The sequence below is a fragment of the Ixodes scapularis genome, unplaced genomic scaffold (assembly GCF_016920785.2).
Source record: "Ixodes scapularis isolate PalLabHiFi unplaced genomic scaffold, ASM1692078v2 PGA_scaffold5__190_contigs__length_132052651, whole genome shotgun sequence".
In the NCBI taxonomy this organism is placed as follows: domain Eukaryota; kingdom Metazoa; phylum Arthropoda; class Arachnida; order Ixodida; family Ixodidae; genus Ixodes; species Ixodes scapularis.
The window spans coordinates 25,820,037-25,892,125 of record NW_024609880.1 but is presented as its reverse complement, the minus strand read 5'-3'; the positions used below and the strand labels follow the sequence as shown (position 1 = coordinate 25,892,125).

The window sequence follows — 72,089 nt, the reverse complement described above, 5'->3', positions numbered from 1 at the left end:
GTGACTAAGAACAACAAGGAAATCAATCGGTATGTTTATATTGACCCTGATCACGGCGCATCTTTATGTTCCAACGATATTCTAAGCTTTGTCCCTTGCCCGGATTCCTCCATTTTTCGCCATGGTCGGCTGTTTCTGTGTTCTCTAGGAAAGTAAACTCACATACGTTTTTTTTTTTTTTTTTGAGTGCGCTTGGCTAAACTGTTCTTCCCGTAACGAATACCCACAAAACTTGCAACATCAGGGCGTTTTTGCTGAGTTGGTTCATAATTTTTAAGTGAAAGGAACTCGTCTTACGGCTTTATCCCCCCTGAGGAAAAGGGTCCCTGCAACCTCTAGGAAAGAAGCGAAATGCGTAAATTGTAAGCTAATGAAGTACACTGTAAAAAATTTTCACCCCATTTTACGGACAAAAGTTGCTGGTTCAATATTGCCGGTATGGTTTACCGTAATCTAGAAACGGGACTGTCTGTAAAAACAAGGCATATAATTTCGTAAAATGACGAAACGTCCGTAGCTCACTTTACAGACAGTTATCCGTTTTCCATTTTACGGATAAAAGTTGCTGGTTCAATATTGCCGGTATGGTTTGCCGTAATCTAGAAACTGGACCGTCCGTAAAAACAAGGCATATCATTTCGTAGAACGACGGAACGTCTGTAGCCCACATTACGGACAGCTATCCGTAGGAAATGTGAAAGCTATTTGCACTAAATACCGAAGGACTATACCTTTCCGCCTTATAAGGCCAAAGCCTCGTGCCATCCGTACCTCCTGCACCTTCGATCCATCATGCGACTCACCTGGCAGAGCTCTAGATCTGCCAGGGGTGTCACCTGACGTATCAGAGGTGCAGGACTGGTGCGGATGACTCGTAGCTTTGGCCTTATATAATTCGGAAAGGTATAGTCCTTCGTTATTTAGTGCGGACAGCTTTCACATTTCATATGGATAGCTGTCCATAATGTGGGCTACAGACATTTCGCCATTCTACAAAATTATATGCCTTGTTTTTACGGAGAGTCCAGTTCAAAAAGACGTAAAGGTCAAGTGCTTTATTATTTAGTGCAAAAAGCTTCCATATTCAAGCAAGCCTAAGTCACATGAAGCTTTTGGGGTAGATTGGTATGGAGAGTTCATAGCTCCGTCATTTAATATATGAACTTGAATAATCTTTCATCCTCAGCCAAAAAGTTCATGTTTTGCAAAAGAGAAAGACCACACAACCTGTACTTCTCAATGCCAGGATTTTGTTTGTGTGAGCTCGGCTGTTCCTATAGATGACAGCTCAACAAACGAACCAATTAAGAAGTTTCGCCACAATACCTTTATTGGAAGAAGGCATGCCTTGCTTTAACTTTGGAGAAAATTTACATTAGAGTTGTCCTTGTGCTGGCCATTTAGATGCCCCTCCATGCTTGTGCTTGAAGTTGTCATTCAATTGAAGATCTCCTCGGTATCTTCATGGTGCATGTAAGAGCAGCTTGAAATAAAGAGCAGAAGAGGATTTGCATTCAAACACAATCGCAACAAATTGTATATGACATGCACGGTTAAAGTAAGTGAGCAACGTGCTTACCAACTAGCTTAGCTCCTACTAAACATGACATATAAAATAAACCCCCCCTAAATTGAACCAAAGTAAAAATTTGCATTGATTTGAATACCGAACATATCGAGTGCTTGAGAAATAAAACTAGCCAATTAAAATCGCACATCTATTCAGGGATATTAAGCACATTGGATTGAGCCAGATCTCCCTTAGTATACACAGTTTCACAGTATACACAGTTCCAAATTCCGTGCGAGATACATAGGTCCTCAGACAGTATTCAACGCTTTCTGTCGTTATTCGTGTACCCTAAAACCGAGCAATGGTGTCACGATGACCGAGGGACTGTCGCCATCGATGCCCGTTGCTCAAATTAAGTTTGGGAGTTTAGAACAGAGAAGAAAGCGCAAACGAAGTTAGGGCAATGCAGATGCCTAACACCGGGACACAAATAGAGGGCTTGACAAGATCTCTTGGCCAACCAGAAGCCGAAAAGAATCTCCTAGCCGTGGTAGTGAGAAACAGTTTTAATAAGTGCGTAAGGGTTAAATGCACTACCTCTTCATGGTTATGGCGCACAAAATGTTTCCATTATGGTTATGCAAGGAGATGTAAGAAGCGATTGTGCCACTTGATTTCTGTTTTGCTCAAACAAAGTCAAATCGCTTCAATGGAAGATTCCAGGCGCACGGATTATGTCAATCGTTCTGTTGGTCGTGCATGCTTTTTATATCGTCTATATCTTTATGTATCTTCCACAATGATGTTGCATGACCGTGATCAAAACATCATGTGCACCATATTTCCAGTCACCGAGAGTTACCACGACGCACTTATTAATTTTGCTTTTCGCAACCACCACCAGGGTATTATGCGCAGCTTCTGGTTGACCATATTTGCATTTCTGAAAATGCTCTGGAACATGCCCGGCCCACCTTCGGCCAATGGTGCTTCCTTATTTGCCTCGTATACATTCCAACGAATGGTTAAACTCTCCCTATATACGTCTCTGAAGCAGAGGAGACATGAGCGACAAAAAGGGGTGCTGCACTGCAGCTTCAACAGCAACTTGCGTGGACGCTGTGATGTGGAGGCGTGGCTTTACGTCACAGCATTCACACAATTACAGGGTGATTCAAGGAGAGGCCAGGCTCTTTGAATCAATTGCAAAATTCGGTTTCTTAACCTATCGCGCTGCGACTTTGTGCAGCGTTGCCCACAGATGGTGCATTTTTTTTTTTGTAAAATTCGCAAAGAGCAAACTTACCCGAGAAATAAAGTAAAGAAAGAAAAAGGCTTAGCTCCAATGGAAACACAGCGAAGCCACCGGTCTTCAAACAACACGGTACTGTTTCGCACGGGAAACAAGGGATGGCGCAAGCTGTCGCGACGCCAACTGCCGCCAACCAACCAGCAGACGACGCTGAGAGCCGGCGTCTTTAGCAGACAAGGAACTGCAGTTCCTTGTTGTTACAGCGCCTGTTTTTGTTTCTGCGAATGTCGCCGCCTGCGGAATGCGCACCGCTTTTGAGTCGAAAAGATTGTCTGCAAAAGACGCCCGCTCTCGGCGCCGTATGCTCGTTTGTTGGCGGCGTTCATTGTGCCATCTCGTCTCCCGTGCGAAACGGCGCCGTGTTGTTTGCAGACCGGTGGCTTCGCTGCGTTTCCATAGGAGCTAAGCCTTTTTCTTTCTTTACTTTTTCCTCAGGTAAGTTCGCTCTTTGCAAAGTTTACAAAAAAAATGCACCATCTGTGGGCAAAGCTGCACAAAGTCGTAGCGCGATAGGTTAAGAAACCGAATTTTGCGGTCGATTTAAAGAGCCAGGCCTTTCCTTGCATCACCCTGTATAAGAGACAACATTTTTGCTGGTTGAACAAAATTTTGTTTTGAGGTGTCATGCGCTGTCTAAACAGTCCCCGATAAACAACATTTTTGAGGGTTGAATAAACTTGTGTCATAAATTTTACCAATGTTTCATGAGTGGCATACCTGCTTATTATTAGTAGGCCTATGTAGAGGAAATCATCAGATATCTGTTTTGTGTGTGCAGCCATCCATGTAGAAAATCATAATTTATCTTCCAACATATTTGATGAACTGATAACTTGAGCTTTTGACAATTCATGCTAAATTCGTGGCTTCCTGGAGTTTGAATTAATGAGAGTTTACTGTATGTCACATTCAAATTAATAGCTTAGCTTCTTGGGCTTAATGTAAACTGGAACCGGCTAGTGCAACTAAGTCAAAGTAGCAGTAAAAAGAAGCTGAAGCACTTTTTAAGAAATCTGAGTTAAGGGTGGACTTCCATAGCATTTTGTCCCATGAATTCAGCGATCGCACTAAACTTGGGCGAAAGTCAACGTAAACTGCCTTTATTTTTCAAAAATATGTGCAGTGATTGCAGCAGGGCATGCAGTGAGTCTCTCTTCCACCTGTAATCTGTCCAAAGCGTTGTGACGTCATTGTTGGCATCCCCAAGTCAGCCGATTGGTGAACAAGGGTTATCGGACCCTGCCAATGACGTCACTTTCGCTAGTTTTTCTTTTCACCGTTCTAGCACTCTGCTTTGTTCGGTGTGCCGCAACATGCAGGGCTACACTGAAATTTTAATGAATGATTATGACACTCCTACTAACAAGATCAAAAGAAAACTTAAGACACCATTTTTAAAATGTCCACATTCTAACTTTTTTTTTTTTTGTAATTCAAGGATTTTTTAGTTTTTCTTTAAACAGGGTGCCTATAAAGTACTTCATTAACCTGAAATAGTCGCCTCGGTGGCTCCGAGGCGAGAGCGCTGGCCTACGGATCCCCATGTGGCGGGTTCGAATCCCGGCCGAGGAGCCCGCAATCCGACGGAGGCTTATTGCGGAGAAGGCGCCGTGTAATCGAGCGTTCGGTCGCACGTCAAAAGATCCCCAGGTGGTCCAGATTAATCCTCAGTCCTCCGCTGGGGCGTGCCAGATGCCCGTCGTTGGTTTGGCACGTAAAACCCCCAAATTTGACTTTTTAACCTGAAATACTATACCCGTTTTCACCTCAAGAACCGTAGTAAAACAAGATTTTCCACACTAGTGTTAAATTAGAACAATGAGAGCAAAGTTGTTTCATTAAGAGGTGCTCACCTGATATGCATCTGTGGAATCAGGCATTGACTAGCGATGACTTATTCCCCCCAAACTGAAGAGTTGGAAGAGACAAAAGATACTGTTAAAAATCAGCAACACTTCTGATGTGCAAACTTTACTGTTCAAGGCTGCTATTAGCAGTTTACGGCACTGGTGCTCAATCAAGACAATTAGAGAAAAGTTGTTTCTTTAAAGTAAAAACATTATTTAAAATTGGAAGTGACTTTTACCTTCAAAGTGCTATAACGCATGAAATTAAGTATTTAAAAGGTAGTTTTTTTTTTGTTCATTTTATTTTAAACTGAATGTGTGTATAGGCCACATGACGTCAGATCACGCGACATCAATTTTTCTGCCAAATTTAGTGGGAAAGCTGAATTGGTGCAAAGGTCACGTAACATAAATCGCTCTGCTAAATTTAGCGGGAACCTTACTTTGTCTCTAGGTGACATGACGTCAGATCACGCAATATAAATTTTTCTGCCAAATTTGGTGGGGAAACTGAATTGGTGTATAGGTTCCGTGAAATCAATTTTTCCGCTAAATCTAGCAGGTAACCTGAATTTGTCTGTAGGTCACATGACGTCAGATCATGTGAAATCAATTTTCCCACCAAATTTAGCAGGGGAACTGAATTGGTGCATAGGTCAGATGACATAAATTTTTCCGCTAAATTTAGAGGAAAACTGAATTGCTGCATAGTTCACGTGACATCCATTTTTCCGCTAAATTTATCACAGAGCTTGAAATTGTCTGTAGGTCCTGTGACATCAATTTTCTGCTAAATTTAGAGAGGAAACTGAACTTGTGCAGAGGTCACGCAACAAAAATGTCCCCACTAAATTTAGCGGCAAAGCGCACGGACGGATGGACAACATTTTGGGATTGGAGCGCAACGTTAAAAAGCACCTCATGTTTAAGAGAAGAAAAAAAAAGCCGCTCACCTGATGGGCTTTTCTGGAAACAGGCTTTGACTAGCAATAAATTATTGCCTCAGGAATGAAGTGCTGCTTCAGTAATGGTTCCTGCACAAACAATTCAAGTGTAAGAACACAAGCCCCAAAATTTTCTTGCCATCCTCCTCCCCCTACTTTTTTGTGCATCTAATTAATTTTATCCCTTGGCAAATCCTAAAGATTTCGAAGTGCTTATCCTACGTCTTTCTCTTAGAGCCTAGTTCATGTTGCAGAAACTTGGCTGAGTGGATTAGCTGGAGCATTCATTGTTCATCGAGACACTTCTTCTTTCACCCCATCCTGTTCTTGAAAGCAGAAACTCCTCTCCCTTGACCACGGTCATTAAGGACTTTTTACAGATCATACACAGGAGGTTGGCATTGCCAAGACAAACTCATGTCTTTACTTTGAGCATGGAATAAACGTATGTCTGATCTATGGAAAGTTCCTGTTATACCAAGGCTCGTACTATTCCGTTGTCAAAGGAGCAGGCATTGTTTATAAAAACTATCTTTCATTACATTGTTTCAGAGAACAATTGTTCTTTTTTTAATAGGGATCAATTAATCATATTAGGACAATTGTCAAATAATGGCAGATTGACGCGATGGATTGAATCGCAATTTTCATCCGTGGACCGTTTGTCACGTTACCATCATGTCGGCTATTCCTCCGATTTGCACCTCGTTAGCAGATGCCCAGACTTAAGGGCAAAGTGCCCTTCCATGCCCAGATTTTTAGCGGGTGTGTAACAGTAAAAGCGTTTACGGTAGAGCACCAACAGCAGAGCAATATTTTTTGGTTTTCGAATGAGCCAAACAAAGATAGTGCACTGTACTTTGTCCATTCGCTGTTTCATTTTGTCGAACCATTCTTATTTTCCACTCGTGAAAGAAGCTGCAAGAACTTTGCCCAGCCGACAAGCCGCAGGTTCTGATACTCCTCCGGGTTGGTGTTAAGAAGCTTCAGTGAAAACTTGCCTAGCAAGTTGCAAGCTTCCCTGCATGTCCACCAAGTTTTCAACCCAGCCAAGACCTTTCTTACGGCTGTAGTCTGCTGAAGAGTGGTGCACAAGCAAGCAGTGGGTGAAGGCATTTCCAAATGCCCCTCTGCAACACCAGGACTTCATCACTTAGACGCTGAAGCCTCCTGGAGCAAGACGATACTTGTGTCATGTGGTTAGTAAAGCTAGTAGCGCTTCACGCTAAGCCTGTCATGATGCTTTGTCTCGCTCGGTATGTAACAGCAGCACACAATACTTTTTTTATAATAGCACAGTGATCGTAGTCGCAAACATCACTTCTTACCTTGGAAAACTGTGCCAAAGTGCGATGTTGGCATTTTGCGGAAATGCAGGGCCGGGAATAGGTTCAGTTTGTCCTCGCTGTCATCTGCTCGTCTCCTCCGTATGGATGTGCTTGGGGGACTGATGTTCCGTGGACGTCTTGTCACTTGATAAATTTATCTGCGGATAAGTTCATCATGTGAATTGGCCATAAGTGGACAGCGGAGTCTGCAGTGACTTAATGGGGTTATGACACGAAAATTAAACAGATCCATTATTCTTGAAATGGATTGCTCATAGACTACTTAGTATATACACCAAGTTACGCAATTTTAGAGCTCTGGTAATTGCACTATTCAATTTACGAATTTGTATCATTTTCATCTGGCGACCGGGGCAACACTGCCCAAGTTAGTCACATCATGGTGTCCCGTTGACCTTCCACCCTGCGTGCGCCTGCGAGATATTCCCGGGCGACAGTGACCACAACGAGTTCGTCTGTAAGTCGCCGTCACTGGAGTTTGTCGCCAGCGGGTCGCAGTCAAAATGAACAGCTTTCAACATCTCTTGATAGCAATCATACTACTCATCGCTGCTGCAATCAATGTCGAACACTTTGACAAGGCGAGCAATGTCGTAGACGTGATCATCACAAACCGCATGCTCGAAACGTGGAAGGTAAACGAGAAAACTGAAGCTCGAGACGCCAAGATAGCTAAATCTGTGAGTGCGTGCAAGGAGACATCGCGTTGGAGGCTGGCTACAAAGCCAGCCTCCAGTTCTGCTCGGATCCGCCCCTCCGAGGGATTCACATATAAGTGGATTTATCCACGAAATTATCGCGCCATTATCAAAACAAATCTAGCAGGGTTACAGGAACATACAATGGGTCCTAGCAGTATAGCTATCTTATATTGTATTTTTGGCGTATCATTTCACGCCAAACATTTCTGTTGACGTTGCCTGCACGTCGTAAAAGTGTGTCTCGTATCCAATTAGACATTGTCGAAGGAACGAGGAAACTGCAGAATAATGTCACACACTGTTTACCTTAACCGTTTTTTTCTTCAGTTTTTGATCCTAAGTTGTTTTTTCTATATTTATTGCACGTACGGCCCAAGCTGCACATGTCTCCACAATCAGTCGCCACCCTTAAAAATGTGTACAATAAAAAAAATACATGCTGCCATCTCTGAGCAGCACCGCAAACTATGCTCGGAACAAGCCTGGGATGTCCAAAAAGAGCCAAGGGGCGAGGTATAGTGCGCGGATGAGTTACACTCATCCTAAACGGTTTAGAAACGGCCCTAGGTGGACGAGCGAGGCTCGTCCAAAATGGGTTAAGGTGCACCAACACCTTCCACGTCGTTGAATCTTATGTAGTAGTATATGATCCTAAATTACCAGACTAGGTTACAGAAAATAAAGAGTAAGAGGAGGACGGGACGTCATACCTTTTCATGTTCTCATTTTTTCGCCAGTCCTGTATTAAAAGGTTTTCATAGTAAAAGTGACGGTTGTATTTTATCTACCCTTTTGTTTCTCGCAATCTCCTGCCCACCAACTCAACCAGCAAAGTAATCCCCCCCCCCCCCCCCCCAACACACATCCAACCCACAATAGATATTTTTGGATAGAAGATGCCATGAATGTGCTGTGCATGTGAACCAAGCTGAAGACAAATTTGCGGTCTGAGGGAATAAAGAGTTACAAAACTGACAAACATGGCAGTAGCATACTTTTCACTTTTGCACATGTACAAGAACCGCTAATTTTTATTAGAAAAGCGGAAAAGCCCAAGGCTATCAGGTTGCTCACCGACAGCAACTACCAGAAAGAGAAAGGGGGGGCGGGGGGTCATGATTGTGAGGGCAGCTGGTCTGTAATGCTTGTGCTTTCCTGAAAGTTGCAAGTAAGACTTTTAAAGAAAAATTACCTAAACTATTGTAACAAAATATTCTTTCATTTCATTTCTCATACCAAAAAGGTTGGCATGAGGAACTTTGCCCAACTGACACGACGCAGAATCTGGTACTCATCTGCGTCGAAAAGCTTCTGTAAAGACGCGTCTACCACGCTGCAATCACTTTGAATCTCCAATCAACCTTTCACCCAGCAAGCCTTTTCTTGTGGCTGTGGTGTACTGAAGGCGCAAGTGCAAAGTGAGTGAAGGCATCTCCAAATGCCACTTAGCGGGCCCAGGACTTCACCGCCTCCACGCCAAAGTCTCCTCGAGCAGGACCATGCTTCTGTCTCTGCCATGGTTTAGTTTAGTAAGGCTAGTGGCGCTTCGCACTAAGCCTATCATGCTGTTATGTCTCACTCTGCACGTAACAGTGGCGCGCAGTTCTTGTCCAAAGCAGCAAATGTCGATTTCCATCTTGGACAACAGTGCCACAGTGTGGTCGCAAACATGTTCGGCTCGTCCTGGCTGTCATTTGCGCGTCTGCTCCTTCGTGTGGATGCGCTTGGGAGACGGACGAACCGCGGATATGATCAATCCGTCTGTGGATCAGTTCGTCGTGTGAACCAGCCATCAATGAAGAGTGCTGTTCATTTTGAACTTGATATAAATAGCCCTTTTGCAAAATCCCCCAAGCACGAGGATTAGTGGGAGAGACTGTACCTCTCCTAGCCGCTCTGCCTTGAGGTTGCATTGCCTTGTCGCTTGCCTCCTCTTAATCCTCTGTTTTTTTATTCCATTACCTATTTTTATCTATTCCAATGTATTTTTTATTGCTTCTAAGCATAGGCGTAGACTTCGGGGGGGCATCGGGACTCGTGCCCCCCCTGGTGAGATCCGCGGAGGGGAGAGGGGGGCAGGGCCCCACCCTCGGGCCCTGCCCTGCCCCCCTAAGATACAGCGGTGTGCTGTATCTTAGTTAAGTAAGCGGCACTCGAAGGCATACGCTACAGTGCGAGTAAATGAAGCGAGCGTGGGTGGCCAAATCACAGCGCGCTCGGCTCTCGCGTCACGATAGTTGATTCAGAGCTGTGCCTATCCCTATGACATGTGCGCGGGTGTTCATAAACGGCTCCTCTCGACTATACGCGGGTCAAATTGAACCAACACAAACAGCTAACAGCGCGATAGGAATCTGTAGCTATGGTAGTACTCATCCCGGGAAACGACGCGCGAAGCGGCATGTTGTCCGTCGGCACTCCCGTCGAAAAAGGCAAAATAAAGCCACAAATACTATATACGTATATACAAGAAATATTGTGCACAGAAGAGAATAGAAACCCTTAGAAGCGATAAACAATACACTGGAATAGATAAAAATATGTAATGGAATCGAAAAACAAGATTAAGTGAAGGCAAGCGACAAGGCAATGCAATCTCAAGGCAGAGCGGCCAGGCGAGGACAATCTCTCCCACAATTCCTTGCGGGCGGGCCGGGGCCCTTGGGAAAATAGCGAATCGTCTATTAACTGAGCAGCACCTTTCTGTAGGATGGCTAACCTAACCTAAAACCCCTGGATATGTTTGTGTTAGTTTCTTAAGTGGTGTCAAAGTGCCAGTGCACGAGGCCCGTGCAGCACTTGGACGCAAATGGCAGTGTAGCCCTGAAATGAAAGGCATTTGGAAGTGAGTTGCATGTGTCTCTCGCGTTCATACAATTCAAGCTGAACCGTATGTATGCGATTTAGCGAGCGACGGCAATGAGTGACGGAGAGCTCTCATTGCTCGGTTTTTGGATTTCTAGAAAGCTTTGCTCATCGCCTCTGTCGCTTGCTCCCGTCGCTTTCATGTGGCTTGCCTCGTCGTGCAGCTGATCGAGCGATAGCAAAAAGGGTCGCTATCACTTTTCTTGTTGCTCGCTAAATTGCTTACATGTGTTTTATACTTTATAGTTGTTGGCACTTGCCAAAATGTGAAGCATGCAATTTATTAAGGACTTTGCCCTTGCTGACTCTCAGACTGCTGGGATAACTTTGGGTTCCAGTGAAATACGACCACGTGATTTCTCCCTTTGCTTATGAGCTGAGGAGGAAGTAGTTTAAAAGACTTTTTTTTTCTGTTTCTTTCGACACTAGTCAAAGCACGTTTTTTTTTTTTTTTCTCCTAACCTTTACAGTGAAGTACTGCCAGAGGGTTAGTAAAAAAGTGCACCATATACAGAATTTTTTTTATAAGAAGTCAGTGCCCCAGTCGAGAGAGAACTCGTTATACTCTTCGCAAGCAACGTCATCAATACAGACCTTACTTCTAAAGGCGCACGTCACGCAATGTTTGGAGTAGTTTCCGAGGACGAAAATCGAACTTGAATCTAACCTCCCACAGTGGAAGCGAATACAAGCGCCATCACACTAACGGGTACCTTTAGCAGTCATGGGTTCCGCAAAACACACCGCCTAGCTATCTGGCACCAAGCCGCCACCCGATTTGCAGAAATCAAGCTCCCTGATACACTCACCAAGTGCCCCGCTTGGCCCCCCTTGCCTCCGGTGGGACCTTTGCCTTTGGTTGCGTCCCCGCAATCTGAGTGCCCGTGCAGTGACACGTCGGTTCCGTGGCTTCCTTGGCAAAAGCTCGAGGGTCATCCAATGCGGAAAGCACCTGTGCGACAAGGAACCGCACACGTTCGCTTTCACGACGACTGCACACAAAAGGATCACGTCATAAACGCTCCGAACAGAAAGGACTCAAAAAGTAAAACAAGTGAGCGAGCACTCACCAATTAGACTCATATCCACAGCTGCTTTTATGGGCGCTCCGGCACCTAGGACACTTCCCTCTTCCAAGAACGTTCTTCGGTGTTTGTTCCTAAAGTCTGAAAGTGCCCGAAAGTTGCGAAAGTTGCGAAAGTTTTGAAACTCGCTTCGTTTTCGAAAGGTTTTGCGTTTTGTTACGATGGCGATGGCGATGCGGCGATGCTCGTTGGTTCCGAGTTCTGACCGAGTTTATTTGACGCAACGTGAATTTGCTTGTTTTATTCGACTTAAATTAAAACTTTAAGATACAAAAAAATTGTTTTAAGATTTATAAAATTATTTTTAATAAAGCATGTCGAAGCGCATTGTGTACTAAACTGGAGCTTGGCTTCGTCAGCTTCGTTTCAATTTAACATGGCGGCGACCACTATTGTGCCGTGTACCGTGCTCGACCTATTTGCTGTGCATTGGTTGTCTTGTTATCCACCTCCTGCGATCCTCATCAGCCCCAAGCATGCTGTCTAAGCATTGTGTCCTCGCCGGAAAGAATATCCAGTCTTCTTGGAAGCGTTGCTCGAATGTCGTCGGCACCCACGAACCGACTCGGCAAGCCTCACGTCGTTGCTTGGTTCCTCCGCGTTTCCTGCGATGGATCCCCCAGCCCTGGCCTCAGCCCTACAGGACGTAGCCGGTGAAAAACAATCTACGACAACGCGGTGTCTTCGGAATGCGATAGCTACGATCAGTGGCTCTTAAAACCTCAGTAGCCCCCCTTCAATAGTGAACTCTTCGATGTGAACGCCCTTACCTTCAGTGTCCGGAGACTGCTGCAAACCTCCGACGAGAGCGGACGTCTTCTTTGGGCTCCGCAAACCCCAGAGAACTGTACGCGACTGTACGTGATCCTGGTATAAACATCGCCGCGCTCCGTCGGCCCGCCGCAGCATGTCCGCCGAGAGATCGGTTCGCTCGAGTCTCGTTCTGCGAGCGGCACGCCCGTTTCTGCTTCGAATATGGCTACAGCCGACATCGCCGCTTCGCAGCTCACCAATATCTTTGCGTCCATCCTGAGCCAGGACATGAAAATCTCTCTAAAGCGAGACGACCAAGGTGGGAAATGGATCACCCGTGGAAAGCCCCGCAAATCTCGTCTTCCGGCCGACTTTGACCCCGAACTTCACGTAGTTAAAGTGCATTTCCCAGTCCGTCCTGCTGGCGCAGCTGCGCTGCCTCTTGACAGTTTGCCGGCGTTCTTGCAAGCCGCACAGCTCCCTGCTCATACATGTACCGACGTGTCGCTCCACCTCCGGCAAAATAACCGTCCTCCGCACCCATCACGAAGCATCGTCAACTGGCTACTTCGCATCACCAATATCACCTTACAAAACACTTCCCCTCCCGTCCACTCCTACCTAGCCGCTCCAAACAACTCCTGCCAAGGTGTTATACGTGGAATTGCCTCGGAGGCCACCCCCGACGAGATCATCAATGATCTGGAGTCTTATCAAGGTGACATCCTTCACGCAAGGCGAGTAGGCACAACAGGTTCAGCCATCATCACCTTCATCGGAACCCATGTCCCTTACACAGTGTATTACCACCGCCTTGAATTTCGCTGCCGTCCCCACAAACCTCGAGCCCATCATTGCAACAGCTGTGTCGAGTACGGACACCGCACTCTGGCCAGCCCGGGCAACCAGCGACGCTGCCCCCCGTGTTCCACCACCTTGGCCCGCCCAGACGAACCCCATCCCTGTACTCCCTGGTTTGCGTTGCTTCAACTCGCAGTGTGGTTCTCAAACAGGGCACTTGGTCCCGAATAAGCTGCTGCACCTTCACTCACTCCATGAGACGCATCCCTGAACAGTTCTAGCGGCATGTAAAGTGTGGATGCAGGATTCGGTTTATGGCAGTCACCTTGTCAATTGCTACAGTGGAGCACACTGCTTACAGAAAGGATCGTGCTAAGAACTGTAGGCTCACTCCGGATCACTCACTGCTTTGACATTGGCTAGAATTCTGGCCCTTCACTGGACGACCAGAGTTTATCTCAAGTGTGGCCCTCCAGCGGGTTGTCTTATTATGCCTCCTAAACAGCGTTGTGGAACTGCAAGTTCATGAGACAGCACTGAAGGGAGTTGTTTGCAAGAATTGTGCTGGTGCCTTTCAACCGTTTCATACTGTAGAGCAACAGCCTTCCTTCTTGGTGTGGTCTTCACTGTTCTGGCAATCCCTTTATTTGCACTCACGCAGAACCCCCCTAACAATCATCACAAGCTCGAAAACATCTGTAGACAGGAAACTCGCTACCTTCACTCCCACTGAGGTAGAGCAGTGCCTATGTGCTTTAACAAGAATTGCAGACTTTTACTTGACTTCTATTTTGTGTTTCCCCCCACTTTTATTTGTTTTTTTTGCAGGGTACTCGGGTTTCTTGGTATAGTCTTTGGCCTCTTTACTATAACGAATTGCTCTTAGCAGGATTAGACGATAAAAGCACTTCTAACGCTTTTATCTTTTACTATGGTACTCTTTGGCACACAACTGTACTATTTTATTCAACCTAACGAAAAACGGGTTTTATGTCCGTTAACTAAGAAACGGACACACTGTCCGTCAGAATTACGACAAAGTGTTTGTAAAATTACAGAAATTTTTTACAGTGTAAGAAAAGCTTCAACTAGCCTTTATATTTCAGTTTTTTGATGCAGTCAAGCTTGACCTCAACACGGTCTAGCCGGACCGAGCAATTTCGAATGAAATTCCTAGAGGGCCTTACGGAGCGAGGAATGTAACCCTTGTACATTCCTTCAAACCGAAACTGTACAGACAAATATCTCAGCTGGTTCCGCTAGATGAACCAGCTTCGATATTTCCTAGCCTGTTTAGTTTCGGTTTGCAGCCGTGTACAGGGGTGACACGTCTCGGTTCGCAGCTCCCACTGCGAATGTTCTAATAAAGATTGCACGACAAGACTGCACCATGCTGAGGTGGAACGTCCATTAACCAAATGCAATATATTCTTAAAAATAAACGCAGGCACCGAGAGCGTTCGAATCCCGGCCAAGACGCCCGCAAGCTTACGGAGGATCATTGCGGAGGCAGCCCGGAATATACATGGTTTTGGGTGCACGTCAAAAAGTTTTCATGTTGTCAAAATTATTCCTCAGTGCTCTGTCGGGGCGTGTCAGATGCCCTGCTTTTCTTTGGCACATGAAACCCCCAAATTTAATAGTTAGAAGGTTCTATATCTAACTAATTAACCAATTTATTTCTTTTCCAGTACCCAACATGGCCACTAAGTTGACCCCATGAGTGAGAGAACCTCACCACAAGCGCCATTAAAAAAGGCGCAAAAACGATTGCGACTGCTTAGTCACAACTGCGGTTTTACAGTCTTCAAAAGATCAGTTCTTGAAACGTGCTTGGACGCCCCAAGAACTCTTTGGGCTCGTGAAGAACGGTTTCGGCTCGAGCACTATCGCCCCCTGGCGAACTATAAAGGCAACTGGGCAATGAAGAAACTCGTTCGTATAAAAAAGGAGCTTAAAAAAAAACACAAAAAACCTCATACGTTTTTTACGAAGATCCGTTTAGAGAGTGCTTAGAAGAGCTTTTTTATAATTTTAAAGCAAAAAATATCGAGAAGCCGGAGAACCAGTAAGGATTCCCTTACGAACATATTTTGTTCAGGTCTTAGAGCGATACATCATCTGCCTATTAAACAGTTCAATCAGCGTGTAAAGGCCTGCCTCTCGTGCTGTGATATTTTGCTTCGTAAATTTTAGTGCTAATATAAAGACAGAGGATGAGGAACAAATGCAAAAATGAGTGTGTCCGTTCAACACCGTCAAACAATCAAAAACCAAAACAAAGCGGTGTTTGGTGTTGCTGGTTCTCATTGTCACTTCGAGAATAATAAGAGTTGGGTTCGGTATAAAAAAGTTCACGCTTCTTTCCTAGAGATTCTTTCTTAGGTGTATTTATCGGCAAATATCGTAATATGTCTGCGGAGCGCTAACCTAAAACTCGCGTTTCGCGATCCGGTGCCTAGCGTTTCTTAATAACCTGTCATTTTTCAGGACACCTATTGAGTTTATCTGCCTAAATATCTATGTGAATTCACAATCAGTTCTTCATAAGAGATTGAGAGGAGAGGGCTTAGAACACGTCTGGCATTATACGGATAATTGTATCTACTTATAAATCACATGGGCTGGCCGTTTCACTATATTTTTTCATCTACTCTTCACAACTTTCAAATAAGCAAAACTATCCACGAACACCAAAAAGTGTGAACTGACTTCCTTGTTCTATGACTATGTTCCGTCCGTACATGAAATGTTCGGAAAGTGGAAAGGATAATATGATGTGGACGCGAAATAAAGGCTCGCTCTGTAGGGACGCCATTCGACCTTGTCCTTTACGCGCTTAGTGTTTTCATTGTTTTACGACGGTTCAATTTGCTTCGCCCGAGTGTTTACACTCGTCCAAGTTGTACGAAACAAAAGCAAGTTGTGCGGGGGTTGTAACGTCGAAGCGTCGACGGCACGAAGGCCTCATCGATGTCCGGTCCAGTCGATATGGCTAAGCCGTAACCATCCTGTAACCGCTACAGCCCCGCCAAAGCGCCGAACGTCCTTGGGAAAGCCTTAATTGCAATCTGGCTAAGGTTCGGGAACGCTCGGGCGATTTCCGGTGGTCGTAGATTAGGTTATGTGCGAGGGGCGAGTCGCCGCCTATAGCATTGCAGCTCCGCTTTACTGCTCCGACTCTGGCAAGTGCGCGAAAGACAAGGGGGAGGCGGGGTTCGGCGTTTACGAGGTCAAGCATTTTACGAGGGCCAGTCTTTCGGTCGGTTGCTTCGCGCGTCGTCTCCAGTGTTGTGTCACTCGAGTTAAGCAAGATGGAGGGCCTCGCGACAGAGGACGCGACGGATGATTTTGGATCGCGCGTCCGGCGCGTTGTCGTAGTATTCAACGCCTCGCGGTCGACGTCGTAACAGATTAATTCGTGCGGATTAAAACCGAACCAGCTCAAACACGTTGACTAGGGTAGAGCGAAATCCGACGAAACACTGTTCGTACGCCAAGAGATTAAAAGCCTGGTCTGAGTAAGAGTTTGAAGCTAGTTAGCGTCGCGCGTTTTAGATCCCCAAAGAGACGAGCTGAGCTTATAGCATATTATGATATGCTCGTGCATTTTAGCTATATATTTGAAAAAAAGAAAAAAAAAACGGATTCTGACGGAGTTTCCCGTAATAAGCCTAGCACGAAACTGAAGAAAATTAAGTTAAGCTTTAGGATACTCGATGGTAGTGTATCTGTGAAAAAAAAAGATTTACTTGTTTTTGGTTAAGAAATAAAAAAAAATCTTATTTTGCACATCTTGAAGAATTTAACCTATAAAGCGTGTCGTAGAAAGCAAGCTCTGGAAATCGTGAAGCTTGTTTTTAACTAACATTGGGAGCTTTGGAAATTTAAAATTAAGAACATGACACAATATTTTCGATAATAATAATAATAATAATAATAATAATAATAATAATATTAATAATAATAATAAAATTAATCATAATTATATTTATTCAAAGTGTCCACAAGACACCACAATGGTCTGAAAATTGGTGCAGTTCCACAAGAACGCCACAAGAAAAGTATGTATGAAGTATCATACTAATGACACGCTAATACTAATATAGTATAAAACACGTATACAAAAACAGTACACTAGTGAGCAAACAATTTGTCAATACACGCGCCGGAACTCAGCCTGATACAGAAATGACGAGATCCGGAGTGGCGACACTGTTATAAAGCATCTGAATTCGAGGAAGGCGTAAAGTATTCAAGTGTAAACGAATAAAAAAAAAAATGAAATGCCCGGTAGAACGAAATTAGGCACGAAAATGAACTTGAAAGAGTTGTCTAGCCGAGTCAGTAGCGCTACTCGCAACCTATGGGGAAAAAATAAAGTTACGATTTTGTCTTTTAGACAAAATTTAAAGGTAATATTTTTCTAGCAGATATTCAGTCATAAAAAAAATACGACGTTATAAATGCCTGTCATAAAATATATGAATTATTAATTTGTTTCGTAATGTTTAGAATAATTGGGGTTGTGTGTATATTTAGACAACGTGTAGTTGATCAGCCATTTCTAAGTTGCAACGAGTCACTCGCAGTAGATGAGCAATTTAGCCAGTGCTGTACAACCGCCAGCCTGGGGGTCTTAACGTGCACCACGCATTAGCGATACACGACCACACGCCGGTACGCAGAATGTGATGAATTTTTATGGTTTGTGTTTTTGATAGTGAATTCCAAATCACGGAAGTAAACTCAAGTGGCGACCTTACTAAAGAGTTGGAAAGATGAATCAAGCTGTAAAGGTTCCTAACATTTTAAAACAAGCGCGAAACAACTAAAATACATATTCTCTAGGACTACTCTCCGCGTGAAATTAGCAATGAGGAGCCTCCGCACGTGATTTGCGAAACAATATTTCTAAAACATGAAGAAAATAAGAAACGAAAGAGGCGATTGATGTGATAATTAACCAACGAATTATATTTGGCCTACATTTAGTCAACGTCCCTCAGAAAAGTCAAGCGGGGGAGCTATATTCTGACGTCCTCATAGCGTCACTAGAAGAAGACCATAGTATCGCCAACACGCCGGGGCAGGTTTCTGACGACCGTCACCGTTCGCGTCATTTATGAGTCCTTCTGCGAGTACCTCATGATCCTCCAATTACCTCTTATACCTTATGTACGCAGCCACCCTTAACTGCTGTTAAGGCTGTCCATTTGGAATTTTAAACCGGAGCTGCGCTTAAGTATGGTTATTAGTTACTGCCAACTATGCCCCTGTTATAAGGTCACACTCAACCGCAGTCTAGCTTAACTGCGCTTAAGTTTGCCCGTGTATAACCATGGTATAGGATGACAGTGCGGTGGAAGGTATGTGGTCAGGGGACCCGTCATACGTGTATCTTTCGGCACGTGATCACGTTCAATTCCAACCATAACCACGCGCAAAGATTTGGGTCAGGTGATGAAAGGAAGGCGGTTGACGTGGACGAGGCAAGCGGATGAAAGTCAAGCGAGGAGCACGTAACTCCAACCGCACGATCAGAGACGGGATGAACGGACTATAGGAACCGGTGACATACAGAAATGCGGTCCCCAGGCAGCACACAGTATTGCGCCAATATTGGCGTCGAATCGAAGAAATCGGGCGAATATCATTCTGATATTGCCGATATTGGCGCTGTATTGTAAACATCGGGCCAGTATTACTGTGATGTGACCGATGTCGGCGGAACATCACTTGGGTCGGCCAACGCCTCGCTGATATACAGTATCCAACGCCGCTTTCCGGCCATTTTTCTGGTCTGAATCTGCTATATCGGCCGGTATTATGGATTCTCGACTCTTTCTAAAACGATACTGAATCGGTCGATTGCGCCGGCCAATCGCGGCGGCCGCCGCTCTTGCCACGGGCCGCGCCGAGTGGGTGCCGGGCAATCAGCGGCTCGAAGTGAGTCTTTCTGTACAAAGAGACGGGAAAAAAACTCTTTTTGTACTAACTTTTATTGGAGATTAGTACAAAACAGGGGGAGCGTGTTATTTTCTAAAATCTTTAGATCACAAGGTTTCGCGGCACAATCAATATTGTTTTTATACAACCATGTCTCAGCGGTGATTTCAGGTAGCGCGTTTCGACCTAGGCGCATCCTAACTTCGGCAGCAATCCGCGGCGCGTTCGCTCGAAAAGTCGGGGGTGGCACCCTTGAAGCCCCTTCCAACGTTTACACCAACTGGTGTTTGCATACAAACTGCAGCGCCTCTAGCAAACGCCACCGGCGCCGCGCATGCTCGATGGAGTGTGGGCAAGAAGCTCGCCGTCGCCCATTAACAAACCATTGAAATGCGATGTTTTCGGCGTCGATTTGAGTCCCCTTGCACTTTTCGCGTTCAAAAGGTCGATTCTAAGTCTTCCTGACAATGTCTGACTTCTTCAGCGGCCTCAGCGAAATTACCGAGGCTCGTTACACCAATAACTTCGCGTGAATAATGTTACATGCGGCGATTCATTCCGCGTGGACGCCGCAGAATATACGCTAAAGCCCGATTCGCATGATGAGATTTCGCTCGCAAATATCAGTCGCGACGTCACTCAGGCTGCAGAAGCGTGAACCGTAGCTGAGATGGTCGACGTCGATACTGAAAATCGGAAGCAGAATCGGACGGACCAAGTGAATCAGGCATAACAAGCCGGTGATGGCCACTGGTAACAATGATCAACATCTTGCACCTACTGTTTACATCGAGCCTGCTTGTCAATCTTAAAACTTAAGTCTTTCGAGACCTCCGCTTATTTCTTATCGCAAATACTGAGTCAATTTTTGGTCTACAGGACGGTGTCGTCTAAAAGAGCAGACGACAGGCAGAAACGTTTGAAAGAGCAGACGACAGTTCGAACGATCAGGTGGCCGTTTGAACTTGATGACGCACTAAACGTAGTCCGCAGGAGGTTGGTACAAGTTGATGGTTCTTCGGCGTTCATGTTGGAACAAAACAAATAAATATGATGACCACAAGTATCCGTGAAATCAACCCAAAGTGCTTCCCGCCCAAGCAATCGTGGTCCCACGGCGTCTAGTTTTCGCTTTTCACGGCAAATATTCAGATTCTCAGACGAACGAAGCACATGAAAACTGACCTTCAAACCTTTCTCGACTTTTTGGTACAGCCCCGGTCGTGGCATTTGGACGAGAATGCAGGTTTTTTTTTCTTGTTCCTTTCAAAACAACGCACGAACACACGTCTCAAACGGGGGCATCCGCCCACAGCCCCAGACCGGAAGTGCACTCGACGCGCCACCTCCGCGCCGTGACGTAAGAGAGTTGAGTTCGAGTGTATGTTTCGGCGCCAAAATGGACGATTAAAGCCAAAATAGAAGTCACGTGCAGTTCCTCGAGTGGCTGGTGCGAGAGAAATGGCGGAGTTCCGGATATTGCGCCGGTACTGGCCCATTTTCAAAAAGATCGTTCACCGACACTCGCCCATCTCTGCCCAGTACTCGAATGATATGCCGATTCTGGCCCATATTTAAAACGATCGTTAAACGATATTCGCCCAATTCTGGGCTGTGGTGCAAAACACGAAACTGAGCCAATACTGTGAGCAATACTCCCCCGGCGCTGGCCCAGTGTCGCCGTACTGCCTGGGTCCATGTTGCTCTCGGATTTTGAACTCATGATCTTTTCTTTTTTTTCTAATTTAAACCATTAGTATTTTTACACGTTCCCTTGATTTGTGCCGCATTGTCACGGCAAATAAACAATGTGTGAACTTAGATGTACATATGCGGGGGGCAAGTTTGCCTACTTCCTTTGCAGGGGTTGTGGTGACGTCAGAACACCGAGCTCTGATTGGCTCCGATTGGAAGAATAGTGGGTAGACCTCGAGGCAACTAGGATTGACGTCTTCCCACTATCCTTTCATTCAGAACCAATCAGAGCACGGCGTTTTGACGCCACCCTGCAAGAGTAGCAGACGAACTTGCGCTCCCCATTAACTTCTTTTTTCGCAGAATGCATGGGTACGTGCTTAATCTGAAGCGGACATTTGGTAGACTTCGATGATGTGATACATAATCTGATCGCAAATTTGTCGCGAGACATGCAAGGTAAGCACACATGTAATAAAAGTTAATTTCCAGGCATAATGAAGACAACCTGTCATTTTCTTTCATTACACTAATTTACCCTATAGAAATCCTAATTATAATTTGTATTATTTTTTGCTTTTTTATGTGGAAAGGGCAATTGAGTTTGTCGGATGAACGCAACCGCATTTTTCTAAATTCAGCTATTTAAATACCTGTTTGCGTGAGTTCGAGTTTTTCGTATGTGTGTGTGTGTACTTGAGCGTGATATTGTGCTCACTTGCTACAGGCTTCTTTCTAGTGCTGGGTCTAGATTCCACTAGCCCATATTGGTTTCTGCCAGCCATAACAGGGAACCGTTTTGACTGAATGAATGAAGAAATGAACGAATAAGTTACTGCATTAATTAATGAATTTTCTATTTCATTCATTCGATCATTAAAAGTTAAAACATGTCACATATTTTTTTTTAGAGCGCAGCTCTTAGGGGCCCGTTTCCGGCTTGAGCGGCGTCGCCGTCGGCGTCGGCGTCGCCGTCGCCGTCGCCGTTGGTGTAACCCCGAGGTCACGTGACACCCCTCGGTCACGTGACGCACCCAGGTCACGTGACACCCCTAGGTCACGTGACCCCCAGGTTACGTGACCCCCTGAAGTCACGTGACCCACCCAGGTCACGTGACACCCCTAGGTCATGTGACCCCCCGAGGTCACGTGACCCCCTGATGTCACGTGAAACCCCTGAGGTCACGTGACCCCCAGAAGTCACGTGGCCCCCTGAGGTCACGTGACCCTCTTGAGGTCACGTGACCCCCTTGAAGTCACGTGACCACATTGAAGTCACGTGACAAGGAGTCAGCTATCCCCCAGTACGCTTCCGTCTTCCTCCTCAAGAGCTGCGCTCTAACCGGCGTTACAGGGAATTGTAAACGGCTTTCATTTTTTTTCTTCTTTTAATTTTAAACCAACTATGAAAAAAACGAAAACATCAATTAATCCTGTGATACTCTGAAACTTCCAGCGGCAACCTCTTTTTGTGAACTCATTTCGACACTCCTATTCACGCCTCTGTAAGAACATGCGAAAAAAATAATGGAATATCAGGTTGAGCGGACAGAAGGTTTTTAATAAATCCTCCAGCAAATTAGGTAAACACACATCTCAACGCTGCACAGAGCAGAAAATATTTTACAGCCCTACGGTCAGGAAGACAGAATTTATTATGAGCTCACATGCATCGCGAACAGAAAAAAATAAATTTCTAAATCTCTGAAACGAAGAAAGCAAGCAAGCGATTAAGGCCTAAAAAAAAGTTCTTGAAACTTCATGGAAGGTAACGTCACTGTCGCCACTAATTGGATGTAACCCGTAGTCTGGGAACCATTTAAATCGGGCGGCTGCCCGCTTTAGGGTAGATGGAAATGAAACAGTAAGGCAAACCCGCTAATTGAAAGGCGTAAAACCAGCTGCACCACGCTAATGAGAACCGGGCCCTCGAAAGCCCCCTCGTATCCATCGCATTCCCGTATATTTCGCTCCGGGCACCAAAACGATTGCGGGCACAGCGGCTCAGCTGCGAACCGCTAAGTTTTGTTTTATTTATTAGCTTTCGGCAGAGTTGCTTAACAGACCGTTCACAAGAGGACAGTAGAATCATATAGTGAGCTGCAGTAGTTTTTTATCGCTCGAAAAGATGTAGGCCTGCTCTCATCAAGTGCCGGCAGAAAACTACCATGAAGGCATCCCGCTGCTCCTTCATCTAAAGCGTACTGCCGTCTTCACCCGCCCGCTGTTATCCTGTTTCGAAAGTTTGGGATAGCCTTCTAATGCGTTGATGAAATAGTTACCTTGAAGTAATATATCTTTCTTAAAAAACGTAGATAAAGCAATTACAACATATATATATATATATATATATATATATATATATATATATATCCTGACGAAGCCGAGCCTCTCGGCGAAACTGTCGTAATACATACAATACACTCCAAGCATAGCAACCCCGAAAGTATGGATCTCTGGCTCATTACATCTTCCCGGTCCATTGTTCTCAAACCATTCTGCCTCACCTATATATATATATATATATATAAGATTGGCGGAGACGATGGCGTGGAGAGATTAAATGTCCAGAATATTATGAAAACCCTCAGGTAATATTGTATCCAAGGTATTGGAATTATAATTTAAAAAAAGCTGAATCCTGGAATTTTTAGAACTCGTGAGAATCATTGAATACACTATCTGCAGAAGGATCTAACAGAAAGGTGCTTTAGCACCGTTCCCCAATGAATAGATAAGATGGCGACATTCACAAATGTTTCGTCCGAAATTCTAAAAATATGCCTAAACATGCGTAGTTTTTTTTTTTTTTTTTGTTTTACGGAAGTTTGTTTATTTTTAAAACCATTTTATGAAACAGAATTATGATTATTATAGAAAAATTCAAAGTTCGAAGATTTGCTTTCCAGGTCGACAAATGATTTCCGGCACGCCCCTGCAAAAGATTAATTAGTTCAACTTGATTACATTTAATGAATTGAAATATTATTTAAACGGTGCCTTGCCTTCCATAATCCCTCGTCGATTTGCGAGCACCTCAGCATGAATTTGACTTATCCCAAGTAGTACTGCAAAACTATTCGTATGCAATATAAAAAAATAGAACCAAGAGCATACATCACCTCCCGAAATTTCTTCAATTTGAACTGTGTAGGCAGAAATCATTCGACCATGTGTCCCGAGTGTCAAACCATATCTGGCCATCTCCGTGACGGAGATGGCCAGAGATGCGACGGATCGGCCAAGTATAATCGTAATATTATAAAATTAAAAATAGAGCGCGAAGACGAAAGAAAGGCGAGTGGATTCACACAGAGTGTTGTCTGTGTGCAGTGCTTTGTGTGAGAGCATCTACATGTCCTTCACCCATCTTCGCGCTGTTTTTACTTTCACAGTTGCAGAACCAGGTCACCAAAGGTTCAACCAAACTACAAGCGCAGTGGCCCTCGCAAGCAAACGATCTAGCTTAAAGACAAATTTCTTTTTTTTTTTTTACAGATTTTGAACCGTGTTGGGTGGTTGTTTTGTTATCTCGTCCAGGATCAAAGTAGTCATTTACCTATCCCCAATGCTTTTTTCTCGCCTTCGCCTTTCGGCAACGTGATTTACAACATAGTAAAAGGCGGTTAATAAATTGTCAAATATTTTTTTTTGTTTAAATCTCACTTCTTTTTCCTTCTGCTTTGACCTACATGCTATTGTACTAATTTCCTGTAAAAAAAAAAAAAAGACATTCCTAAGATCGCGAATTGGATTCTTTGTGGCTGGTCTGTCAGATGATCGGTGACACAGATGCCATATATAGAGACCCGGGTGCTTGCAAGATATATCGCTGCAAGAGAAAGAGAGCTGCTGTCCTGATTAATCTAAAAAAAAAAAACTTGTTTCCCCTAAGTTTCGTGACTCCAATATTTAAACCAAAACCAGTGCCAAAACATTAAGAAAACAAAAAAACTTGGTAAGCAATTTAAAGCTACCGCCCACATTTACCCAATTATATCGTGGAAGAAAGCGACGTGTTATCGCTCCACAGGAGTGCACTAACGCGGAGCGGTGTCACAAGCTTCGCCTCTATGCTCTTATTGGCTCGCTGATGCCTTAGCTTTCATCGTGTGCCATGCAGTGCGGAACGGGAATATAGCAACGAGAACAAGCTCGAAATCGATTTTTACCCTGAAGTTCTAATCTGGGGTCAAAGAAAGAATAAAAACAATTAAGGACAAGGACAGACAGCACAGTTCTTTCAACTAGCAACACACATTTACTGGTGTCTCCTTCAAAAGTGCTATCTTCTTCCCAACGTTTGAGACTAAAGAGGAAGATGCGGAATTAATATATTTATATAAACCCGGAAAAAACACAAATTTACACCCAATACACTAAAGATAAAGAATTCAGAAAGAAAGAAAAGGAAAAACACTATTGACAAATTGAGATAGAGCGCCCTTTTGGCTAATCCAGCTCTGGTTTCAGGTAGTTGATCTCGTTTCTGGACAAGGCGAGAGAAGGGGCAGCGATGTTGTGATCGTCATGGGCTATCTTGTATGCCTCAATGATCTCTCTCCCGAGCTTGTTCTTATGTCTCCCAATCGTGCAGGTGTCCTGGAACCGGGCTTCACAGTTTGTACAGAGGCGTTGATGAACCACTATTGGGTGAAAAGTGTCGTCCGAAGCACGAGAGACCTCGAGGACGTGCTCTCGTAGGCGCGTGTTAAGGCAACGACCTGTCTGTCCAATATATCGGTCGCCACAGGAGAGAGGGATGGAGTATACCACCCCCTCTTCACAGGGAACGGTCTGATGAGCGTGTTTGATGGAACATCTTTTGATGGATTCGTTATTGTTCACGCGCCTGCACAGTTGTTTCAGGCGCAACTTGCACGAGAAGACAACCGAAACGTTGAAGCGCGCTGCAATTGCCTTCAGTCTGTGCGCTGAGTTGTGCACATAGGGAATGCAGATAACGCGTGAAGGCTTACTACGTGGAGCACGGGGCCTTTGGGTGGTTAGAATTAACTGAACAAGAATGGTGCTCAGTAGACCTTGCGGATAACCTGCTCTGAGGAGACGTTCTTGTTGTTTTGCAATGCTGAAGCTTGCAAAGTGAGAACATGATTTGGTGCGAGAAGATGAGAGAAGAGACCGGATGATTCCATGTTTTACCAGTTTAGAATGGGAACTGCAGAATGGAAGAATAGGTTTCCGAGACCGTTGTTGGAAGGCCCAACAAATGCCGGTCGGAAGAAGATGCAGACGAAGATCGAGATACTGGAGACCATCGCCTGAGCTGTCTTCCCTTGTGAAATTCAGGCCTGAGGACGAAGAAGTGAAGGCTTGAACTACAGAATCAGAAGAAACTGAGTTCGGGTGAATGACTAAATAATCATCCACGTAACGAAAAACATGGAAGACAAGTGACAACTCTTCAAGGCGTGCTTCAATCTCCCTATCCACATACGTTAGAAATATTTCGCTGAGGACTGGGGCAAGGCAGGAGCCTATGCAGACACCTTTCTTTTGCCTGAGAATTTCCTTTCCATGTTCGACGAGTGTTGATTGTAGATATAGGGACAAAAGGTCTAGGAAACCCCGTTCAGATACCCCAGATGAGTTCTGAAAGTCGCATGGGCCATGTTCGTGGATGGCACTTGACACAGAATCCATAAGAAATGCGGGATCTAATCGGTAATATAGTTCCTCGATGTCTAACGAAAACATGGTAAAGGCCTCGGGAGTAGAATGGAGGTCATGAAGTCGAGATACAAGTTCTGTGGAGTTGGCAACTCTGAAAGGTTGGTTGGGACTGATCGATGACAGATGCTTTTGCAGAAAAAGACCAAGAGGCTTCTGCCATCCACGAACATGGCCCATGCGACTTTCAGAACTCATCTGGGGTATCTGAACGGGGCTTCCTAGACCTTTTGTCCCTATATCTACAATCAACACTCGTCGAACATGGAAAGGAAATTCTCAGGCAAAAGAAAGGTGTCTGCATAGGCTCCTGCCTTGCCCCAGTCCTCAGCGAAATATTTCTAACGTATGTGGATAGGGAGATTGAAGCACGCCTTGAAGAGTTGTCACTTGTCTTCCATGTTTTTCGTTACGTGGATGATTATTTAGTCATTCACCCGAACTCAGTTTCTTCTGATTCTGTAGTTCAAGCCTTCACTTCTTCGTCCTCAGGCCTGAATTTCACAAGGGAAGACAGCTCAGGCGATGGTCTCCAGTATCTCGATCTTCGTCTGCATCTTCTTCCGACCGGCATTTGTTGGGCCTTCCAACAACGGTCTCGGAAACCTATTCTTCCATTCTGCAGTTCCCATTCTAAACAGGTAAAACATGGAATCATCCGGTCTCTTCTCTCATCTTCTCGCACCAAATCATGTTCTCACTTTGCAAGCTTCAGCATTGCAAAACAACAAGAACGTCTCCTCAGAGCAGGTTATCCGCAAGGTCTACTGAGCACCATTCTTGTTTAGTTAATTCTAACCACCCAAAGGCCCCGTGCTCCACGTAGTAAGCCTTCACGCGTTATCTGCATTCCCTATGTGCACAACTCAGCGCACAGACTGAAGGCAATTGCAGCGCGCTTCAACGTTTCGGTTGTCTTCTGGTGCAAGTTGCGCCTGAAACAACTGTGCAGGCGCGTGAACAATAACGAATCCATCAAAAGATGTTCCATCAAACACGCTCATCAGACCGTTCCCTGTGAAGAGGGGGTGGTATACTCCATCCCTCTCTTCTGTGGCGACCGATATATTGGACAGACAGGTCGCTGCCTTAACACGCGCCTACGAGAGCACGTCCTCGAGGTCTCTCGTGCTTCGGACGACACTTTTCACCCAATAGTGGTTCATCAACGCCTCTGTACGAACTGTGAAGCCCGGTTCCAGGACACCTGCACGATTGGGAGACATAAGAACAAGCTCGGGAGAGAGATCATTGAGGCATGCAAGATAGCCCATGACGATCACAACATCGCTGCCCCTTCTCTCGCCTTGTCCAGAAACGAGATCAACTACCTGAAACCAGAGCTGGATTAGCCAAAAGGGCGCTCTATCTCAATTTGTCAATAGTGTTTCTCTTTTTCTTTCTTTCTGAATTCTTTATCTTTAGTGTATTGGGTGTAAATTTGTGTTTTTTTTCCGGGTGTATATAAATATATTAATTCCGCATCTTCCTCTTTAGTCTCAAACGTTGGGAAGAAGATAGCACTTTTGAAGGAGACACCAGTAAATGTGTGTTGCTAGTTGAAAGAACTGTGCTGTCTGTCCTTGTCCTTAAGTGTTTTTATTCTTTCTTTGACTCCCGTATTTTCACCAACACGCTCTTTCATCTCTGTCTCTTATATTTTTGAGCTTTCTATGTCTTGTCCATGTCCCACCTTCAAACCGTCTGAATTCGACCCTGTAAGGTTTTTTCAAGCAGCAAGCTTCTTCTCAAGCATGGCCCTTCTTCGCCTCAGGCTACGTTCCCTTGGGCTTCACATCCGCAAAGGCATTCCTCACCCTGGAGTGGAAGCTATGCTGGGTTTCTGTTGCCACAACTGGGCTTCAAACTACAGAGTCATGCAGATTTCAAGGAAGGAGGTGTCACGACAGTTACGCCTTATGGAAACGATCCTCCCACAACAGATGACCATCATCTTTGGTCCAGGTTATAGAACCCACCCATCTTTCCGGTTCCTCCAAAAGGCTGCGTCCAATCTTCTCGAATCTTCATGGAAGAAGGTTGTCACCGGTGTGACCACTTTTCACCATAAGACCCCCCAAACGAAATTGGAGCCTCCGGTCGTTCTATGTGATCATCAACTAAGTTCTGGCACCTTGGATCTCCTTTCCAAGGGTCCCAAGTTTTCCCCGAACCTTCCGAAAACAAGGGTCGACCAACTAACTTCAGTCCATTCTGTTGCGACTCACATTCCAGAACAAGACCGGCAAGCTTTTCTTGATGCTGGAGTCCGATCCGCCTGCGCCCATGCTCCTCCACCTACGGGCAAAGTTCCGATCCGGGCTACAGTCGAAGAATTGCAAAGAAGTCACCTGAAACTACTGGAATCAGATAAAACAGGTGTTTTCGTCATCTTAGATGAAGGTTCCTATGGGCAGAAGGTGAGCCAGGCATTGAAAAAGAATTTTGATACTCTGAAGACCAGGCCTTCAGGGTCTCTCCGTTCAAAGGCAAAACAACTTTGCTGCTCCCTTAATCTCCCGGCTCTTAAAGCTGCCATTGGGGCTCCTTCCAAGCAATACCTAACTGTGTTTTTCACAGCAAAAACCCATAAAGAAGGAGTTCCCTTAAGAAGCATCATTTCAGAAAAGGGATGTTGGCAGAAGCCTCTTGGTCTTTTTCTGCAAAAGCATCTGTCATCGATCAGTCTCAACCAACCTTTCAGAGTTGCCAACTCCACAGAACTTGTATCTCGACTTCATGACCTCCATTCTACTCCCGAGGCCTTTACCATGTTTTCGTTAGACATCGAGGAACTATATTACCGATTAGATCCCGCATTTCTTATGGATTCTGTGTCAAGTGCCATCCACGAACATGGCCCATGCGACTTTCAGAACTCATCTGGGGTATCTGAACGGGGTTTCCTAGACCTTTTGTCCCTATATCTACAATCAACACTCGTCGAACATGGAAAGGAAATTCTCAGGCAAAAGAAAGGTGTCTGCATAGGCTCCTGCCTTGCCCCAGTCCTCAGCGAAATATTTCTAACGTATGTGGATAGGGAGATTGAAGCACGCCTTGAAGAGTTGTCACTTGTCTTCCATGTTTTTCGTTACGTGGATGATTATTTAGTCATTCACCCGAACTCAGTTTCTTCTGATTCTGTAGTTCAAGCCTTCACTTCTTCGTCCTCAGGCCTGAATTTCACAAGGGAAGACAGCTCAGGCGATGGTCTCCAGTATCTCGATCTTCGTCTGCATCTTCTTCCGACCGGCATTTGTTGGGCCTTCCAACAACGGTCTCGGAAACCTATTCTTCCATTCTGCAGTTCCCATTCTAAACTGGTAAAACATGAAATCATCCGGTCTCTTCTCTCATCTTCTCGCACCAAATCATGTTGTCACTTTGCAAGCTTCAGCATTGCAAAACAACAAGAACGTCTCCTCAGAGCAGGTTATCCGCAAGGTCTACTGAGCACCATTCTTGTTCAGTTAATTCTAACCACCCAAAGGCCCCGTACTCCACGTAGTAAGCCTTCACGCGTTATCTGCATTCCCTATGTGCACAACTCAGCGCACAGACTGAAGGCAATTGCAGCGCGCTTCAACGTTTCGGTTGTCTTCTCGTGCAAGTTGCGCCTGAAACAACTGTGCAGGCGCGTGAACAATAACGAATCCATCAAAAGATGTTCCATCAAACACGCTCATCAGACCGTTCCCTGTGAAGAGGGGGTGGTATACTCCATCCCTCCCTCCTGTGGCGACCCATATATTGGACAGACAGGTCGTTGCCTTAACACGCGCCTACGAGAGCACGTCCTCGAGGTCTCTCGTGCTTCGGACGACACTTTTCACCCAATAGTGGTTCATCAACGCCTCTGTACGAACTGTGAAGCCCGGTTCCAGGACACCTGCACGATTGGGAGACATAAGAACAAGCTCGGGAGAGAGATCATTGAGGCATACAAGATAGCCCATGACGATCACAACATCGCTGCCCCTTCTCTCGCCTTGTCCAGAAACGAGATCAACTACCTGAAACCAGAGCTGGATTAGCCAAAAGGGCGCTCTATCTCAATTTGTCAATGGTGTTTTTCTTTTTCTTTCTTTCTGAATTCTTTATCTTTAGTGTATTGGGTGTAAATTTGTGTTTTTTTCCGGGTGTATATAAATATATTAATTCCGCATCTTCCTCTTTAGTCTCAAACGTTGGGAAGAAGATAGCACTTTTGAAGGAGACACCAGTAAATGTGTGTTGCTAGTTGAAAGAACTGTGCTGTCTGTCCTTGTCCTTAAGTGTTTTTATTCTTTCTTTGACTCCCGTATTTTCACCAACACGCTCTTTCATCTTTGTTCTAATCTGATTTCGCAGAACGAATCACCGGTCGCTGTCATCGCGCGAACGACGTCATTCCAGTGGGAGGACGTAAATATTAAGCGAAATCACAGAGCTGTGGGCCGTTGCTAAGCACGAAAAAGTGTACCCTCTGGAAACGTCGTCAAAATTTAATTTGCTCCAATCATTCTTTTTTTTTTTGCTCGTAGTTTGATGTTGATTACCTATAGCGCGAATGTAGACTGTCCACTGTTTCTTTTCTCGGTGGATTTTAAATTAATTATACGACACCGCACTGCATACCTCACGATTATTATTTTTTTTGTTTCTCTTCATTATCGTAATATTTATATTTTGTTAACGTCATAATGGCGCTATCCTCAAATAATTGCGAACCTTCATTGCCATTAGTATTTCGAGACCTTGCTCGAAACATCATTTTTAATTCCGAATTTAATTATATAATAAGTGTTCCCATCTTTTATCCTTAACGTGTACACCCTTGTCTTTCATTTCGTTTGTTTTTATAGTTCTATACAACTTTTACCTTCAGCGTTATTAGTTCCTTTTACTCGATTCAAAGCACACAAACAATATTTTCATTGTGTTCAGAATTGCGGTTCTTGCATTTACCGTTGTCGGCTTTAAAGGTCTTTCACACTGCACATCTCTTCGACGAAACAAAAATTGGCAGCGATCTTAATCTCCAAATTCTTATATTGCGTGAAATTCAGCATTTTATTTATTTACTTATTTAATCATTTACCCTAAAAGGCTCTACCAAGAGCATCACGTGAAGGGGCGAAGGGGCTGCATGATTCAAATTATACATTTATTAAACGCATCACGGAGATTAACAGAGTAGAAAAACAACAAAAAACAGCATGCGAAAATACAGACCAGCAAGAATATGAAAATATTTTACATCAATATACGAACTTCTAAAACCACGTCCTTGTTTTGTAAAAAATTCGTTGCTAGATTATACTTTAAAAAGTCATAATTTTCAATTGATACAATGAAATTCGGCAGGTTGTTCCAGTCAATGATTCTCTGTGGAAAGAGGAGCGGTTAAACGTTTGTGCCAAGGTATGAGGGCGATTGTTCTAGATTTGCTTACTCGTGCAGATGACCTGATGGGAGTACGTCGTAGGGCATCGCGATGTGTGAAATGATGATGCTGTATTTTGTGAAAAGTTGAAAGACGCGTAATTTTACGGCGAATTTGTAGTGGCGGAAGGGTCATTTGCAATTTGAGAGCGGACAAACGGAAGGTGCGGTTATAATTAAAAAAAAAGTAAATCTTGCTGTTTTGTTTTGAATTGCTTTGATGTCGTTAATCAAATATATTTGATAAGGTTCCCAGACTGATGCCGCATACTCGAGCTTTCATTGGGCAAAGGTATAAAACACAACTTTTTTAGTTGAGATGAAGCGGATTTTAGGTTTCATCTAATCCACCCAAGGGCGTGGGATGCATTAGTTTTAATGATTTTAGTGTGCTTAGACCAAGTGAGAACTGTTGTCAATGTTACACAATGTAAATTATATGAATCGATATTTTCAATTGGATCATTTCCTAATCGGTATGAAAATGTGACGTTGTAGGTTAAGAGAAGAACGAATGAATTTACATTTTGACTTATTCAATGACATTAATCAATTGATACACCATGCGTGTATTCTGTTTACATAACTTTGTAGGCGAGGACGATCGTTTTTCTTGTTTGTTTGGAAGACATTGACACGGATGCAGTTCATGTTCGACGCACTTAATAAATCTGAAGTGAACTTCTCCACTCATTTCGTGAAGTTCAAGAAAAGGGTGCAACTTATGTTTCCTCGAGATTTTTTTTTTCCTCATGTATGTGCCGCGCCCTTCTAAAGCCTACCAGGAGTTTAGGGGTACAACAAAAAGCAAGGTGCATTGATTGATTGATTGATTGATTAATCGATCGATTGATTGATTGATTGATTGATTGAACAGTTGCTGGGGGCTGAAGACGAACTTGTGGTTAATTATTTTTCCGTTCAATTTATAACGCGAGAATTGAATCGGTGTACAGGTGGCGTGACATCCTTTTCTCTGCTACAATTAGCGGGAAACTGTATTTATTGGCGGATATGTATTTATTCAACATTTCTTGCAGGTCATTTCTGAACATTACACAAGGGGAAATTTAGTGAAAGTAGAGTATAAACACTTTTAAAAGCACATGCATCAAAGGAAGGACCTCGTGCTCTCTCAGCCATGAACAATTTTAGCAGAAGCATAACGTCATTTCCACACTTTAATATTTTTTTTCGGAAGAGCGCCACGTGCAACGCAAAATCGTGTATTGAACAAAAATGTGAAACAATGTTCACGGAACGTCGATTCCCGCGATATAGTCAGTGGGGAAATTGACTTCGTTTAAAAGTCATGTGACATTGATATACCCGCAAATTTAGAGGGAAAACTAAATTAGTCTGAACTTCACGTGAAATCGTATTCTCACACTAAATTTAGTGGGAAATCGAGTTTAGCTGTAAACACCACGTGACGTCCGGTCACTTGACATTTATGCAATAAAGTTAGAAGGGAAAAGCACGGACAGAAAACTTTTGGGGATTACCTGGTTTGGTTAGAAAGGATTCCGTGTTTCGAGGAAGGTAAGTAGAATTTGGTGGAGGAAAGGTTGTCTGCCAGTTTGTTCTACAGCTACAGAGGGCAATATATGTCTCAAATCTTCCATCATTGGGCCGGTTAATGCCGCAGAGAATACTGGTATTTGTAAGATGCATGGATTCAGCCTTTATATGGAAGTTCAGCTAAGACATTTTTTAAAACACAGGTTATCGCATAGTTGGTAATTGTACGAGGAAGTGTTTTCCACTTACTCGCATGCCTAGATACTCCATTCCTCGTTAAAGGGCACACGTAGTGGTCTTTATTTCTTGTTCTTAAATAATATCGCTCTCCTTCCTATTCGAGGCGTAAACGTTTTTCCACTCCCTTGTACTCTTTAACTTAGTGCATTTCTTTTTTTTTTTCACAAAAGGAGTGTGTGTGTGTGCGGGGGGGGGGGGGGGAGGGGGGGAGGGGGGGGAGGGGATGGTACGCCGCGGAGTTTCGGAACGAAGCACTTGGAAGGATGTCATTGAGCGCGCAGCGGCAAAGGAATCTGGAACACGCCAGCTTCTGCTACCGACATCCATTAGCTTAACTAAAACAATGCATGAGATACGTGTTTCCTCCTCTTTTATTTTTATTCTGTTGGAAAAGGAAATGACAAAAGCTACCGTCCATGCGATGTGCCCCAGTTGGTTCTTTGAATGTCTCTGTAGTATGCGAGAGGCAAAATATTTGCATAATGTAATCGAATAAGTTGTACAGAGCTGGCCAGCGAGAGCGATTCGCACATTCCTTTTCAAACAGCTTCCAGTTCGTAAAAAAAATTTTACGCACCGTACAGTATCTAATTTTTTGCCCTACTAAGTTTTGTAAAAATACCAACGGCCTTTCGGATTCAGACAGACTTCAAAGTAATAAGAGACTGACTTGCTGGAGAGGCCTGTGGCCCAAAATATTCAAGAAAAAGTCTGTACCTAAATGCAGATTTCAATCATTGCGGCAATACTAACTTCATAAATTGTCTCATCTATAAGGAGCAACAAGGCGTTATTGCGGCGTAATGTTGCCTACAACAACACAATCCAGTGCTTATGCCTATATGGTGATAGCGACCCTCTAATTGTGCCCCTGTCATTTCGATATATCTTGTTTTTTTTTAAAGTTTAACAACGATAAGGCGACGTCTTGAATGCGTTTACTGTTGCGAACTAGTTAGGTCCTTTATGTACGCTGCAAAGAGAGCGACGGCCCTGCTCCAGTTTGTCATACGGTTGCAACAGCGACGGCTACATGGGCTTCGCCAAACGGTCGATTGAAACTTTGGGTATAACGGTGTAGAGTTCATTCTCGGTCGGCTCCGAGAGAAAAGCTACGAGTAGGTCTCTTTGTTTACCATCTGTAGTAACAAAATGTAACAGGTAATCACATCAAGCTCGTTTCTACTACGGCGGATTCACGGCAAGACTTTACTCTCTAAGAGAGCTAAAAGAAAAATGGCGGACTCAAGACAAGACTTTACTCTCTAACAGAGCTAAAAAAAATTATAAAGATTTTTCCTTTTTTTACGTATGGAGTGCTTGTAGTGAAATTATGTTATTTCCTCAGTACGGTGCTGTGAGCGTAATGAATGTCTTGTTTTGCAATAGTGCCACGGCAGGTATTAAATATTTTGTTCGTCTGTCGTGATCTGCAAAAACTTCGGTGATGGACGTCGCGGATGGCTCAAAGAGAATGATTTAGAACTCAAATTTGATTTAATTTTCAGCGTGCATGCGCGGGGAGCGCTTTGCCTTATTCACTCCCTCGAACGAAGCCCAAGAGCCGTAACAAAGGCACGTTTTGTTTCCGCTAATTTTCAAAATTGCGTTTGCCGTAAACAAACTAAACGCGCTTGACGTCGTCAACGCTTGAAAATAAAATCGCTTGTACGGTGGACGCAGAAACAAGAATAGCGAGAACTCCTCGTCTCTTGCGTGACTAATCGCATTCAGTCACGCCTGTAGATTAACAAACCATGAAGCGTTGAGAAGACACGCATGACTATAAATCAGGCCGATGTGTCACTGGAAGGGTCGCACATCGCAGCTGTTTTTTTTTTTTTTGTTTGTTTTTTGTCCGACCTAACTTAGTTAGTTGTAAAATGGCTCCTCTTGGAGTCGTCCTTTCGGTAGTCAATCTGACTTTCATTAACTTTAACGTCCGGTTCCATAAAAACACGTTATTTGTTTTCGTTACTTTTGTAACAAAGCACCCCAGGCTTTCGGAAAAGTGTAAGCGTGTTTGTAACAAAGGCAATTCAAGTGTACTATGTCCTGCAAGCCAGTTAAATGAATGATTCAATGTGAACAGGGCAATAAGAGGAAGGGGACACTCTAAGTGCCAGATATAGTTGTTGATTAAAATATCAAGTTGTGTGCAGCGCAGATGTATACGCGTTACAATAAAAAAAAAGCGACAAACAATGTTAAGCTTCACTCTGGAAAGTTATATCTCGAAAGAGTTATGCCCCGAATACATCCGACATCAATATTAATAGACTCCGATCATAATTGATTTTACACTAGAGCGTAAACTCGGGTAGCGTGAATCAGTAGGAAGCGAACAAGACGCAGCAAGTCCAAACGCTTGGCGACGTGCGGTGTCACATAATTCCAAGTGGAAAGGCGACTTTCATTTTTAATTATCAAAGTTTAATTTAACAATTCTCGTATAATACTGCCGTGTAAACAGAGATAACCAATGAACAGAAGCCGTTAAAGAAAGCATTTTTTTTTCCTTTTTCTTTTAACCGAGTGAACGGAGAAGGACCTTTTCCAACCGAAGAGCACTCTTTGTTTCTGAATTCTGAAGTCGAACAAGCTAAAACTGTGAGGACGTCCGGAGTTTGTTAGTCACAATTGTTGATAAGCTGTCCTAAATAGTTATGCGCTGCGACTAGCTTTGTGTTTTTAATTATAGAGCTAGCTCTGTAGAGGAAAGCTTCGAAATGGACAAAGCTAAAGTTTGTACTGTCAAGCAAACAGCGATGTAGTGTTACACGATACCCGTATAACATGTAGCAATAATCTCATACTCGTTCAATCCTTCTGACGTATATTATCTAAACCGGTTTTTTTTAGTAAACAGTATAGAGTAGCTCGCTAACTTTACGCGTGTTTTAAACGTTTACTACTTTGCTCTAAAAAAATTCCAAAATAAAGGCTCATCATTCCCTTAGGCCTGGCAGATGTTTGCTAGGGATACACCAGCTTTTACACCAAGCAGGGACAAGACGCGTGCTGTGAAGATCACTGACTGGGGAACGTATTTCTACAGTGGTCCATGAACTTATAGGGAACATGCAAGATGTGTCTTGCTCAAGGGAGCACTAGTCTTGCGGTAACCGAACAACCGCACCATGGCGTAGCGCGCAATGGAAGAGCCCGGGCAAGGGAGCTACCTCGCACGTGGCCCAAGCGGAACCTTTTGCGAGTTACCCTAGTAAATGTCACATCGAAAAATTTACGCTTCTCGCCCCTCCCTTAAAAGACAGTAGAGAAAAGGGCTGCCGAGGTCGTCAGTTATTGAATGGCTTTTTCGGTAAAATCATAAAACACCTACTGAGTGTGCCATTCAATAACTGGAACATTCAGTGGTCACACACGCACTTCTGTGCCGGGAGGTGACGATATCGCGGCAGACAAGTAGACTGGCTGACTAGTAAACTTTTTGCGTAGCTACAAATCCAGCTGCGGGTTTGACATTGAACGAGCGGCCTGTTTATCTCGGGCGTTTGCATGGAGCGATACATTGCAAGGCCGTTCCCATTAAATACCAGAGTTTGTATGCCCGTAAGTTTGATAACCACTGTATCTAAGACAAATTGAGGTGAAGGAAAGTTTTCCGAATCTCGACGGACGTGTTTTCTCTGTAAAAATGCCTTCGGGGAAAGACACGCGCTGGCGCAAAGAAAGCGATATTTACAGACACTTGCTCGGGCGCGTGTCACTCACAGAGTGATATATAAACTCTCGAAAAATTAATATTGCCTATGCCTTTACCAGATATGCTGAATGACATGTATGGACCTCTTTGGCTTTGTTCAGGCGTATTATAACTTAGGCAAAATATTAGCGCGATTTTACTTGCTGTTTCCTAAGACGGACATGTGGAGGTTATGCGTCGCTGAAACCATATTTCAAGTGAGTCAACCCCGATGTTCTGAAGGGGGCGTCCTGTATTTTCGATGCCATGAGTGTACATTACTAAAATTGTATTTCACCAATTAATAAAACAAATACGCTCGAAGTATAATAGGCTCATAAATGTGGATTTTATAATAAATGTCACATCTGGGGAAGGTATTAACATTATCGGTAAAATTCAATCGATGGAAAACGTCTAAATGGTACATAATATTTGTGACAAGTGTTAGATAACGTCTTATTGTCAGCGTCCTTGAAACATGGGTCGTGTTCACCTCAAAAACTTAATATACTGGAACTTGTGTACGAAATTCCTATGCGTCGAGCTATGTGACACCAGGCCTTCCGTGTTCGAATCTGCAATATATCTTAAGATAACGCTTCTTTCATCATAGAAAGACTTCGTATTCTGGGTTGATTCTTTTTATTATTAATTAAATAAATCGCTCATCATAAACGCAAAGTATAATTCGAGGAAATATAAAAACAGCACCACAGAAACACCGGAGACTCGTTGCCTATTGTAGGTTTTGCTTAATCTGTTTGCCCGCGAGGCTTAGGATTCAAGAAAAAAACGCAAATGTATAAGATACAGATTCATCGAGTATTTCTGAATTCTGCGGTTTGATAAAAACAAACAAGGTCAAGCTTACGAAATGTATAAATCAGCCATGAATATGGGCGAAAACATTGAAGATTCAAAATTTAAAAAAAAATGAAAAAAGATGTTATAAAAATATTTATATGGGTAATTTCACCTGGTGTTCGTCTATTCGAACCATAACAAATTTAAAAAAAAAAGTAATTGATGACGGTTGTACGGCTTAAAGCTAAACTACGAAAAGCGGAAGTGAATTTTTACTAATGAATATTTGTGGCTTGAATACTCATTCTTTGGGAACGGCTTTATAGATTTCTGAAGATTATTTTATTTAGTCCGTGGCAGAAACGGTCTGCACAATATAGAAGAAATAGCGATCCCGTGACCTGCGTTTCCCTTATAACCAGCCCGTGGCGCTGATGGCGTAGTTGAGTGTGCCAGTAATCGAACAAACTTCTTGCGTAAGATGTTTTGAGCTATCAGCTTTTTCATTTTCCGTTCGGCTTTAGATCTGACCACAGCAGGAGTTACGTTGGAGCCCAACAAGTTGCGACAAAAGTGCCTGGTCATGGCGCTCATTACCTTTGCGCGTTTCCTATCCCCGACCAAATCAATCACGCTTTGCAAATGTGCCGGGTTCCTCTGATGTTTGCTTATTAATGCGAAAGCATTAACTGTCACATGGAGCACCGGCGGCGCAGGCTGTGACCGCGAAAAATAAGCAACTATTTCGCATAAAAAAAAGAGGGTGCCGGTGTACGAGCAACTCAAGAGCAACAACGGGGAGGGCGCGCGCGCTCGGCAGCCCCTCTCTCCCCCCCCCCCCCCCCCCCTTTGGCCACGTTCAAACCCGCTCTCCCCTCTCTTGGGTTATGCGTGGCTTTGTCCAGAGGCCCGGAGAGGGGGCTCCTCACGCGTTCTACCATAGCCTCCTATATACCGACAAAGCCTGGTGGATCGCCACGAGGAGTGGCCGCCGAAATCAGAAAGGTGGAAGGGCAGACAGGAGATAAGGGGATGGATGGATGGATGGATGATGGATGGATGAATACGGCTGAGCCCTTTGGATCGGGCGGTAGCTTACGCCACCTAGCCATTTTGTTTTACCATTTAAGCTTAGAATATTTAAATGTGAAATCTATATTCACTCCGCAGTGCAAAGAAAGTGAGGCTATGAAACCCCCTTGCCATCAGTGATTAAGAAAATACCTAGTTTTCTCTCGATTTCTGCCACCATTCACTTAATCTTTGCTTGGTGATCTCTACAGTCTTGAAATCCACTCTCCCTTCGCTGTCTCTAAAACCCAATGACTTTATTAAATCTATCTTGTCTTCGGTAGGCATAGGGTGAAGCCCTTTACAGTAGAGTATCAAGTGCTCAGCCGTCTCGTCCTCCTCTCCACAAGCAGTGCACACTGTATCAATTTCCTGGTACTTCACTCTGTATGTTCTGGTTCGCAGAACACCCGTTCTTGCCTCAAACAGCAATGAGCTTCCCCTAGAATTGTCATAAATGCTTTCTTTGGCAATAACTCTTTTGTTTAATCTATAGCTTTCCAGAGCAGTCTTTGTCTGCATTCCCTCTAGCCACCGATCTCTTTCTGTGGCCTTAACTTTCTTCTTAACTGAGACTTGCTCTTCCGTATCTTCGCTATAGCCCGAAAACCTTCCTCTTAATTTCCTAGTGCGCTGTCTCCACTTTGTGTCTACACTCCTCATGTATAAATAGCTGAAAACCTTTCGTGCCCATTGCTCCCCATCTATTAGCCTCAACCTATCCTCAAATTCTACCTTGCTCACCGCTTCCCTGCTCTCAAATGATGCCCATCCCATGTCTCCTTGTACTCCCTGGTTTGGCGTTTTGCAATGCGCCCCCAAAGCCAGTCTACCTACTCCGCGCTGTTTTATTTCTAGTTTCGCATGCACTTCGGATTTCATGCATAGCACTGCGTTTCCAAAAGTCAAGCCAGGCACCATGACCCCTTTCCAAATCTCTCTCACCACCTCATACCTGTTGTAATTCCAAAGTGCTCTATTTTTCATTACAGCTGCATTTCTGTTGCCCTTACCTATTATATACTTTTCATGGTCTCTGAGATATTCTGCACCATCACATATCCATACTCCTAGATACTTGTATTTACTAGCTCTCTCAACTGTAATATTCTGTATCTTCAGCCTCTCAACTTCATCCTCGTTAAAAATCATGACTGCCGATTTTTCGCTACTGAATTCTAAACCTAATTCCTCTCCTTCCCTACCACAGATGCTCATTAATTCCTGCAACTCTGTCCTGTTGTTAGCCATTAGTACAATATCGTCCGCATACATCAATCCCGGTAAGGATTGCTGAATTTTTTGGCCTAGCTTACTGTAAGAAAGGTTGAACCCAAGCCCACTCTTCTCTAGTCTATCCTCCAATCCTCTCAGATACAACATAAACAGCAAAGGCGATAACGGGCACCCCTGCCTAAGGCCTCGTCTTATCTCTATTTTCCCTGTCGCCTTTCCTTCCCATGTTATAATCACCTTGTTATCTTTGTAAATGTTCCTTAATAGTGCTGTTAGTCCTTCATCTAGGTTTAAGTTCTCCATTATGTCCCACAGGTTTCTTTGGTTCACATTGTCATAGGCACCCTTGATATCCAGAAATGCCAGCCAGAGCTGTCTGTTTTCTTTTTGCGCTATTTCTATACACTGTGTTAAAGAAAATAAGTTGTCCTCCAACCTTCTTTGTTTTCGAAACCCGTTCTGTAACTCGCCCAGTTTGCCCTCGCAATCTACCCATTCCTCCAGTCTGTTCTTTATAATCTGCATTACCAACCTGTAAATAACCGGTGTCACGGTTATAGGACGATAATTCCTAATATCAGACTTATCTCCCTTTCCCTTATATTTCATACTCATCCTACTAAGCCTCCATTCATCTGGAATATTTCCTTTTGTTATCATGGTACTCACTACCTCCCTTAGTTTTGCCTTAGATTTAGGGCCCAAATTCTTCACCAGCTTGATAGGGATACCATCTGTGCCTGTCGACGTGCCACTAGGGACTCTTCGTTCCGCCTTTTCCCATTCTCTGTGTCCAAAATCCGCGATGTCACAAACTGGACTGCTACTTCCTTCGGTTCTCCTATCTTCCACATGTACCCGTTCCCGAAATTTCTCCTCCATCAATGCTCCTATATACTGTATCGCATCATCTCCCTCTAATTGATCTCCCTGATGCGAGAGTATAAACCTCTGTCTAGCTTGCGTTGTTTCACCGAGTGAGTTCAAGTGCTCCCAAAACTTCTTGGCAGCATTTCTATCTTTCTTACTTACATTACTCATCCATTCCTCACCCTTTCTCTGAATTTTCGCATTGATCAAACTGGATGCCTCTCGGCGACATGTTACAAAATTGTCCCATTTTCTTTTTACTTCCGTTTCGGACTCCCCACTACGCTTGGAATACCTGTGTTCTCTAGAGGCTTCCTGACGTTTTTGTATCGCTTGCTTCACTTCTTTGTCCCACCAACTTTTTGGTCTATGTCCTTGCTTCCCCTTTCGTTTACTCTTAACTTTGTCTAGTTCTAGAGAAAAAAGCCTAGTTAGGCTCTCATAGGTCCAATCTGTATGCCGTTGCCCTGAAACTGCTGCCTCTATTCTTTCAACAACTATTTCCAACTCTTTGTCGCTGCAGAAAGTTTGCTTTGAATTATGTTGTCTAGTTTCAGCATTTACTTCTCTGGCAAAATTCAGCTTAATACGTTTGTGATCACTACCAAGACTTTTGGAACCTTCTTCATCTATTTTCATTACTTGTAACTTACCATATATTTTGTGTGACATGAGTACGTAATCTATAGTTGAATGCAGATTGCCAGTTTCCCAAGTTATGTGCCCGTCACACTTCTGACTGGTATTACATAAAACTAAGTCATGTTTTTCCACCAGTTCTAGTAATATGCTTCCAGTTGAGTCCGTATACCCATCCAGACCCTCAATATGGGCATTCATGTCTCCCATAATAATTATTTCGGAGCCTTCCCCTAGTTCACTAATGTCTCTTGATATGCAATCAATCATTTTTCTGTTTTCCTCTTTAGCACCTGTCCCTGTCCATAAGTAAACCACTCCAAGGACTGTTGATTCCCCAGCGACTTTTCCTTTCAGCCACAAATGTTCGGCGCACTCCTTTCTGATCCTTTGAAAGTTCATATTCTTCTTAATGAATGCTCCAATTCCACCTCCCTTCCTCGTTCCCTCCATTCTGTTGCATTCTTCCCACACATAGTCAGGGTTGCAAGGTGGCTGCTCCATGTCTCTGAGATGTGTTTCCACAAACCCATACACCATTAAATCCTCCTTTCTTAGTTGCTCCTCTACCTCTTCCCATTTTAACCTATTTCTACCACCCTGCATGTTAATATATCCAATGTCTGATTGTGCTGATTTTTTATACCTGTTCTTACGTTTTCTCCTCTTTTTAACCCTGGGTGCCTCTCCTGACTTTGTTGGGTTTTCAGTTACTTCTGTGCCCCCAGGGCCCTCGGTCCCCCCAAAAAAGCAGTCACCGTGCGGCCCATCCTATCCCCCACCCTGTAACCCGTGGCCTCACTTTAGTGAATGCCATCTGCAAAAGGGCGGGAGCCAGCCTCGTACACTTCTCTGTTTACTTCCATTACGTCGTACCGAAGCTGTCGACTCATACCCTTAATTACTCCGTTGGCTTCGACAACCCTCCTCTCCGTTAACCCGGACTGCCCCCGAACTTCTGGAATGGTGCACACAACCACATGCACATTCTCAGACACGTCCCTCAGCTTACGTATTCCCACGTTTAGCTGCTTTCCGAGGTTCTGGCTCCTACCCTTCAGCACATCATTAAGCCCCGCATGAACTATTACTAGGTTCCTTCCCTCCCGGTTATCCCACACCCCCTCACGTGCTGCGGTCATAGCATCCACCATACACTTCCCTGGCTGGACCTCTACGGTTACCCTCTGGTCTCCCTTCACCCTGTTATGTACACCCCTCCTAACCCGTGCTACGTTAGAGCTCCCCACTACCAGTACCCTAGATCCCCCTGGTGCCTGCGCGCCTTTGTCCTGCGACTTATCTCCTGTCACCTGACTGCCCGACGCCTGCTGCTCGAAGGCGCCATTGAGCTGAGGTTCAATCAGCTCTCCAGCGTCGTCGAGCCCGCCTGCCAACAGGCCGGACTCCCGACCACCAGGGACCCCAATCTGCAGACTGGTGGTTCGTCCCGCTAGAACTGACACTTCCTCCTTTCTTCCCTCGCTACTCTCACTCGCTCGAATTACCCCTTCCAGGCGCTCTACCCTACTGTCACACTCCCTCTTACGCTCCTCTAAACCCGCCTTCCATACTTCCCCCAGCTCTTCCGCCTGCTTCTCGAGGCCGACCCGCTGCTCCCTCTCATGATTAAGCTGCCTAGTCAGCTCCTCTACCTGGGCCTCGAGACCCACCCGCTTCTCTCCTTCTGCCTTAAGCTGGGCCTCAATCTCCCGAACTCTACCCTCCCATTCCCCAGTTACCTGCTGAAGCTTCACACAAAGTCGACACTCGAAACTCACCTCCGCCGCCACCTCCAGGCTCCCGAAACCCGTCTCCTCCAGGTAACACCACCTCCCACACCCCTCGCACTGCACCAACTCGTCCCCACCCTTGTCATGCCGACCCAAATCTAGACCCATGTCTAGACCGGGAACAAACCGTCCCTTCCCGCCAAAAATTCAAACAGAGCCTACTTTGCGAAACTAACGTTAACTGCTGCTGTTCAAACCTAATACTGCTACCGCATAGTCACTTCCAATCAACTCTCAAAAAAAGAGAGAGAAAAGAAGAAAAACTGGCACTTAGCTTCGGATGCTCGAGGAGAACCAGGAAACACGTCCGCTCACCGCAACTCAGTCTCTCGACTCTCCCACGTGACGCCAGTCACGTGGGAGAGCCACGTGACTGGCGCCCCGCGGCGGCGAAACGCCGAAACACACTTCTTCCGAGCGAAGAAGAGTGTATCGGGCAGGCTTGTACAAGATACTCACTAAAAGTATATAAGTAAAGTTACTGAGTACCACAAAAAAATAGTAACTGAGTAGAGTACTAAATGCTGAAATTTGTAAAGTAATTCAGTAAAGTACAAAATACTCCAAAAAGTAACTTGTTAATTTCAAGAAACTCTCAAGTTACAATTTGGTCTGCAATTCATAGTCAAGCACAACCGAAGTCAGAAAAAATTCTTCCTCCCAGCTACTATGGAATCTCCAGAAAATTTGTTATCTAGACTTTGGCTGCCACTAAGGTTTCTATGAGGTCCTTAGTAACTACGAATGAAAGAAAAATTAAAACGTCATTCAATCAACCTTTATTTACTTGCGAAAATGAAAATCAAAACACCATTACCTAAAAGCTTTGTTCCCTCGCAGGAACAGCTGCTTTTCGAAATTTGTGTCCGATAGCCTGCCCCTGTTTTATTTTTATTTATTTTCTTTTTAAATACATGTCCGCCGATGCTGAATAGCCGTTCAACGTACGCGCTCAAAGGCACCGCGACATTGTGCCGAAGGAAGAGCTGGCACGAAATGTGTCTGCAATGACAGTGCGCCTAGCCAAAATAAGTGGAGCTCGATATTTCCCAAGCTTCCCGCCTTTGAAGAAAATAAAAATAGAAAGTAACTTAAAAGTAACTTTAAAGTGAGTACAAGTCACTTGAAGTTACAGTACTAATTACTGACGTTCGAATGTATTTGCAAGATACCAAGTTACTCACAAGAGTGTAAAATACGGTGACTTCAGTAGAGTGTTTAAGTTACGTACAAGTCTGGTTTCTGGTCCTCGCCGCTGCAAAAGCTGTGCGCTGCCGCCCAGGTTCCCCAAGAAATGGCCCTCTGATTCTCTGTGCTACTATAACCTCACGCTCCGATTCTGCGACCGGCACCCTATGGCTCCGTTTTCGAACCGCCAGGCTTTGTGAGTATAGGGGAGGCTATGACTCGGCGCTCTGCCTTCAACCTTTTTGCGCCGCGAAGAAAAGCGGAACTCGCTGCCTGCTGTACTCCGCGCCGCGGGCAGCGGGGCGCCATGCTTGTAGCAATACGGTGCGTGTATGAATGCTTTTGCATTGCGACACCTATGCAGTCTTAAATGTACTGCCGTATTTATTTCTTATTGTGCTGAGATGGTTTTGTGCGGTGATTGTAGGCACACAAAGGCAACGAACGTCGTGACGATGCATTTTGGGGGCGCGTCGATTGGCTACCTAGTACTGTAGGGTCGGCTGGGGGTCGGATTTAAAGTGACACCAAGAATAAGACGGTTTTTTTTCTCTCTCTTCAAATCCACTTCGCCAGTTCGAGCGAAGGGAGAGCCTGAACTAGGCGAGTGCAGCCTAGTTTCACATAAAAATGTTCTCGTAATATTTAGATAACACAGATTAACACCGAACGCAGTGCCAATAGCGCGTCTTCGAACATATTTGGTTTCAGGATTAGTTCAGAGGAGGCAGGCTGTACGAGGGTACGGGACCGATCAAGCAGAGTCCAAAGCGTAGGTCGGTAGGCCTTTTCGGTTTATGAATGCTTCAGCGATTGTAGAACACGTACAGAAACACGACAAACACCATGATGGTTGCTCTTTTGGCGCTTTCTGAATGGTCCCACCAGCTCGCAGCTCCTACGACGCCTCAAGAACTCTTTCAGCTCGTGCAGGACGGTTTCGCCTCGAGCACTATCGCTCCCTGGCGAACTAGAAAAGCAAATGAGTGATGAAGAACACTTTCACATAAACAAATGACATTAAATGGTCCATTAGAGGTTTTTCACGAAGAACCGCTTTAGGGAGTGCTTAAAATAACTCTTTCGGGTAAACATATCGGCAAGCCCAAAAACTTAAAACATATTTAGGGGACACCAGCTCAACAAACCAAGCTTACAAATCTGGGGAAAACGAAAGAGACGCTTTCAACCGCTGGTTGAATGCGTCTCTCTTTCCTGTGGGAAACTTAAAACAAATATTAAGTCCTGATCTTTTGGCGGATAGTACGCTTTGACCGCGGGAGTAGAGAAGTCATTCAAAGCTGGGCGGGCACATCTTATGTTCAGCTGCATCTAAGGAGAAACCCGAGGCTTCTATTAGAATGATTCGTATTTTCTCTAGTTTTTTACAATTTTTTTACTCGCCCATTTCTTGTGTCCCTTGACGCGTGTACGGCTTTCTTTAAGATGTAGTCCCAAAAAGGCCCCAGAATGTTCATGTTACATAAAACCCTAAGCCTCTGAGCCTCTTTTCAATTCGGTAGTTGCGGCAAATATATTTTTGTGAATATTTTCCAGTGTCTGTCTTGGTCTTCGCAAGGCATCCACGACGAAGTAGACATAGAAATGCATAAAACATAGGGATCAAACGGAAGTCTTCTTTGTACAGGAAAAATGTGTCTATTCAAAAGATGAAAAGAAAGGATGACAGGATAAAAAAGAGAAGGTAAAAGAGGCTGGAGCGCAAGGAGAAATTCAGTTTTGAGCCGAACTTGAAGATTTCCTTTTTCAACACTTTCGTGTTTTCCACTGCTCTGAATGGAGTTCTACGGTGTACTGCGAATGTCTCAACCGTGAAAGCTTTCAGATAGGCGTGACGGATCTTCGGTTTGAGGCACACGAGATCTGAACAGAGACACTGGGATCCTCAAAATTCAAATCCGTAAGGCCTGGATAGTACTTAACAGAGAGCAAAATAGGTTTCCTTTAAACAAAATTGCAGAAATAAAACATAATACGAGAAAATTTGCTTGTTGAGATTTGTTTTAATATAATGATGAACCTGGAAATAAAAAATATATTATAAAAATATCACACACTTGAGCCGGATGTCTCGTTCTGTTTATATATGAAAGAATTATATTGGGGATGACAAACAACCAGAAGGATTCCAATGAAAACATTTCTATCGCCTGTGCTGACAAACAATTACAGTGTGCTCAATGTAAAACTTCTAACGTGAAAAAATAAATACCCTTTAGAGTAAGTGGAGATTAAAAATCTCTCGAGGTAGAACTAAGCACATTTTATGAGTTGTGAATTCATGCACGTCATTCTTCCGCTCCCTTATTCGTCTGCAGCGTATTTGCGTCGATGGCGGAGCGCGCCCTCTTCTCGCCACTCTGACCTTAGACGTTTCGTGTTAGCCGCGCGCTGACAGACAGGCAGCGCCATGGGGTGGCGGTCGTTGAAACTAACGCGCAGCGGTCAATGGGAGCCTCGTCGACGCGCGCCAGCCAATGGGGTCGAAGCCGGAATCCATCACCTTTAATCCGCCCTTTGGGATCGGGGAAACTAGAGGCCGCTTGGCTAGGCTTTTCGCGTGGTTTCATAGCTAGGAGCTGGCTTCACTTGGAGAAAGGATTTAATGTGACATTTGGAGCGGCTTCAAAGCTGATGACATCGGCTCGCACCATGTGACAGTTGATGTTTTCGCATTAAAACAAACAACTGAACAAGTTGCGTAAGAGTGCGCAAGATCTCACGTAATGAATATATACCGTGAATCGAGAAGAACCCGTTGCTGGTAAGGATTGGGCGGTATTCGGTAACGATGTTTGAGCTGAAGGCCGTTTGTGTGAGCATTAAGGACTCGCATGTTTTAGTAGAAACCAAAAAGGTGGTTTTCCAGAAGTTTTATCGGCTACATCGCGATTATTTTTAACCGCAACGATTAACACACATCTTGAAAACAGCCAAGCACAATTGGTGCCTCTCATTTCGGCAAAATACTCTACCTAACTTTTGGGTGACTATTGTGCAAAACAATGGCATCGTGCTCGTGAAATTTTAAATGAATTTCATCAATAGGGCCTGCCTTCAGCGCTTAAATGGCGGCGGCATGTAGCTTCGATGGTGAAGTCATCCAGGGAAGATCACGGTGCTCGCGTTATCGTCATCCGGATTTTTAAAATTTCATTTTAAGTTCATTCGTTGAAAACCGTGATGACATCACTGTGTTCACGGACGTCATCAGGGTGGTGTTTGTCACGGTACACTGTAACGTCAAGTGGCACTATCACCTCACCTGGCAATGTGACATTATGGCGTCGTGACGGCAGGTGATACCATGATGTTCCATGTGATATATAAATGCTACTCATTTCAAGTGGTTTTAAAATAATTACAAAAAACTCGCCGCGTATTTATTTTTTAATCCAGCTTGCTTTTTATGAATTTTATATCGAAAACAACAGCAGCATTAGAAGGACAAACAGTCTGTTTAAGGCTTTAAGAACATACAAAATCCTGATAATTTATCAAATTACAATAAACCACAGCAAAACCACAAACTTACACCCACGATGCTATATGTGTTCTGTGATTTTAACGCGAAAGGTCCGAGGAAACAGATAATTAAACAGACTCAGATGTCTCTGAAAGGTGGTGCTCTCAAAATGCCAGATTTCTCCCTGTTGTTGACCGTTGTAGCATCGGTATATGGATGCAATTGCCTAAAAGTGGACGAAGGGGATTTTTAATGTATTGCTTTGTAATTGCAACACCTATACACGTTTGCAAGCGCAATCATCATCAGTACCGACTTAGCCTCGAACCGCGCGATGGGCGCGCCGAATGGAGGCCTACTCTCAAACTAGGACGATCGCTCCACTCTCACGATTATCCTTAGAGAGAGGTGGCGCAAGCTACCGCCTGTTACAAAGAGTACAACGGTACAGCTACTATATATCCATCCACCGAGCATCGTCTCAAACGAGAGTCAAGGTTCCTGCTCTGTGGCGTTGCTCAGAGGTTGTCGAGGTCTTTTTCGTCGTTCTTTTGTCTGGTGGTTTTGTGTCTCTGTTTTCGCGTTCTGCCGGTTCTGCGCTCTTCCCGCTTGTGCTCTTTTCAAGGCACTTCGTGTAGACTGCACGATGGATAACCCAACTAGGTCGTCGGGAGTACACTGCGCTGTTTTCGGATGTTCAAACAATCATCGAAAGAGAAAAAATCAAAGACAGGAGTTGTGCGCTGTCCACCAACAAACGTCATGTAATTGCGGGGTGGTGAAGTTCCACCGCTTCCCCAAGGATCCGGTATTGAAAGGAAGGTGGCTCTCCGCGCTGAACCGCAAGGATTTCACGCCCACAGAACATACTCGGGTCAGTAGAACATCTCTTTATCGTGGAACGTAACTTTATCGCTGTCGTTACCTGTTGCGTAACATTCATGCCCGATTCCAGGTATGTTCGGCCCATTTCGTGGCTGGAGAGAAGACGGACGAAAATATCGTCCCGCAGCTCTCTCTCGGGTATGCGCGTAAGGTAAGTGTGACCCTAATCACACTAGTGTCTCAGTTCTGATACACACAGTACGCCCAAAACGCTAATGCTCTCTGACAGGTTGTCGTTGGGAGGCGCCGTTTGGTGCGTGATGCCAGTTGCGAACCACTGACCACAAAGGTAAGCGCTGACATGATTGAATACTGGTTCTTGGCTTTCGTCTGTGATCTGAACAAACATACTATTATAATTTTCGTTGCAGAGGAAGAAACTGTCTTCTGGAGCTGGATGTGGAATTGTGAGTTGATCCTTAGAACACACAGGGGCGGATGCAGGAATTTCCTGAGGGGGGAGGTCAGGTGTTGGTCAGCGTACCATATGTTTAGGAACCCCCTCCCCCTCTCCTTCGTTTTACGCCCTAAATTTTACACACACAGAAATCAAGAGGGGGGTCAGGACATCCGGACCCCCCCTCTAAATCTGCCCCTGAGAGCACACATGTATTGCCTCCAGTGCCACAGGGGTTATGCAGGACACGATTTCTCTTTAGTTTCAGAGCTCGAACTTCGCATGCCTAAAATTCGACGTCCAGCACTATTTTGTGGCATTGAGTGTGAAAAGCTGTTGCACTCCTTTCAGAGCAGCGACTCTACTGCCGAACACATGATCGCTCTGGCATCAACATCAGCGCTAGCTGCTCCTGAACACTCGGTAGGTTTATTGCACAACCTAATTAATGCAGGCTGCAGCATGGTCTGTTTATTAGGATAAACATGTCTGGCATGGTAACTTATATTATTGGGCATAAAACATTGTTGCATTTGTTTCAGAGCACCAGCTACACACAAGTAGTTGAGCACGTCATCGCCTTGGCCTCCACATCAGAGCCAGCTACTTCTGAACACACGGTACATTTAATACATACCTGAATTGATGTGATCAGCAGCATAATCGTCTTAATATGATAAACATATCTTGCATCCTAGCTTATTTTAGTGGCTATAAAAAGTAGGGGTGTGCGAGTATTCAAATTTAAATTGAATAAATCCCTTATTCTAATCATACTCGATTGGAGAATCGCCTGCTCAGAAGTTCCCGATTATTCAGCCGCGGCCAAATATTCGGACAAACCGCGAATATTGGGTCAAGTAGCAAATTATCTGTACCCTGCACATGCCCTGAAAAATCTGAAGTATATAAGAATATGTTTATTTGCTGAAAGCTAGGTATCCGTTTTCGTTGAACGTAAAAAAAAACTTCACAAAATCTGCCTCATGAGACCAGAGTAGTTTCGGTTTCTTTTTCACTTTGTTTTGCCAATCAATTTGCATGACTCAATTGTAAGTTACATCTGATATGTATTATCTATACTTGTTTCACCTCAAGAGCCGTGGTAAGAAAAGTCAGACTCCTTGCGGAGCATTACTAATTTCCTTCTTTATGTGGATAATTAAGATACATGTAAGTGAATTTTAGATTAGATCTATGTTATCTTATCAAGACACGCACCTTCCAAACACCAAAAGCATTGCTGTTTCCTCCGACAAGCAAATGTCATAAGAACTACTTTGCACCGCATGTGAACAATGCGCAAAACCTGCTTTTTTCTTGAGGTGAAAACGGGTATAGTCATATTCTGGTATATTTTTAAATGTCATCTATCTATGGCCACAGTATCAGTTGTATCCTTCATACTCTAAGGTCATACCAGTCTATTTCTGAGACCATATTTTCAGTTGCATCTTTGTTATGCTGTTTAGTTATGGACTGATGGACTGTTTTATTGTTTTATTTACTCCTTTTATGTGGGTAATCACTGGTCAAGTTGCAATGACTATTTAGAAGATTTTTTTTTACATGCTGCCTAGACAGATCGTTTTATTTACTTCCTAATATAAAAGGTCATCACTGGGCCAAAAAATAATAAAAACAAAATTATTCGCTTGTTCGTTTTTTTTTTTTCATTTTTCCATACTGCTCACATATTCAATAATCAGTATAATACTCGGAGGTGCTTTCCCTTGATATTCGATTCGAATTCGAGATTATTCGAGAATTCGAGATTCAGTACCGACTTAGCCTCGAACCGCGCGATGGGCGCGCCGAATGGAGGCCTACTCTCAAACTAGGACGATCGCTCCACTCTCACGATTATCCTTAGAGAGAGGTGGCGCAAGCTACCGCCTGTTAAAAAGAGTACAACGGTACAGCTACTATTTATCCATCCACCGAGCATCGTCTCAAACGAGAGTCAAGGTTCCTGCTCTGTGGCGTTGCTCAGAGGTTGTCGAGGTCTTTTTCGTCGTTCTTTTGTCTGGTGGTTTTGTGTCTCTGTTTTCGCGTTCTGCCGGTTCTGCGCTCTTCCCGCTTGTGCTCTTTTCAAGGCACTTCGTGTAGACTGCACGATGGATAACCCAACTAGGTCGTCGGGAGTACACTGCGCTGTTTTCGGATGTTCAAACAATCATCGAAAGAGAAAAAATCAAAGACAGGAGTTGTGCGCTGTCCACCAACAAATGTCATGTAATTGCGGGGTGGTGAAGTTCCACCGCTTCCCCAAGGATCCGGTATTGAAAGGAAGGTGGCTCTCCGCGCTGAACCGCAAGGATTTCACGCCCACAGAACATACTCGGGTCAGTAGAACATCTCTTTATCGTGGAACGTAACTTTATCGCTGTCGTTACCTGTTGCGTAACATTCATGCCCGATTCCAGGTATGTTCGGCCCATTTCGTGGCTGGAGAGAAGACGGACGAAAATATCGTCCCGCAGCTCTCTCTCGGGTATGCGCGTAAGGTAAGTGTGACCCTAATCACACTAGTGTCTCAGTTCTGATACACACAGTACGCCCAAAACGCTAATGCTCTCTGACAGGTTGTCGTTGGGAGGCGCCGTTTGGTGCGTGATGCCAGTTGCGAACCACTGACCACAAAGGTAAGCGCTGACATGATTGAATACTGGTTCTTGGCTTTCGTCTGTGATCTGAACAAACATACTATTATAATTTTCGTTGCAGAGGAAGAAACTGTCTTCTGGAGCTGGATGTGGAATTGTGAGTTGATCCTTAGAACACACAGGGGCGGATGCAGGAATTTCCTGAGGGGGGAGGTCAGGTGTTGGTCAGCGTACCATATGTTTAGGAACCCCCTTCCCCTCTCCTTCGTTTTACGCCCTAAATTTTACACACACAGAAATCAAGAGGGGGGTCAGGACATCCGGACCCCCCCTCTAAATCTGCCCCTGAGAGCACACATGTATTGCCTCCAGTGCCACAGGGGTTATGCAGGACACGATTTCTCTTTAGTTTCAGAGCTCGAACTTCGCATGCCTAAAATTCGACGTCCAGCACTATTTTGTGGCATTGAGTGTGAAAAGCTGTTGCACTCCTTTCAGAGCAGCGACTCTACTGCCGAACACATGATCGCTCTGGCATCAACATCAGCGCTAGCTGCTCCTGAACACTCGGTAGGTTTATTGCACAACCTAATTAATGCAAGCTGCAGCATGGTCTGTTTATTAGGATAAACATGTCTGGCATGGTAACTTATATTATTGGGCATAAAACATTGTTGCATTTGTTTCAGAGCACCAGCTACACACAAGTAGTTGAGCACGTCATCGCCTTGGCCTCCACATCAGAGCCAGCTACTTCTGAACACACGGTACATTTAATACATACCTGAATTGATGTGAGCAGCAGCATAATCGTCTTAATATGATAAACATATCTTGCATCCTAGCTTATTTTAGTGGCTATAAAAAGTAGGGGTGTGCGAGTATTCAAATTTAAATTGAATAAATCCCTTATTCTAATCATACTCGATTGGAGAATCGCCTGCTCAGAAGTTCCCGATTATTCAGCCGCGGCCAAATATTCGGACAAACCGCGAATATTGGGTCAAGTAGCAAATTATCTGTACCCTGCACATGCCCTGAAAAATCTGAAGTATATAAGAATATGTTTATTTGCTGAAAGCTAGGTATCCGTTTTCGTTGAACGTAAAAAAAAAACTTCACAAAATCTGCCTCATGAGACCAGAGTAGTTTCGGTTTCTTTTTCACTTTGTTTTGCCAATCAATTTGCATGACTCAATTGTAAGTTACATCTGATATGTATTATCTATACTTGTTTCACCTCAAGAGCCGTGGTAAAAAAAGTCAGACTCCTTGCGGAGCATTACTAATTTCCTTCTTTATGTGGATAATTAAGATACATGTAAGTGAATTTTAGATTAGATCTATGTTATCTTATCAAGACACGCACCTTCCAAACACCAAAAGCATTGCTGTTTCCTCCGACAAGCAAATGTCATAAGAACTACTTTGCACCGCATGTGAACAATGCGCAAAACCTGCTTTTTTCTTGAGGTGAAAACGGGTATAGTCATATTCTGGTATATTTTTAAATGTCATCTATCTATGGCCACAGTATCAGTTGTATCCTTCATACTCTAAGGTCATACCAGTCTATTTCTGAGACCATATTTTCAGTTGCATCTTTGTTATGCTGTTTAGTTATGGACTGATGGACTGTTTTATTGTTTTATTTACTCCTTTTATGTGGGTAATCACTGGTCAAGTTGCAATGACTATTTAGAAGATTTTTTTTACATGCTGCCTAGACAGATCGTTTTATTTACTTCCTAATATAAAAGGTCATCACTGGGCCAAAATATAATAAAAACAAAATTATTCGCTTGTTCGTTTTTGTTTTTTTTTCATTTTTCCATACTGCTCACATATTCAATAATCAGTATAATACTCGGAGGTGCTTTCCCTTGATATTCGATTCGAATTCGAGATTATCAATATTTGCACACCCCGAATAAAAAGCTGTTGCATTCCTTTCAGAGCACCGACTCCACTGCCGAGCACAAGATCGCTTTGGCATCAACATCAGGGCCAGCTGCTCCTGAACACTCGGCAAGTTCATTACACAACCTAACTAATGCAAGCTGCAGCATGGTCTGCTTATTAGGATAAACATATCTGGCATGGTAACTTACATTATTGGTAGGGTTCTGTGTTTTGGGATAAATTCGAAAAACTCAGAACATTACCCGCCGGTAACATTCTGGTCAATTTGGATTTATCCGATAAACACCGAATTTTTATGTGCCAATGCCGCTCCCCCCTTCCCGGAAAAAAAAAAGAAAATAGTGAAAAAACTTTTTTTTTACAATTTCATCAGCGCAGGGTTCATGTTCCTGGGTAAATGCCACCATAATTATCTTTCAAATTTCGAACCGTTGTCAAATGGGGTCTTACTGCTTGCCTCGTCAAGGTTGATTCAGGGCAACAGGGCATTGTAGATACGGGTCACGACAAAAGCCACTCTTTTGGTTTCTGGTTTGAGCCATGCGATTTGGAATTTAGAGAAAGGAGAGGATATGTTTTTGTAACGGTGAAAGCTATGGACCATAAAGATTGTATAAAATAGGGAAGAGGGGCAGTTGAAACTTCTCTATTACATCCTTAACCACTCCACCTCGCGCGGCCGCGTTCTAGATTGATGAAATAGGTGGGTATGACTACGAGCTTCCTAGCCACTACCCCCTGGACTTTATTGATTCTAAGGTACCGACTTTTATCGAAGCAACACTTGTGTGCGACTTTTGTCGTGGGACAAATTAGTATTGCCAATGGCAGTGGCACCTGCGCCAAACTCAACTGAAGAAATTTTAAATGATACAAGCACGTTTTATTTTTTATCTGGCACACGTTTACATCTGGTTATTATTTATTTATTTGTTTTTAATAGGAAACACTGCAAAATTAAGCTCAGAATTTCCGAGAATTGTGAATCAAACAAATATAAACTCAGAATCTTCGGCAAAAAATAAACTCTGAAAACCATCCTTTGAATTTAATGAAAAATAAACTCCGAAACAAGGAACCCCAATTATTGGGCATAAAACATTGTTCCATTTATTTCAGAGCACCAGCTCCACAGAAGAAGTCGAGTGCATCATCGCCTTGGCCTCCATATCAGAGCCAGCTACTTCTAAACACTCGGTACGTTTAATACATACTTCAATTAATGTGAGCAGCAGCGTAATCTGCTTAAAGGGGCCCTGCAATCATATTTAAGCGTCTAACTTTTTTGCGGTTTCCACGTCTCTTGGGGTTCGGGCAAGCCAGCGGGCACGGATAGAGTTACTTAATATCATTGCGTCCTATTTTAACGGGACGACGCGGAAACCTCCTCCACATACGGGGGCGACCCGCGGTGCCGAAAGCGCGCGATATGTGAGGTCTTTGGTCGTGGCCTAACTACTGGTCAGAGCCGCGAAAAGCTTCTTTTTAGTCGAAATACAAAATATAAGTGGCGCGAACCGTTTCAATTATTTTGTGAGAGTAGTTTTTTAGTATTTTAGATCAGAAAAGAAACCAATGCAGTTTATAAAGTACAGAAACAAGAAATGACCCGTCGACATACCCGCCACCAAGCGGTGGAAAAGGCGGCGGATACTAGGAAGGGGTAGTGGGATCGGGCATTGACGAGCGGCGAGCGTAGAAAGGTCCCGGATGTACGCGGTGGCGCTACAGTCGTAACCGGCTTGAGGATCCTACCGGTTCCGAGCATTCCGAAGGCCTTCGGCACAGGTTTGGCTTGCGATTTGGCCGTTTGGCGGTGTGGCAGCGCGAAGTGGCTCCTGTTCTGAACCGATCTTTACCCCGTATTTGCTGTCATTTGTGGCCAATGAAGTGCCGAATGAGTCTTTAATTGCGCAGCAGATGCAATGCAAGCCGCCCTGAACGCCCGCTTCTTACAGCCTATCCAACACATGCTTTAGTGGCGCCCCCTCGAGCTGTTGACACGGAGTGCGACAGCCGTGAGGGCTCGCTGAACTCACTACCTCTCCTCTAGTTCACAATCGCTCAAGCCACGACCAACGACGTCATGAAGGAGGTTATTTTTTTGCTTGTTTTTGTAATTTTTATTTGCCTATAACTTCTAAAATAAAGCGAAATTCGAGAAAAGAAAAGTTTCATTAAGTTACTACGTTCAGTCCGCTCAGGTTCGGTGCAAATTAAAAACCAGTCAAAAAGTTGTTGCAGGGCCCCTTAATTTAATAAACATATCAAGCATGCTAACTTATTTTAGTGGCCATAAAATGCTGTTGCATTTTTTTCAGAGCACTGACTCCTCGCAAGAGGTCGAGCAGATCATCTCTTTAGCCTCAACTTCAGGGCCAGCTGTTCCTGAACACTCGGTAGGTCCAATACATAATCTAAGTGACGTAAGCAGCAACAGGATCTACTTAATGTGAGAAACATATCTTGCGTGCTTGGGATAAAAACTTGTTCCTTTCAGAGCACCGACTACATGCAAGAGGTCGAGCAAATTGTCGACAGCGATTTGGCCTCAACATCATGGGAGTCTACTCCTGAGCACACAGTAGGTTTAATTCAAAACCGAATCGATGTGAGCAGAAGCCTGGTCTGCTTAACGCGATAAGCATGTTGTCTCAATTGATAGACTGATTTTGTTTACAGGCAACTGATCATGGCAGCCAAATTCGGTCAGATGTGTGCCGCCAGGGGGTCCAGCGGGAAGACACATGTCATCGCGACCACGCCTACTCGAAACCCAAAGCTCCAGCTGCAACTCCTGCTCTTCATAGTGGCTATAGCCTTGAGAATCGAGACATCTTTTTTTATACCGGTCTCCACGCAGACGTCTTCAAGGAGTTGGTGAAAGTTGTGCCACAGTTTGCTACAACAAATTTTATGATGCCTGTTGAGCAGCAGCTTTTGCTCACGCTAATGAAGTTGAGGCTCGGCCTTATATATGGCGATCTGTCGAGGAGGTTTGCGGTTTCGGTTTCAACTGTAGGGAACATTTTTCGCGCCATGCTTGCTACACTAGGGCAAGTCCTAAGGAATGTAGTGGTGTGGCTCTCTCGAGACACTATCTTCAGAAACATTCCGCGATCCTTTGAGGAGAATGGTTTTGCAGGTACTACTTGCATCTTGGATTGCACTGAGGTGTTCTTGCAGCGACCGAAAAAATTGCTCGCTCGGGCACAGACGTATAGCTCATACAAAGGCCACAACACTGTGAAGTTTTTGGTGGCTATTGCACCTCACGGATCGGTGATGTTCGTGTCCAAGGTCTACGGTGGACGAGCGTCTGACAAGCATATTGTAAGAGACTCTGGAATCATTTCACACTTTGAACGTGGCGATCATGTGATGGCCGACAGGGGTTTTTCTCTTGACCCCGAGATGGAAGCGAAGGGAGTAGCACTCAACACGCCAGCCTTCACGCGAGGGAAGGCTCAGTTATCCGAACAAGAGGTGACGGAGACTAGGAGGATTGTGTCTGTCCGAATTCACGTAGAGCGGGCAATAAATAGGATAAAATCCTACAGGATTTTGAAGCAAGCACTCCCCATACACCATCGCAAGGTTGCAAGCGACATAGTTTTTGTATGTGCAGGGTTGTGCAACCTGAAGGGGCCTTTAATCAAAAAGTAATGTTCTCCCCAACACTTTGCCCATATGAAGGTGAAAAGGTGATTGCTGACAACTGTATACTGGCAGCACCCTGGAGAAGTGGCCATGGCAGCTTACTGTCCTCATTCCACGCCTTGTCACGTGTCGTTCACAAGGCAAGCAAGCAGCTTTGGCCTTCACTCCATGGTACTGCCAGTATGGGGCCGTCGGCAATCACCTGTTCAACTCTATATACTGTAAATAACTTATTTTTTGCGGGCTCAATATTTCGCTATTCAGGTCAAACCTTAAGTTTTGGAATAATTAGTGGGTTCCAATTTTCACGGCGCGGTGGGATTTCAATGTAGATTTTAATCTACATTGAGGGACGAATAAGGGAGCGGACGAGCGGCTTGCATGCTTTCGCATTCACAACTCATAAGGAATGCTTAAGTGTACCTCTATCTTTTGATCAATCAAACTTGTTACTGCCAAAACTTTCAAGCATCACACATTGTATAAAAAAATAAAGAATACTGCACTGCCTGTCCGCCTCGGTCCATTACATACGTGCAAGCTGCTTGTACTCATTTGAGAGCGTTATCTTTCCAGAGTTAACGTCCTCCACAAACGCCGGCAACAGGCTCTTGAAGTAGAAGTTCTTCACTCTTTGTAGGTGGCACTTCATGAAGTCCTTGTTGTAGGGGACAACTACAACCTCGTCATGGCCCTCTGACCACACATAGAGGTGGCAGACGGTCTTTCCAGTGCAGTGCATTGCAGACTGAACTTGATAATAGAACTTGTTTCTTCCCTTTGGTTGCAGCTCGAAAATGCCATTGCCATTCTTTTTTATGTCGTATTTTCCGGAATTTAGAAGGTCTTCACAGTTCAATACATTCGGGCACTTTATCTCTAAAAGAGCGTCAATTCCATCAATGATGCCATCGGGGCTGGCTGCGAGCCATGGAAGCTCCGGACAAACAACCAGGCCCGTTTGTCGCACGGTGCAATGGTGGTCAAGCATAAATTTCCTCCTAGCTTTGGGCTCACTGCGGCGGCCGTGCTCCGTCGCTTGATTCCCTCGAAAGGATGGGTGAAGTATGTCCTTCACAGCCTTGGAAGGGTCAGTTGATGCCAGTATTGGTATTCTTTTAACCATCGACGACGCTAACCGCATGCGGCGGCTCTCGTGCCAGAGTGTGCAGCTGCCTTGGTCCGCTGTTTTTTTGCAGAGCAGGTCCATACTAGGTGCACTGATGGCAACAAGCTCGTTGTATGCCTCCCAGCAGGCAGGGCAGCTGTTTGGAAGGGTGGTCGCATCTTCGTGGCTGCTGTGAGCAAGAGGTATTGCGTCGCATTGAACTGCTGAAGGGTCTTGTGCTGCTGGAGGGTCTCGTGGAGGTGCCATCAGTGTCTCATGAAACAAGGTCCCTGGTATTTTTTTGAGCCCTGCAAGGGGGCCGTCTTCAATGTGATGAAGGTACTCTTCATGTGTGTGAAACTGCAGCACATCTACGGTCCCAAGAATTTCTGTTTGGCTCATTCTCTCCAAATGAAATGTTGTCGAGGCTTGTTGGCGTTACGTTTTTATTGGTACCTCGGTTCCAGGCGGCAGCTTCGTCGGTGCCAGCTGTGCCCGTCATTTTGTTCGCAAAGGCATGCTCCATCTTCCACAAGATGGCCCCACCATGGCTACACACCTTTGCCTGGCCAGCCATGCAGGAACAGCCTCCTGTAACTACCCGACCAGTGGTGTGCACGCATGCCCATGCCTTGTGTGGAGCAGCATTAAAGGACTGGGATCTACCCACTTCTGCTTTGAAGTAGCCCAGCTGGTCGCTTATTCTGTGGTGAAGGACAGTTCCCACGAGGCCGCTTGTCAGGTAGAGATACGACTCTAGGCTCTTGTACGCTCTGACCTCCTGAAGATCGCAGGCCTTTGAGTGGACCAAGTAGAAGACGATATCCGGCTTCTCTATGGGTGGCCACGACTTCATATTGTCCTCCCACATTGACACCTCCTTAGGATGCACGTAGGACATCGATTCTGAAAGGAATAAAAAAGACGATCAATGCTTACGACTCGTGTATGTCCAAGTATCGGTCAACATTGAATTCTCGATATAGGACAAAGAAGCTATTTTTAGCAATATGTCACTTTGTAATGAAATTTTGTTCCTAAACAGAATTAGCATAGTTCATGTTTTTCCAGACACTGCTACTCAATAATGCGTTTGTGCCACTCGTGATCACATGGGGCAGAGTTAATTAAAGCTGCATTTTAACAGTTCGTGCTCATGATTGACATTATTGAAAACGGCTTGTATTGTAAGGCGAAGTCGTTGAAAGAATTCCTATATTGAGTCTTTCTTTCTTTCTTCGCCACTGGGCGGTTTAAAGCGCAGTGCGCCTGGCACATTTTTTGCTTACCCGCATTGTAATTTTACCGAACTAATGGCAGTAAGCTCTAGCGCAAGCGAGCACGGTCATGTCTACTTAGAAACCTGCCCGACTCCCTGACTGCTGTGATTCCTGCCAGCAGAGAGGACATTCGCAAACTACAGCATAATGTAGCGCATGCCATTTAAGGTTGTTTAACTTGTCGTCTTGTGTAAAATGATTGTTGTAGTCATCCTTCTTCACCCCCCCCCCCTTTATTTTTATTTGTTGGGGCTATGATAGGTCAGTTCGGTAGGCACACCAGGTGCATAGGCCCAGTGATTTCCCTACACCCCCCCCCCTTGTTTTTCTAAACCTCAATGCCGCCTCCCGCCTCGCCAAGCCTGCCCCTCCCCCTGCCCCCCCCCCCCCCCCCAAAAAAAAAGGAAAAAAAATTTCTAGACACCACATTTAATTTTAATTCCTGGGGGGGACCGCTGCATGGGCCTCCGCCTTTCCACCGCACTAGCACACTGTCGTACTCACTTTTTTTTTTTTTTTTCTTTCATGTGCAATGAAGTTGCAGTTCTTTGTGCGACCTCAAATCTGCCCGAGCACACTGCCCGAGCACATCTCGGGCGCGTGGAGTTTGAGCATACCGCTGCCGTGATCCGTCGTCACTCAACCGGAGCTCTCGCTACTACTCTGAAGCACACTCTTAAAAGCGCGATGCTCGACCGTGTTCGCAGCCAGCAATAACGCTATGCTCCAACTCCCCGAGGTCCGAGTCGCGCCGAGGTCCGCGGCATGACGGCAGTTCAAAGCATGAACGGTTCGATCTCGCGGTCCTAACGTCTTGATAGGTTTTACTAATGTGAATGCTACAATTAATTATACATTTCTGTAAACAAAATGATTACATAAGCTTACCGTCAAGCACCAAGAAATCCAAAGAATCCCAGGCGTCGCTCGTCGAAACCATCGCCACGGCTCGCAAAGGAAAACGAGCTCGAAAAAAATATATATGGCTTGTTCACGGTCGCAAAGGCGCACGAACGGATTAAAAAGGCTTCGGGATAACTAGCCACCAACTAAAAGCGATAACATGTTACTAAAAGTCAACAAAACACATAAAAGCGGAAATCGCTCACAGCATTCACATCGGGTTTGCTGGACGATTGGCAAAGTTACCCACACCAGCCCCTCGGAGGCACGCCGCACGCTAGGCGGCGCCACGATCATTCAAGATGGAAGCGCCCCGTAGCCCATCTTGCAAATGTCTATAAGAGGTACCCGGGGAATAGCTGATGAAGCTATAGCTTGCAATAAGAATATTTACTTCTGTGATCAGGATGGCGCCGAAAATGGTTGAGGGCGGAACGTGCTCCGCCCAGTTCGTTGTCAAGCAACAATTTTTTACTTGTGCTGGCGGCAGCAAGCGCGAATTAAATTGCGGCTGCCTAAACGAGGGCCTTGAAGAATTCAACGTCTTTATGGCCATCCGGTTCCAGCACGTTCAAATGCAACTACTGCATCCGGCGAAACCGCGTCGGCACGGCAAGTTGTGATTTATAAATGCACATATAAAGAGTTAGCCTTAAATTGAGCTTTGGGCATCACTAATCATTAAAAAAGATTGATAGCGAAAGTGACAAAAAAGCATACCTGAGTCTAAATCCTCATCATCATTATGAACTTACACCAGCTGGCCTGCGTATTGAATATTTTTCTGAAATATTATGGTTTCTTTTCGCACATTATTTTCTGCGACCATGAATAATTTAACCTTAACCCTAGGCGCCCTGTGCATCTTGTCAGGACGAGAAATTTTCCTACAAGAAACTGAATATCGGGTTGATTTCAGTCGTACTTGCCTCAAAACCTTAAAACTACTTTCTACCGGTTCCTTTCGAGTTGGATTAACACAGCTAGCGTGCGGTATTAGCGGTATTTTTAATTGATTCACTCAATATGTAGACTGTGTAGGCGATACAGCACCCAACAGGACGTTCAAAATTGGCTGTGCCAGTCAGTAGGTTGTGAATATATCTTATTTTAAATTCTATGACGTTTACGACTTGGCACTGATACGGAAGCGCAATGACCTTCGCACCGCAGGGCTTGCTAACGGAGGAGGGTTTCAGAGTTTCAGTTCAGTAAACAATCAGAAACAAGCTTCCGAATAAACATACGTCTTTATATAATAGTCATTTCCTTATTCAGATGAATCTTTTATAAATATGCTTGTCCCTTATAAATTCTGACACCATTTAATGAAAGAAAACAACATTCGCTCAAGCAAGGCTGAGCACATGCCTCAAATTTTAACATTCGAATCGGTTGCGCCAATAATTAAAACAACTATGCTTAAAGAATATCGGGCAGTTAGGCAGTAGAGAGTCAATTCTCAAATATACGCACCCACAACATGGGTTGCAAGTGATTCTCAAGTAGTGAAGCAGTGATTTCCAAGTACGCCGTGCCGCACACCGATGGTGGAAATAATAGGGAAAGCGCGCTGGTGATGTTAATGACTGAAGAAATAGACAAAGGGAACGGAAGAAAACAAAATCTCAAACAAAGCTGTGATGTGACTTGCGCCTTACCGGGAACTAATGCCCGCATCGCCTGCAAAGTTGTCTCCCATTAGTGCCGAACTGCTTCAGCATTACTGACTGCAACTGAGCGTCATCCGTTCTTGCAAGGTTTATAACAGAACACACGGCCATAGCCAGAGAAAGCATCCAAGAAAGTGGTTCCGACATTGCCCCCTCCCCCCCACTGCACCCCCCCCCTCTTTTTCACGGGCGTGTCGTCACGCGGCCGCCATAACCGTAACCGACTCGTCCACATCGCAGGATTGTTGTCGCTTCTCTCTTTCCTACCGTCGAGCGGCAATAAAGAGAGAAAGAAGGAAGGGTTGCCGGGGAGCCAGCCCTGAAACACAGTGACGAAAGCGCCATTTTTTTATCTGGCTCACCACGTTCGTCGCGACCAACCGTCCGGCGTCCGTTTAGGCCATGTCGTTCCTCACGTTGCAGCGACCGGTAATCCGGTCGAATGGGCGGACACAATTTTGCGGGTGCGCAATAAAACCCCATTACGACGTGGCAACTCTGCGAACATGGCCTCGTCTTGAAACGGGAGCGGTTGTTCTAAAAATAGGGTCCATTGTCCGGCATTTTAAATTACCTCTGGAGACATGCTCTTTTTTCTTTGAGAGTTCGTGGTAAGAACAGCACAATTCCGCGCTCTCTGAGAGAAAAAAATAGGGGTCCCGCTGGAGAAGCTTCTGACTTTCCATGTGTTGTAGACTCAGCAGACCACAAAATAATGTTTTAAATGTCTTTGCAGTCGCCATCGTAGGTGCAATGTTTAGTCACATTCGATCAATTCATCTTTACTTTTCGTAGTCTTACATTTTAAGTGTGTTTTTGTTGACGAGTATGTAACGCTTAAGGAAATGCTTCAAAATCTACTTCCCGACAGACTAGGTTGAAAACCTCTGCTCGGTGCATACCAATGGTTGAAGTAAAAATAATCGAATAACCAACGTACATTGATTTCCTAGATGGCAATTTGTGCTGATGCACTGATAATTCTGCTAAACCCAAGGAAAATGCAATTTCAGTAAATCAGATTTTTGAGCTCATTATAGTAACGGCTGAAGAGCGTAGGCCATTAGAGAATATCGAGGATGGTACTAACGATGCTTCGACTCCTTACCTCCCTACAGTCGCCGGCGCCTCTTTATTATCACATTTATTGGCGCGTCTAGGCACACTGTTGCCAGATGCATCAATTGTACTAATGCAATTATGTTTTTGTCACCATCTGCGTTGGCCTTTAGTAGAATTCCTCACGTTATCTGTGGAGAAGTAGGCACTAAATATTAAGGTGCTTCTGTTTCTTACTTGTAAGAATCATTATTCGTATTTTTGGGAAATATTTAATTATAAAAAAGAAAGGGCACAAAGCAGTGTAGCTTACATAAATTGAGTTTCTCAGTTTCAACCAAAATGAATGGACGTTAGAATATGAACAAGCGCTGCATACAGTTGCAAATTGTATATATGAATTGGGGAAGCATTTTTTTGTTTACTTCTGCGTTTGCTTTTTCATGGCGTTATTAGCTTCCTTTATCTAAATTTTAAGTTATAATTTTTCAATGTGTCTTTGGATACTAATAAAATCGTGTATTTTCTATGATCATGCGTTTTAAAGAAAGAAGACAAAAAAAAATTCCCACTAGACCTTTGCTTTAGATAAGGTTTTTGTTTTTTGTTTCTTTGTTGTAACACCGCTCAATTGGTTTTTGACAGGTTTACGATTTGCCTTTTCCTGTTTTGTCTCGTATGGCCGAAATATAAACTTTGTAACATAATACCAGTTGGCCGGCCGCCCTTGCTGCGTTATCAATAAGAATAAAATATATATAAGTATATATTTTATGTCTGCTGCTTGCGATTGATATCTGAAATGTATTATCACAGCCAAAACCTTATCACATGAAGGTAAGGTAAACAAAGTATATCCACGCGAAGAGTCTCGCGATACTTTAGCTCCATCGAAGTACTAATTAATCCGTTTATTCTATAAACAAATGCCATTGATATCTGGCCACCTCTCTCACCCACGGGAATTTGACTCACTCACCAAAGCGAGTAACTTGACGGCCAACTAGTGTACACAGGTGCTTTGCTGACCTCCGCTCCGTCAAAACATAAAAACAACGCGCGAACCCAAGTGACAGGCAGTCTATGTTTACCCCAGACATCCACGCACGGCCGTGCACGCAGCTCTTCCCCGCGCCAGCGAAATCCCTTGGCGTGCGGAAGAGGGGTCATCTTTTCAGCTAATGGCATCATGTCGCAACAGAGTGGACCCGCCCGCGATGATCATGCGCTCCGTTTTACTGCACACTGATGAAACGGACGCCAAGAGCCATCACGGCTAATTCAGCGCTGCGAACGCACCACGTGACAACGCACAGCGTGCGTCACTGTGCGGCTCCCGAATGTCACGCGATCTTCGGTCGGCATTGCATATTCATTGATGATTTGCAGCGTCCGCTGCGGTCTATCGTAAGGTAAACTGTAGGATGGCAGGAGAAAATTTGAGTCACGATCTCGCGCCGTGAGACAAATTCGCGAGGACCGCGCCTCGGCCTTCTATAGAACAGCCCCTTTCTCATCTTGATTTGCTCGCGTTTTTAATTACGAGTCAGGCGCGTGGATTCGGTTTAGCGTGTGGCACTGCACAGTGTGGTGGGAGCGAGGCGAGGTCGGAAGGCGAAGGGAGGCTTGGTTTAAGCGGGGTTATGGGTCCGGTCGTCGGACTGTGTCCACGGGGAATTGCTGCTAATGGCGGCACGAGCTTTAATTCGTTGGCTGCATCTGCGGACGTGAGTGGTTGGCGGACTGTCCTACTGGGTTGGTTCACACTTGTGGGTCGGGTAATTTCGTGTGGGCATTGATGTCGCGTTTCTCGACGCTTTATTACGAGTAAACTATGCCGATACTTTTCTTCTTCTTTCCTCATTCAAAAGTATGCATTGTTCGTACAGATCGGTGTGCGAGACAGTGTTTTTTTTTTTTCGGTTGGGTTCAGGAATATCGAAAACATTGGAGCGAGAGAGTGGTTTTATGCTGTGATGTTTAGTTTGCTCGAGCTCACGCAAATGCCAGTTTGTATAAGGTGAGAAAGTGAGGAAGAGAGTAAGAGAGATCACTGGGACGTCGGAGCGCCCGATCTCTGATCGGAACGATAGTTTGGGGGCGCAAAGGCTAGTGGCATTTGTCTCTAACGCGGTGTCTCTACTCACACTTTGAACGCGTCCGTACGCCGAACGCCCGTGCCCGGCATTTAAACGCAACATGGTGCACAAGGGGCAGACGACCTTCTTGTTGGCTTTGATTGGAGGTAATTAGTGGTTAGAGACAAAGACAGGCTAAGCTATTAGTCTACCCACTAATCCTTCCAATGAGAGCTTGGCGCTCTGATGTGTTGGCGCTTTCTCAGCTCCTCATCTCCCTCTGTATCTCCTCGCATTAGCAAAATGTTGTTTGGATCTTTGCCTCATGAAACGCTTGCACAGACGTCTGCGACTTACATGCGGCCGCTTAAAAAAACAGTCAAATTTTGCAATCATGTTCCTTCCACTTTTATTTCATGGCGCAAAACTTACGTGATTTTGTACCGGCCGTTTCAAGAAGTGATAATAACTCGTGCCCTTTTCTTCGCTTGATTCTAGCGGTTGAAAAGCCTGGTCTCACTTCTCTAAAGCAACAAAAGCGCGCGTATTTGGGGTCCGCTTTGCATGTCAGAATACTGGAATGTAGACAGTTAAAATTGGAACCGCTAGACTTACCAAGAATGAAGTTGGGGCCGTTGTCTGCGAACTGCGCCGATTAGAATGTTTCAGCGGCGACGCCGTAGTTTTGTCGCAAGAGATTTTTGGCACGCTCCACAAACTTCAACTTCAAAAATCTTTTCTTACCTTTTTTTTTTTTTTTTTTTTTGGGGGGGGGGGGGGGGTGGGGGGGTCTGGGCAAGCACCTCTGAACGTTAAAGGAATGACGATGTTGTACGGAGCAGATTCGGTTTTAATCCTCTCTCACTGTTCTCTGAACTTCGAAGCTAGCACAATTCATCCTTTTTCTTACTGTCTTGTTCGTTTACGTCATCTCGTCCATTAAAAAGTTAACATTGTAGCTTGGACAGAACTGGACGTTCCATGACCGTGTTCCCTGAACAAATAACTTCACATCCTGCACGTTCCTTTTTTCGCAAAGCGTGGCGGCTCGCCAATCACTGCCATCAGCGGGCCGAACGAAAAACGAGGGTAAAATGACGTGTACCCTAGAAATGCTCTTTGCTGAGAAGCAACAAGTGAGTGAGCTTCGGTTGACCACTAACCCGGCGGGAACCTCGTCCGCGACTTCAACCCGGCACATCGCCGGAAATTTGGCTTCCTTAAAGGATAGAGGAGGAGCGGAGAGCCCACAAATGCCTTTGATATTAACACCGTCAGGTGCCATTCTCCGGTACATATCTCGCGGTCAACTACTGTTTTCATAGACCTAATTCGGAGGCTGGACGCAGTATAGCGCTAGTATCATGGGTGTTCATCTTTATTTATTTATTTATTTTTGTATTAATTTAAGTACATATAGAGAACCCCGTCCGGCATTTCATAGAAAGGGGCACCGTAGGAATCTTTTGAATAATTATGAAAAATCAATAAAATGCAGAAAACAATCACCTAAAAATGATTATAAAAACTTCGAATTCGCGATATACATTTACAGGCACCAAAGCATATACACACACACGAACACACGAACACGAAAAAAGATAAATTCAAGTCAATAATTACGAGACAACTTCGTAATAGAGAGTCACGGTCACCAACGCGCCCATTGGAAAGACGCAGAAAATAATCACGAGTGCTGCCGTTATGTCAGCCAAAAACAGGCTTACAAGAGGTGGATTATCTTGTTAAGTGGCAGCAACATGAAGTTATCGCGATTTCCGGTCAGAGCTATTTCACTCGCCAACTCATTCCATTCAGTCAGCGCCAGAACAAAGGGGAGAAATTCGGACAAGTTAGTCTTCGCGAAAGGAAGAGAAACATTGTTAGGGTGAACATGACGGGGGAAAATACTTACAGGTGTAAGGACGTGATCTTGACGAAATTCAATTGAGCTTTGAAAAATCGTTTGGAAAGGGGACAACCTCGCTGGATACCTCTTCTGATTCAGCGCCAATAAACCGATTGAATATTTAAGCTGTGTAAAACGTACAGTGGAATATATTGTTAAATTAACCTAGTTGCGCTCAAGACTGTTAATTATATATTTTTCATGTGGATTTCAGATAGCAGACGTATATTCTAAACTACGCCTAATGCGATTAGTGTACGCAAGAAGTTTAGTTTCCAGCGTTGTCATAAACAAATGCCTTCTTAAGAAACAGATTGTTTGATTAGCACTCTTACTGAAGTATTTCTTATGGGCGTTCCGAAATAGGTTTAGAGTTACGTAAACTCAAGCATTTTTATATGATCTTAATTTTATAGGTCTGAATCTATAATTTTGTAGTCCTAATGAAAGGTCGAACGACGGCTAGTAAATTCATTGTTTTCGTGTTTTTTTTCTACATTTATTTGCATCTGCCATGTATTACACCATGAAAGTATGCTGTCCAAGTGTTTTTGAAGAGCAATACTGTAATGTTGATCAAATATAAAAAAAGTTCGTTCCTCTTTTCTTCATTTATATCTTTCAATCAATTTGTATATTTATTAACTCATTTATTCATTATTAAGTCATAACGCATTGTGGAGAAGAATGAATTAATAAAACTTGACGTGTAAATGATACAGTGAAAAGCAAAAAATAAAGTTATAAGCACCAAATAATCAGCATATAAGTTGTCAACATATAAAATTAGACGCAAAGGAAAACTGGAAAAAAAGTTCGAGATTAATATTGTCACGAATGAACAGGTGAGGAGACAAATATTAACTGGGGAAACTGAAACGTTTATTGGACCGAACTTGTGGTTAAACTAAAAAGGAAACAGAAGATAACAGCAGAGCGTCGCGGGCGTCAAAGTCGGCGTAACCGCAGAGTCGAACGCTGAGGCGAGGCTGCCCGCAGATCGCCACGCGGAGCCCCTTATGTACGAGCGTTGGCTTCTGGAAAAATCGGCCTAGAACGTTCGACGACTAGAACATTTGGAACTCGATCAGACGAGAATGATCTCAAGCTCACGAGAACGCAATGTTGAAAGAGTAAATAAAGCAACATTCCACTGACTGGAAACGAACCTAGACAATCCGCGCGATAGTCAAGCGCGGTAACCACTCGGAAACGCACGCGGTCGCTCGCCGACGCGCGTGGCAATAAAGGCTATAACGGAAACAAGCCAGCTCAATTTCAGTGAAGGTTTCTTGTCGCTGATCTCTTCGAGAGTGTGTATGTTACTCAATGTTTTGCCATGACAAGTTTGTTCAAGATACTGCAGAAGATTAAGAAGAGGTGAAAAAATTAGTTTTTTTCTAAATACTCACGCGTATGTTTGCCGCATTTAGAGTAATCAGCTGCGTTTCTGGATTATTAATACAACTATAATAATAGATAAGGATAATTTTTTATATATTCGTAAAATACATCCAGATACTATTTTTTACATTTTCTCCAACTTTACATAATGTTGTTTGCTGGTAAATAATTGAAGAATATTTCTCTTAAACGTTTTTACTCGACCTTTTATTCCAGCTTATTTTCCATATAATATGCTTTTATTTTAATCTTTAGCTCGTTGTGTACATGTAAACCTTAAGTGAAATGCGTAGGAAAATGTTTTACTGTGTTCTTGCTTCAGTGTGAAACTGACGGCTGTATGAAATACCATAATGAACCCGTGAAAATTCCCGCATTCCAGATTCACAATTTCATACCTGTTAGGAAAAATACATGACTTTCACGCATATATGGTTACATAAAAATTTAAAAAAAATATTACCCGGAACATCATTGTACGATCTGATGTGTACATAAGATCGTACAATGATTGGACACACCCTATACAGAGTATGGGGTGTGTCCAAATTTAACAACCACACAAAATACATATTTTTCTGACGGCGATGAGATTTTGTGCACATGTGCCAGGCTTGCTCACCGTGGAAGAGGATATGTCACTGCATAATCACAGCTATAATTGACGAATTGACGTGCAGGTCTTTGTGAGAATGTAGGAAAATATTTTATGGTCTTAAGCCAGTGCTGCTGTGGCAGAAATGTCCGCTAGAGCTCTAGCTTCTTTTCTGGTTTAAGATCAGAAACGTTTCCTCTTTTATATTTGCTTAAACAGATCCTACCATAACTGTGTGATGCTATTGGTGGGGGCATCAAGCAAACCAAAAAAATAAATTTTGGATGGTTAGGGAAGCTCCTAAGGTTTATAGTCAGTGTTTCGGTTGTTTAGTTTGTTTAGTAAAAGTAACAAATCTTCATTTCTGGAAAATAACAAAAAAACTTTAAAGGGTTAAACAATGACGGCTGATCATTTTATTTAGTACACTTAAAAGTAAAAGTTTCATTTGAAATGTAATGAAAACGAAATTTAATGTATGCAGTTGATGGCGGAGCCGCAAACGAAAGTGAATGCGGAATTTGGCCCACCCGAAATCTTTGATTGTCCCTAATACTTAGTTAAGAATTTCAATGCATCTCAAAAGTACCTCTCTAGTTTATCTTCTCTTTTATTTTCTGCCTGGAAAATGTAGACGGTAAAGTATCGCAGGCATACAAGCAGATGAACAAACCACCTCAAAACTAAAACATCAAATATTCGGCCTTGTAAGACCTCTGCAATTGCATTCCGTCAAACTCATACAAAAACAAGAAAAGGGTTCCTCGTTGTTCATGAACTGAGTTGTACGTTCATTTCCATGCCCTGTTGTCCTCCCAATCTTGCCAGCTGTACACCCGTAGTACAAAATATAAAAAAGGAATAGCTGATATTACAGATGAAATATATGCTAGTGAAAGCGGCACGCAAAATCACATTCTTATGGAAATTTTAAAACCTACGAGGAATGAGGCGCTGGGCAAGCACGGGCGAAGATCACCAAGTCTGTGTCTCGTAGTCCTTTCCATCTTTCCTCAAAGACCTGGATTCCAACTTTCTAAAGAGCGCACTTCCTGACTTATTTGTGTTTCTACTTTTGAAAGGGTCGGCGCCCCAGTGTTTTGATGAATGTGCTTCCCGTCCGGCGAAGCATTGCCTCTTCTAAGCTCCCTACCCCTGTTTAGTGTTCTGTTCTTTACTCGGCAGGAGATTTAATGCGAGGAGTCGCAAGGCAGGTGTTATTAATGTTAGCGAATGAGGTTACGTCGGATGATGCTAACCGAAACTTTCGTTGAAGGATGACTACAATTGCAGTGCTGATATCAGAGAACATGTCCGATATATGTTCTGATAATAAAGACTGCAAAAAGATTTAAACTTTCCATTTGAAAAAGTGAGCATTTTTTAGCGAAATAACGGTGACATTGCCTTGGAGTGTTTTTGATTGCACTTGTCAACACTGTCTAATTTTATGAGAGAATAGCTTGTGACACATTTCAAACGGTTAGATGTTTACCTTTGTGGCAGGAACATGGATAATTATATTATATGAGAGAAAAGAGATTATTCCCTTAGACAAATCAAACCAGTAGTAGCCAGGCGTCGTTAAAAAACAATAATGTCAAGTTGTGTTTTGCATTTTGATCCTACGGTTTGTATAAAATAACAATTACTTTATGCTAGTCGTATGTTCATATTTAATTCGTACCCTTCTTTTGTATTGTGAGCAATTTTTTTTTGTAGTGTCTACCCAACTAGCCTACCAGAGAGGGTTGGTGCAATTAAACTACGGAGACTTGCCGACACCTACGAAATTTGTAATACATAAGTCTACATGCCGTGTCGCAGTGAGTTTCTGTACCTCAGGGAGTTCGGGTGATTCAATAGTTCATTTTAGACTCAAAAAATTGGGCGAAAGCGTAGGAGGCTGCACTGTACTGACGTATCTGTTTTCACTTTCCTTTAGAGTTCGCAATCACCCCATCAATGCGAACAACTGCCGGATCTTAGAAAATTACAAAACAGAAAGCAGGAATAGATTTAGAAAATTCGATGCGTTCTAGGACAATAAGCATGCCGCTTCATTGGGTTGTTTTCCTGCGGAAACCGCATTTTGAGGTTTAATAGTCCTCAAAGCGGT

The 72,089-nt window shown here is 44.2% G+C and overlaps 3 protein-coding genes and 1 long non-coding RNA gene across 4 annotated transcripts; all 4 read left to right on the top strand.

Annotated features, from left to right (window-relative positions):
* Positions 1–28,259: 28,259 nt before the first annotated feature.
* Positions 28,260–30,542, top strand: LOC115316905. Its single transcript, XM_029976426.2, has one exon. It carries the CDS (start codon positions 28,260–28,262, stop codon positions 30,540–30,542), a length of 2,283 nt encoding a protein of 760 aa, XP_029832286.2.
* Positions 30,543–49,060: 18,518 nt separating this feature from the next.
* Positions 49,061–50,413, top strand: LOC120841720. Its single transcript, XM_040212682.1, has 6 exons — positions 49,061–49,364; positions 49,446–49,526; positions 49,605–49,664; positions 49,747–49,782; positions 50,124–50,195; positions 50,315–50,413. The coding sequence occupies exons 1-6, from the start codon at positions 49,137–49,139 to the stop codon at positions 50,411–50,413; spliced, it is 576 nt and encodes a 191-aa protein (XP_040068616.1). The 5' UTR covers positions 49,061–49,136.
* Positions 50,414–56,621: 6,208 nt separating this feature from the next.
* On the top strand, positions 56,622–57,077 carry LOC120841731. The gene is made up of 3 exons (XR_005715799.2): positions 56,622–56,700; positions 56,802–56,885; positions 56,984–57,077. It is a non-coding gene; the product is annotated as an uncharacterized LOC120841731 (long non-coding RNA).
* Positions 57,078–57,111: 34 nt separating this feature from the next.
* LOC120841718 lies at positions 57,112–57,967 on the top strand. The gene has a single exon (XM_040212680.1). It carries the CDS (start codon positions 57,218–57,220, stop codon positions 57,965–57,967), a length of 750 nt encoding a protein of 249 aa, XP_040068614.1. The 5' UTR covers positions 57,112–57,217.
* The last annotated feature ends 14,122 nt before the right edge of the window (positions 57,968–72,089 follow it).

What these genes read in the sequence shown, in the direction of transcription:
- LOC115316905 (XM_029976426.2), top strand. Translation starts at nt 28,260, where the DNA reads ATGGCCCTTCTTCGCCTCAGGCTACGTTCCCTTGGGCTTCACATCCGC.
- LOC120841718 (XM_040212680.1), top strand. Translation starts at nt 57,218, where the DNA reads ATGATGCCTGTTGAGCAGCAGCTTTTGCTCACGCTAATGAAGTTGAGG.
- LOC120841720 (XM_040212682.1), top strand. Translation starts at nt 49,137, where the DNA reads ATGGATAACCCAACTAGGTCGTCGGGAGTACACTGCGCTGTTTTCGGA. An exon ending in CGCCCACAGAACATACTCGG is followed by an intron (nt 49,365 to 49,445) that starts GTCAGTAGAACA and finishes GCCCGATTCCAG; the next exon opens with GTATGTTCGGCCCATTTCGT. An exon ending in CTCTCGGGTATGCGCGTAAG is followed by an intron (nt 49,527 to 49,604) that starts GTAAGTGTGACC and finishes GCTCTCTGACAG; the next exon opens with GTTGTCGTTGGGAGGCGCCG.